General features: G+C 36.8%; 1 protein-coding gene, 2 non-coding genes and 1 pseudogene across 3 annotated transcripts; all 4 read right to left on the minus strand.

Annotated features, from left to right (window-relative positions):
* Window positions 1-11,832: 11,832 nt before the first annotated feature.
* On the minus strand, window positions 11,833-13,947 carry LOC113337403. Its single transcript, XM_026583085.1, has 3 exons — window positions 13,723-13,947; window positions 12,059-13,239; window positions 11,833-11,890 (listed from the first exon to the last, which is right to left on the minus strand). The coding sequence occupies exons 1-3, from the start codon at window positions 13,945-13,947 to the stop codon at window positions 11,833-11,835; spliced, it is 1,464 nt and encodes a 487-aa protein (XP_026438870.1).
* Window positions 13,948-21,124: 7,177 nt separating this feature from the next.
* Window positions 21,125-21,206, minus strand: LOC113337479. The gene has a single exon (XR_003354277.1). It is a non-coding gene; the product is annotated as a small nucleolar RNA snoR77Y (small nucleolar RNA).
* LOC113337404 lies at window positions 21,207-31,233 on the minus strand (annotated as a pseudogene).
* Window positions 21,259-21,405, minus strand: LOC113337480. Its single transcript, XR_003354278.1, has one exon. It is a non-coding gene; the product is annotated as a small nucleolar RNA snoR2/U65 (small nucleolar RNA).
* Window positions 31,234-72,089: the final 40,856 nt, after the last annotated feature.

The following is a 72,089-nucleotide window of genomic DNA, read 5'->3' on the forward strand; positions in this document are numbered from 1 at the left end:
TGTGGACACAGTTGGAAATATCACTTACTTTTGATTATTTCCATGGCTGGATCTTTATGAAATTTTTACAGTATCTCACTAAGAACAATATAAAAAACATACCAAAAATATAGCATAATCCAACGGTTGAAATTCTCAAAACGTAGGTTTTTCGACGCTGTTAAAAATTAGGGTTTTTCTGAACTACACAGTTTTATTAAACGTAGGTTTTAGAGATTGAATCATATTCCGATTTCAAATAGCTTTTAAGGTCTCTTATTACATCAAGATTACCCATCATGTCTGTATCATCGACATAGATATCTACAAATCCAAATCAGGAACTTTCTTGTTAATATGCAATGAAAATAACTTACTTGTCTATCTCCTCAAAATCAAATAGTTACTTAGACGGGTATAACACATCCGCATGATTTCTTCAATCTATAAGTGAGCGTTATATCTACCTGTAAACGCACTCTGTGGTTTATAGTCACTTGATTTGGGAAACAAAAGGCTATCAAGTACATTTGTAAATATCTGTTATCTCTTGATTCTTTTATAGATTCGTAACAACCACATACATATGCTGCATTTCAAGTCCTTTTGAAATTACCAAGATAACTAAGTAGCGGAACGCTATAACGTTCATTACAAGAGAACATTTCCAGGTCTTTGTGAGAAACCTCGCGCCACAAGGCGAGTCTTTATCCTTTAAGACTTCTTTCTTCTCATTATGCTTTGTGACAAATTAATCATGTATGTCCAATAGGATTTACACTTGGTTTGTTAGCACTACCACTAGTGGAAATCAGCAGTTTCGCGACCGACAAAGCAAGTCATTTAACTCGTATCTATGACTTGCTTTGTCGGTCGAAGAAAGGGTCGCTGTTTGAGCATCTTTTTCAACTATGACGTGTCTCTGGGGGTCGTTGAAAATCTTATATCAACGACCGATTTTAACGGTAAAAATTTTATGACTGTCTTTAATCAGTCATAGATGTAAATCTTAATATAAACAAAAATAGATTCAGATTGGCTGTATGGCCTGACAGAATCTGACTAAATCTGAAATCAAACAGAAATGAAACTCAAATGAGAATCAAATGAAAACCAAATTCAAATGAGAATCAAATGAAACTTAAATGAGAATCAAATGAAAACCAAATAAAAATCAAATAAAAATGAGAATCAAATCAAACTTGCACACAAATAATAGGGCCTCCTCCTCCTCACTGGGATGCAAACAATTGTCCATTGAAATGATCTCAAGGGATTGCATCTTTATATAAAAGCAAACGAAACCCTAAGATTCAAGTAGATGAAGTTTTAGACAAGGGAAGAGACTGAAATTGTAGACCACCAGAGTGAGGCGGCGTTGATTGGAAAACCAGTACCCGAAGTTCAGCTTGCCGATTCTAAAATAAGATGGGGAGTTACGATGGGAGTTTGAGTTTTATATGTGAACCCCTTGCACTTAGAGATCAAATATAAGAAAGACAAAGATCTTTGATATTGTTGTTATAATGACTTATCCTCTCAAATTTATGTAGTTACAATCTTCTTGTAGCATATGAGAGCTCATCCTGTTTCTTCTGGTAAGATTTGTAAAACAATGGTATTTTTGATTTCATTTTCTTGTTATAATGACTTATCCTCTCAAATCTATGTAGTTTTCTTTATTCCATCTATGTATCGTCCATCTTCCTTTCTTCCTGTAAGATCTGATCTGTAAAATAATGGAGTTTGATTTCGCTGTCTTTCCCAAAACACTGACATTCATATTTTGGTTTGATTTCATAGCAGAGATTCAAGATTCAGCTTCAATTTCGACTTCAACCTCAGCAGTAACACTGATGTTGCTGATTTACATCCCAAACAGATCAGTAATGGACTAGTGACGTTACAAACTTAAAACCAACATTATTGGGTGTTCGATTGTGGGAGGTGTTTGCAGAGAACTTTGGTAATCATTGAATTAGAGAATCTTTAATTTTTTCAGTGTATTCAGTTTGTTTTAGTTGGAATTTGTTTTTAGGGTGTATTCGTATCTGCACGTAGAAAGATCATTTCAGAGCTTACGTTAAAATTTCTTTGTAGACATTATTTGCTACTACAAACAGTACAATTTAGATCTATAAGTGTTAGTTACTTATTTGATAGTTACATTACATGCATATTCATTTTGGTGCTTGATAGAACTTTGGATCAAAAAAAAATAAAGACAAGTGATGATAATGCTTACCAATTACCTATAAAGAAGACTTGCAAGGGTTCAAATGTTGTTATCTCTTTATATCTTAAAGCTACTTTGTCGTTCATTTAGTTTTGTTCCCAAAATCATTCCATACTTACGTGACAGTATAAAGATATTAGTATGACCAGGGAAATGTTTTGAACCAAGTTAAAAACACATGTACATGGTAATGGAAACTGCAAGATGAAACTTAGCTTATATAAAGAAAACTCTCTTTATTGATGTTTAGAAAATCTCTCAAAACTAAACACAAGCTCTAATCTTGCTCATATGATCAACCACAACTTTGGTGATCATATATATATAGAACTATGAATTCCTTTTCCTAGTCCTATTACCTTATTACATGTCTTTCTTTTTCTTAGAACTAGATGACTTCTAATTCCCTTAGGATTATATCAATTTCCTAATCTTGTCCTAACCAGCTTGTTAGTGACTTATATGTTGAAGTTAATCCAACATTCTCCCTGTTAAGCTTCAACCTTACCCGTGACATATCTTGTACTCCAATCAGTTGTCTCATTTCTTCAAACTTGATCCGAGCTAATGCCTTTGTCAATATATCTGCTTTCTGCTCAGTTCCTGGTATGTGTTCAACATTGATAATCTCCTTCTCGATACATTATCATATGAAATGATACCTTTTGTGAATGTGTTTCGTCTTCCCATGAAACACTGGATTTTTAGTGAGTGCAATTGCAGACTTATTATCAATCTTGATGAGAACTTGTTCTGGTTCTCTTCCTTTGATTTCACTCAATAGTTCTTGAAGCCATATTGATTGTTTAGCTGCTTCTGTTGCGTCCATAAACTCAGCTTCACAGGATGAGAGGGCTACAGTGTCTTGCTTCTGTGAACACCATGTAATAGGTGCTTCACCTAGATAAAATATATGACCAGTTGTACCTTTTCCATCATCTTGGTCAATATTATGACTGCTGTCACTATACCCAACAATTCCTTTTGATCCTCCTCGACCATACTTCAATCCACAACTGATTGTTCCTCTTAGATATCTCAATATCTGCTTTATTACATCACCATGAGACTTGCGTGGACTCTGCATATAACGGCTTGCTACTCCCACAGAGAAAGCCAAATCTAGTCTTGTGTGTAATAAGTATCTTAGGCATCCAACATTTCTTCTATAACTCGTTGGATCAATCTCAGTTTCTTCTGGTGCCTTTGAAATTTTAAGTCCAAACTCCATTGGTATCTTAGTTGGATTACAAGTTTCAAGTCCTGCTTCTTTCAGAATTCTCCTTGCATAAGCTTCTTGTTTAATCTGAATCCCATCTACTCCTTGATGGACTTCTATGCCAAGGTAATAAGTGAGTTTTCCGAGGTCTGACATCTCAAACTTTGATGACATTTCTCTCTTGAACTCATTGATCACCTTAAGGGAGTTGCCAGTCAAAAATAGATCATCTACATAGACTGCAATCACAAGAAGCGTTCCCTTTTCTTCTCTTCTGTATACTGATGTTTCTTCAGAGCACTTAACAAATCTGATTTCTCTTAAGATTTGATCTAAATTTGTATTCCATGCTCGAGGAGCTTGTCTTAGACCATATAGAGATTTTGATAACTTATAAGCCTTATGCTCTTGTCTTTTTACTTCAAAACCTTCTGGTTGTTCTACATACATATCTTCTCGCAATTCACCATGTAAGAATGCTGTCTTAACGTCTAAGTGGTGAATTTCCCATGAGTTTCATGCTGCCTCTGCAATTAATAAGCATATTGTTTCAATTCTAGCAACTGGTGCAAAAACTTCATCGAAGTATATACCTGATTCTTGAACGTATCCCTTAGATACAAGTCTTGCCTTATATTTGTTAATAGTTCCATCAACATTTCTTTTAACCTTGAAGATCCACTTGAGACCAATCACTGTTACCCCACCTGGCTTATCAACTAGAAACCAAGTCTTGTTTCTGTTGATTGAAATAATTTCTTCTCTACATGCTTGTATCCATTTATGCGAAAGCTTTGCTTCCTTAAAGTTTCTTGGTTCATTATTAATGGAAAACAATAATGTCTCACATTCCTCTGCTGCTTGAAGAACATAATCCTCCAGATACTGTGGTTTTTGAGTCTGTGTTGTTGATTTTTGCAGTGGAATGGGTTGAGTTATTTCATCGAAATCCTCTTCTTCTTCTTCTTCTTCTACTTCTTCGTTATTCTCAGTGTTTTCATTATTCTCTTCTTCTTCTTGATTAACATCATTGTTTCCATTGGTATTGATGATTATGGGTCCTTCGTCTTCATCAATTACTTGACCCCATCTCATGTGAAACATTCCTGGATCCCTACTTGGTCCATCATTAGTTTCTTTCCAGTTCCAGTTTGCTTTTTCATCGAACACCACATCTCGACTCACTATCACTCTTTTCGTTGTTGTATTGAATAATCTGTAAGCTTTGGATCCATGCTCAATTCCTAGATTCACAAGAGTCTGAGATCGATCATCAAGTTTCTTAAGAGTTGCAGAATCAACTTTTGCGTATGTTTTGCAACCAATCACTCTTAAATGATCTATGTTTGGTTTTCTCTTTCGCAAACTTTCATATGGAGTCATGTCTTTCAGAGCTTTCGTAGGTATCCTGTTTATTAGGTATGTGGAGTGTCGTACAACTTCTCCCCATAGATAATTAGGTACCTGCATAGACTTTAAATAACTTCTTGTCATATCCATTAGAGTCCTGTTTCTCCTCTCCACCACTCCGTTTTGTTGTGGTATCCCTCGAACCATCTTGTTCTGAGACATAGTTTTTAAGGTTCTGAAACTTATGTGTCCTAACCTTGCGTGCCGCTTCCATGTCTGATCTTCCAGTCTCATATTCAGGCACAATGGCCTTCCAATCATGAGACTTATCTTGTAGAGTCTATTCTGTGAGCGTGAGACTCTAACTAAAAGTCTTCCACTTGGGTCATGAACTGTTAGATAATATTGTCGCATTCTAACATCACATCCAACTTATGTAGCTTGTCCTAATCTTAGAATGTTGCTTTGTAAGTTTGTGACGAAGTAGATGTTTGTGACAAGCTTCTGTTCTCCGGTCTTTCTCTGAAATAGAATTGATCCTTTCCCTTCAATTTCTATAGAATATCCATCCCCAAACTTCACTTGTCCTTTGATTTTCTCATTGAGTTCAGAAAAGTAATGTCTCTTACCAGTCATGTGATTGCTGGCTCCATTATCTAAATACCAGATTCCTTCTTCTCCATCCTTTGATTCGTAGTTCTTTGGTATTAGTTTCCCTTCGTTTAAGAATACAACTTCGTGCATGAAAAGGGAAGTATCTACTTCCCTTGTTTCATTCTTGTTTGCTTCTTCCATCTTTTGTATTCTTTCAGGGCATACAGAGGAGAAGTGTCCTGGTTTATCACATCTGTAACAAATAATGTTTTATCTATCCTTCTTTTCTTTCCCTTGGTTTTGATCATTCTGACTTGTTGTTCTATCTTGTGAGTTAAACCTTCCTCCCTTTCCTCGGCCTTTGTTTACTCTACCACCTCTTCCACGACCTCTTCCTATTGTCGCAGAGTTTTGTTGGTAAGAGTTTGTGTACAAGAGTTTTCCTTGAGTTTCTCCATTGTTTTCTTCATCAAGGATTCTCTCTTCATATGCTTTCAGTCTTCCAATTATATCTTCATAGCTAGTCTTCTTTAAATCTAAAACTTGTTCGAGAGAGGCTATGATATGAATATACTTGGATCTTGGTAAACTATTGAAAAAATTCTTTACCAGTTTATCTTCATCAATGGATTGTCCAAGTGACGCAGCTTTTGAGGCTATTTCTGATAGCTTTCCTGCAAAGCTATCAATTGTATCAGTGTCTTTCATCTTCATTCTTTCAAATTCAGACATTAAGGTTTGCAGACGGGCTTCTTTAACTCGATCAGCTCCGAGATTACGTGCCTTTATTGCATCCTAAATTTTCTTTGAAGTTTCATGTTCACCAACTTGTAGAACAAGACATTCTGGTATTGCTTGAAAGAGTAATCCAATGGAAACATTGTTTTTGTCTGGGTCCAATGTACCAGGATCAATTGTTTCCCAAACTTTATAGATTTTCATCAGTACTTTCATTCTCATGGCCCATACTGTGTAGTTTGTGGCGTTGAGGATTGGAACTTGTATTGATGGTGGCGTGAACTGTTTTGCACCCACAATGGTGGTTTCGTTTTCCATGGCTCAGAAACAAGCTCTGATACCAATTAATAGCAACTGCAAGATGAAACTTAGATTATATAAAGACAACTCTCTTTATTGATGTTTAGAAAATCTCTCAAAACTAAACACAAGCTCTAATCTTGCTCATATGATCAACCACAACTTTGGTTATCATATATATATAGAACTATGAATTCCTTTTCCTAGTCCTATTACCTTATTACATGTCTTTCTTTTTCTTAGAACTAGATGACTTCTAATTCCCTTAGGATTACATCAATTTCCTAATCTTGTCCTAACCAGCTTGTTAGTGACTTCTATGTTGAAGTTAATCCAACACATGGTTGCTTTTATGTGTGGGAGTGGGTTAGTGATTTTACGAAAGGCTGAACTACTAAAAATGCGAGTCATTCATACTTTTGGAAGTCATTTGCGAAGTCATTCATACTTTTAGTGATTGTTCAAATGATCTTTTATAGTTAATGGTACGTGGTTTGCGTTTTGCCTTCAGTTTTTCCATGTTTCCCTCTTAATGTTTCTATCCTCTGAGCTGCAGTGTATGCTTTTTTTTTTGCAGTCATTGAATTGAAGCTGCATCTAGCTCATCTTTAAGTATCCATGCTTCTTGCTCTTATTCTTCTTTTCAACTTCAGTTCATTTAGCAGTCAATGGTTCTCTTAAGTACATGTGCTTCTTGCTGCCATGCTGTTGTGTAGTGGATAATGCTTGATTGAACTTTGTTTCGGCTGTAATTTGTTGCAAAAAAAATGTAATGATTTTTGAGAGTAGAAGCAGATTTTCTTCTTATGTAGCTTAGAGTAAGAAGAAAATCAAGCATCTAGCTTAGAGTTAATCGTCTTCCAAGTAATGTTTATATGTTGTAGATCATGTAATAATACTCAACTAATCATTATTGAAATGAAGAAAGCTTTTGAAGGCAAAAATACCATTTTTTCCATACAAATAAAACTTTAAAAGCAATTGAACGGACGGAACTGGCCGGAATATTAACTTGATATCTTTGTCAATCTCAATACAACTTTATTACCAATCTGAATGAAGTATGCACAAACTAATAACGTATACCACATCCTCATTTCAGCATGACAAAAATGATTGAAAATGTATCACTTTTTCGCTATTTATACGTCCTATATTAAAACATAACAGCTCAATGGCTGGCTAAGGTGTCGGGAATTCACAATAAGAAGGAACTATAGAGCAGTAGTAAACTTGAAGAACTTGGTCGGAATTTTAACTGATTTTCTATATCTCGATGCTAAGATTCATCAAGTGCAAAGATTAAATAAAAATGGCCCTTAACATTTAGTTGGATTTGAGCAAGAGTTTGACTCGGAGCTAATGGTTGAAACTTGAAAGTGAACGTGTACAAACACACAATCACGGCCGTCTATCAAAGATAAGTTGGTCCGTCTCAACATGCTCATCATCCGTTAGATCATAACCCTAAAGCTCTCCGAGCCTTTATAAGAAGAAATAGTTTTCCTGAATCTCTCTCCTCTTCTGTCCCTAACCCTAAGAAACAACAGCAACAGATCTCTACTATAAATCCATGGCAGAGTTTCTAAAAGCATTATAAGCAACCTCAGCATGATGATTTCTCCTCTCAGGGAATTAAAATTTCTGATACCTACTTCTCAGCTACCAGTGACATCCGGAAGATCTTTCTACACTAGTTTGAAGCAAAACATAATGTAATCTTTTTCTGATGTTTTTATTTTAGTTTCTACCCTAGTTTGTAAATCTATATTCATCACTAGTCCTGCTTATTGTATCAATTACAACTAGTTGAGCAAATAAATGGGTCAAATTCTACATGATGATCTGAATGTCCAAACAGAGACTTTCTTAACATGTCTTTATGTGAAATATTGCTAAGTTTGTGTAAGTTACGTTGTCTTATCTTATTCGCCAAATTCATTAACTATGAATGCAGTTTTGTGTCGGTTGCAAAAGCTTCGGAGTCCCTTTTTCAGATTCTACAAAATATAAGTTGCGTTGGGGCAGAGAAGAAATTTTGTGTCCTTTCACAATTTGTTCATCTGCTAGCAAGGCGGAGAAGAAAGGGTTTCTCAAGCTTAGGCAAATACCAGCAGTTGTATGTTGATCTATTTGAAGGAAAGAAGAGAACCGCTCATAATTTCAGTATTTTGCTTAAAACCGAAGAAAAACAAGAAGATGAAAGAACAACAGAAACCCAATTGAAAACTGCATTTGCCAACTCCAGTTTTAAGCAAAATGGCAGCCGAAATCAACTACTTTCTTCATTGTTGTTAGTTCTTGATGAGATTAAAAACGCCTAAAATTGTCCCCGTTTTACTCATGAATCATTTAAGAAAACAAACTATATATCGAAAAATTCCACATCATTATGGATCACAACATCAAAACCCCAACCCTAGACAACTTGACAAGGAGGCATCTAGTTTGCAACCAACAAGAAGAGACCACCAACCATATTCTACTTCATTGCAGTTATGTGTACCCCAAATGAGAGACACCAATTCATATGGAATCACTTACCTCAACAATCTGGTGAGCTTTGCTATACCAGTGGGGTTTGCTTGGCAAGGAGTTTGGGGGCCTGTTTTTTGAGGATTTAGTTTGGTGTTGGAAAGATGCATTTTAGGGATACGAATTTTTAAACCTTGGTGTATGTCTTTGAGAGTTTTCTAGTCATTGCAACTATGAAACTCTCTGCTCTAGCGTCTTTATGTAGTGCAATTAATTCCTTTGTGCCTCCTCGGCACCTAATTAATCTATCCTAACCATTTCTCAAAAAAAAAGAAAAAAAATTTCCAAATCCCACCGTTTTGTCAAGTAGTTTATGCGATCCGGTAACTCTCGTTTGCATCTCTATGCTTCCCCAAAATCTTGGCAATTAAAATCTAGAAAAAAAATCGACGGTCTCAAAATGCAAATCCTCGTCCGTTGAATCAGACAAAAAAAAATAAGGGGATTTTAATAAAGTGCCACACTTTTAATTTCATGTTTAAGAAAGTGCCACTGTTTTTTCAAAATTAATAAAATGCCATTCATTTGACTTTTCCGTCCAGGTTTTTTCAAAAAAACGGTTGACGACCGTTAATGCGCACCTGGCTGTTAATCTACCATGTTAAAAGACAATTAAACCCCCAAAATAGTCTTATTAGGACCGAGTTGTGATAGTGACTCAGTTTTACAACCGAGTTGTGATGGCGACTCAGTTTTGAATCATCACTCAATTCACTGCTGCTGTTTATCTTCTTGCCCAAAAATTTTATAAAAAAAACCAACAAATTGTAGTAATTCAATTGATCAAACCCACTGGAATCACCGAGCTAGAATAAACAGATTCGGGTCTTGTTGCTCGCTGCAAATAGTTGGAGAGTTGAAGTTGGTGAAGAAAGAGAACTTGCTTGGGAATTCCGTCAAACACATTCCAAGCGTATTTGTGGTGATGAAAGGGTGTCAACTGCTACTGTTTCTATCAATCAACAAATAATCCTAATGAATAAAGGTGATACAGACAGAAAAATAAAAATCCATACAAAGAACTAATAAGGAATGGTTCATGAGATTGTTGCGCAAAAACCAAACATATACTATAGTTTTGAACTGATCATTTCTTACGGAGTAAATGGGGATGAGAAAATGGGAAACACAATCAGGCACCTAAGCATTCACGTTTGTACCCATAAATCAAAATCTGGTTGTAACAATAATTACCAATTGACAAATACCATTCATGTTAGCAAATAGCCAATGAAAGCTTATCATGACCACCAACGATCACCTAACCCTGGGTTTTCTTGCTTTCGATTTAAGAACCCTAACAGTAATCACCAAATCCATCAATCAAATTGAAACAACAATAGAAATCTTAATTAAACCTAATCACAAAATTTGTCTCCTTAATTCATCACTATATCAAATTTCCCCTCTTAGTACTCCCAATCTTCTAAACTCGTTCATGGAGAACCTATACGGGCAGCAGCACCAGAAGAGAGGAAGAGAGGCAGGCTGTTTTTTTTTTCTTTTTTGTTTACCGGTGATAAAGATGGTGAACCCGTGATTAGTATAATAGGGTTTTCAAGGGTAAATATGTAACTCGTGACAGATTTTTTTGACCGAGTCAACGAAAAAGACCAAGTGTATGGGCCCTGGCGGGAACGCTAACAGTTGTGGCATTTAATTAATATTGAAAAAACCGTGGCACTTTATTAAACCGGATAATGAAAGTGTGGCATTTTCTTAAAATTCCCAAAAAATAATAATCAACGATCACAATTGTAACCCTAAATCTCTCAGCCTTTATAAGAAGAAGTTTTCTCCCAAATCACTGGTTCCTCAATGTAAAACAAAGAAAAAAACTCTCAGCAGATCTACTTCATCATCCCTGCAAATCCATGGAATATTATATAAAATCATCATCAACATCCTCAATGTTTTAGCATAATGATTTCTCCTCCCAAAAAAATGATATGAGTTTATCCTAGCGAAGTGAAGTTCTTTATCTGATTCTCAGTGCAAGAAGCATCCAGCATGGACTTGCAGAGATATTTATCAGAGAGAACTGAATTTCTTTGATCTTTTTGCCACTACATTGGAAGAAATGAACAAGGAGATAAACAAGAACTTGTTGATGTAGATCTGAAGGATCACGAGAAGAACAATGTAATTGTGTTTTCTAATCTAGTTTGTATTTTCTCATATACAATGTAATTGTGTTTTCTAATCTAGTCTCTAATCCATTGGTCACAATTTGCAATGTTGATGTGAATGTGATTTTGTTTCATTGTAGTGAGCTGAATATATATTTGCAGAGATCTTACTTTTGGTATTTAAGTTTTTAGGATTCATTCATATTTGAACATAGAAAGATCAGTTCGGAGCTTACATTTCAATTGTCGAGATTTTGTTTTTCTTTTTTGATGAGAGAGAAAAAAATTCTTTGTACACCTTATTTGCTACTACAAATAGTACAATTTTTATTTGATACTACCATTCCATACATATTTATTTTGGTGCTTGATAGAACCTTGGATCAAAATGTTGTTCTCCTTATATGTTGAAGCTATTTACACAGATGTTTCCCCGATTTAGTTTTGTTTCCAAAATCATTCCCTATTTACTTTTTTTTTTTGATTTAAAAGGTTGATGTATTAAAAAGAAAATGTAATAAGGCTGTAAGCACCCATTTTAGATATTACATCTTATCTCATATCAATAATCACTTTCCAGTGAGTGATTAGTTCTCTAAAAAAAATATACTTGAACATGTTATGCTTTCCTCCCCATACATATATCAAATGTTTAATCTCGATTATTGTTTCTCTCTCTGACTTGGGCCTTTTATGCGCCATTACTCGTCTATTTTTCTTGTTCCAAATTGCCCAGCATACTGCAAATATAATCAGTGGCCAGAGTTTGCGACCTCTGTTCCTTCCTCTCCTATATTTCCATGCTTGTAGCTGCAATGACAATGAACCAGCTTGAACCTATTTTACGTTGTATCCTCCAAGGAAATAATTCCATATAGCATGAGAGTAATTGCAATGTAAAAGAATATGATCTACTGTTTCTGGTACTTGGTTGCACAAAGCACATGTAAGATTTTGTATTTGACAAACCCTTCTTACCAAGTTATCAGTTGTAGGAATTGAATTCTGAGCTGCTGTCCAGACAAAGAACTGTACTTTTGGAGGCACTGCTTGAATCCAGATACATGATGTGGAACTGTAGGATGTGTTGATGGAATTTGTTCCATCATCCAATTGTAACAAATTTTTGCATTAAAACCTCCAGTCGCTGTGCACACTAGATCGTCTTCTTCTTCATCATTAAGTGTTGGGGGAGTACCTAAAAATGCAAACAATGCCAGCATTTCTGGAATTTCTTGTTGAGTCAGATTTCTTCTAAGTTTCAAATTCCAAGCATTATTGTGTATCATGTCTTTGACAGTGCCATTTTTGCTTGTTGAGAGGTTGTAAATGTTTGGATATTGAAGCTTCAGAGATTGAGTTCCTGTCCAGCAATCCCACCAAAACATAATTGTATCTCCTTTGTTGATCTGTGTTATAGGGAGCTGCTCCACTATCTGTTTTTGTTTTTGTATATTCTTCCACATTCCTCTGCCCTGGGATTTATTTGAATCTTTCACCCATAGAGCTTTGCTCTGAGTCTGCATCTTTTCTTGTATTATTCTTCTCCATAATTGTTTCTTTTCTTTTGCAAATCTCCATGACCACTTGTCCATCAATGCTTTATTGGTGAGTTTTAGATTTCTAATAACCAAACCACCAAGATTCTTTGGTCTGCAAGCTCTTTCCCAAGCAACCCAATTTATTCTTTTTCTCTCTGTTGTTGCACCCCACGGAAATCTTCTTATTATTTGATTGAGCTTTTGTTCTACCATAACAGGCATCTGAAAGATTGACATGTAATATATGGGAAGGCTTGAAAGTGTTGTTTTGATGAGCAATAATCTTCCTGCTTTGGTAAAAAATTTTCTCTTCCATGGTGCTAACTTCTTTTGGAATTTTTCAATCACTACATCCCAAATTGCAGCATTTCTAGTTTGAGCTCCAACTGACATTCCAAGATACTTGAGAGGGAGCTTCTCTATCTTGCAGTTTAGTATTACTGCAATGGCTTCAATTTTGGCATCTGCTCCTATACTTATCACCGAGCTTTTATTGAAATTCACCTTCAATCCAGTGATAGCTTCAAAGATTTGTAAAATCATAACCAGATTTTCAGCTTCATCTTCATTAGCATTTAAGAATACTAGAGTATCATCAGCGTACTGCGGGTGAGAAATCTGAACTGAATTTATTGAGAAACCAGAGATCATATTGAGCTAGACTGCATTATTCATCAATTTTGTAAAAATTTCTGCCACTAGTATAAAGAGAAAGGGAGAGAGTGGGTCTCCCTGTCAGATCCCTTTTTGTGGTTTAAACCTTGCAGTTGAGCTTCCATTAACTAGGATTGAATGTTGTGCAGAAGATACACACCACATCATCCAATTAATCCACTTCTCTCCAAAGCCTGAGCATTTTAGCACATTACTTATAGTTTTCCAACTCACATTGTTGAATGCTTTTTGAATATCTAACTTGCATAGGATTCCTGGTTGTTTTTATTTGAATCTGGAATCAATCAACTCCCCTGCAATTAAAATTCCATCCAAAATTTGTTTATCTGCAATGAAACCCCCTTGATTTTATGAAATTAGTTTTGGTATAATCTTCTTGAATCTCTGAGCTAGCACCTTTGATATGACTTTGTATATACTACTTACCAGGCTTATTGGCCTGAAGTCTTGAGGAGTGCCTACTTGCTCTTTCTTTGGAATTAGACTTATGAAGGACACATTTGTTCTCCAATCTAGCTTCTGTTCCTTCTCAAATTCTTTTATTACTGCCATAACATCTTCTTTTATCATCTCCCAAGCTACTTTATAAAATTCCATATTGTACCCATATGGGCCAGGTGATTTGTTGTTCTTAAAATGTTTGATTACCATCTAGACTTCATCAACTGTTATTTCTTTCTCTATTTCCACTTTCTCCTCTTCAGTGATTTTTTGTGAAAAACTCTTCATTCATTTGTGGCCTTGTTTGATGCTTGTCCTGAAATAAGCTGGAGAAATAGTTTGAGATTTCCTCTTTGATATCATCGTGACTAAAATTATCTTCTCCATTAATCACCAATTTCTGTATTGTATTCCTTCTTCTTCTCCCATTAGCTAGAGTATGAAAGTACTTTGTGTTTGCATCTCCTTCTTTAAAATCTTGAGTTTTTGCTCTAGCCAACCATTTCCTTGCATTATCTAAATTGATCTGTTTTAAATTTGCTCTCCATTCAGCTCTTTCACTAAACTGATGTTCTGACAATGCTGTGGTTTCCTCCATTATAGTATAAGCATCTATTTTCTTTGTCAGCTCTTCTTCTTTTTTTTTTTGCTACTTGACCATATGTCTCTCTATGGTATTTTCAATTGTATCCAGTATTTGGATAGTCTTCTCGGATACTCTTTCCACTGTCTTGTTTCTCTCTTCTACCGAAGATATATTCCTTGCTACTATCTCCGTATAAAGAGCCCTGGATTTATCTTCATCACCTCCAAAGTTTGCACCAATATTTGTTGTTGCTTCCATTATTAAATCCACCATGTTGTGAATTCCATTGATTCTCTCAATGTCATAGTTTAATTCTTAATCTGCACACCGATGAATTCCTTTCTGCCCTATTCCGATCAACCCCCCAATTTTTTCTCCGATAAGATCAAAATTCTTTTTGGACCACATCTGTACTGGGAGTCCTTTGATTCTAATCCAGTGTTGAGCTAAAAAAAAATGATCTAGAATCTATAGTGACATCCTCATTAATCCATCTCTTGATTTCATTGGTTTCCAACAACTACCCCATTCAGCATCATTATTCGGTTGAAAGCACGGCATTGAATCATTGGTTTCCTTCCCTTTTGGAATATACAACGCCTTATTATGAGCTCTGTTAACATCTGTTCTGTCAATCTTAGTGAACTCTCCTCTTGAATTCTGAAGTTTCTCAATGAGTCTATTGGACCATTTATTCCGATTTGACTTTGGCTGTAAAAATTTCTCCCATAACTTTGCTAATCCATAATCCAATCTGTTTTGAGAAGATGATTTTGAAGTTTAATCCTCTTGGTCCTCTTTCAATCATCTTGAAACCTGATTGATTACCTAAAGTTTGAGATGAGAATCCAAAAGTTTTTGATTCTATCTGACTGAGATTTTCAGAAATTTCCTCTCTGACACTCTCTCTCCTCATTTTTTTGCCTGATGTAGTTCACTCGCTGATCATTCCCTATTTACGTGAGAGTATAGAGGTAACAACATTTTATGTTGTAAATATATTACTTCTGTATCTTCAAGCTGTTAACATCTGAATTGATATCTTTGCTGAATTTGTTCCATCAGAATTTGCGCTCTGCCTTCAGTTGTTACATGTTCCCCTCTTTGCTACAGTGTACTCCTTTTCTGCAGTCCTTAATTTGAAGCTGCAGCTAGCTCATCTATAAGTACACATGCTTCTTGCTGTTACATTCTTTTCACTTCTGTTCATTTAGCAAATCATAACTTTTCAACAAGGTACAGTAACACTTATTGTTCTACATTATTTATCAATAGGCTTAATGGAATACAATTACCAGTCTGAAATGGAGTATGCACAAACTAACAAGTAACCAGCTTAGTTATTACATCCTCATTTCAGCATGACAAAAATGATTGAAAACATAACACTTTTTCGCTATTTATAAAGCAATGCTCTCTAGCATTGGGATCATAAGCGGGTACAAGGACAAGCATTACTGCTATTTATACACACACACTCGTGGTCCTATATTAAGACATAACAACTTAATGGCTGGCTAACGTGCCGGGAACTCACAATAAGAAGGAACCTAATGACTTTTACTCAGAGCTAATGGTAATTCAAAATGAACGGCCGTCCATCAAAGATAAGTTGGTCAGTCTCAACATGCTCATCATCCGTTAGATCATAACCCTAAAGCTGTCCGCGCCTTTATAAGAAAAAGCAGTTCTCCTCCCCAGTCCCCACCCACTAACTAGTTCCTCAAGTAAATCCCCGAACCCTAAAAAACAACAGCCACAGATCTCTGCTACAAATCCATGGGAGAGTTTCTAAAGGCATCATAAACAACCTCAGCATAATGATTTCTCCTCTCAAGGGAAGTAGAACCCAACATTGACCGGGGCTAAAGGATATATGATAATGTTCCAAGATGAGATCCAGCGAAATTTATCAAATATTTGGTGGATCTTTTTACACTACTTCGAAGGAAAATATAAACCTTTCAGCTTGCTGATCTAGATTTGAAGGATCAGGAGGAGCCGATGATGATGATGGCATCTGCATTTTCTTCTCATATTGATTTTTCCATCTAAAATTGTGAAGAAAATATCTCATGTACAATGTTATTGTTTTCTGATGTTATTGTTGAATCATCTAATATGCTGTTTCATTTCGTGGATTCCGATGGATCTTGCTGCCTAACATTTTACATGCTAATGAACCCAAAATTTAGATTATCCAACAGCTTTTCTTGTCAAGAGGCTAATCCTCTCATCTTACAAGGACCATCAAAAGTTTTAAGTTTTAAAGATCTTGTGGTGAATTATGCGTTTAAATAAGCCTAAACCAGCACTTCTGGTACCAAATACTCACGTTCTTACTCGTGAATCATTTGAGAAAGTAAACTACAACTAAGAAAATCCACGCTAATTGTTGTTCATCATCATATCAAAATCCCCAAGCCTACTCTTTTGTCAAGTGGTTTATGGGATCCAACAGCTCAAGTGGGCATCCAAAATCTTTAATGTGCACAAGAAATGAAGAGACCAACCAAAAAGACGACTCTCAAAGAAATTGCTACCCTATCTCAGATGAGCATCCTTCACATGAGCCCCCTACATGTTGTGCAGTACCATCACCATATTTCGTAACGTAAATCATACACTCCTACCCTGCCAAAAAACAGCCAATTATTACCAATCTCTTACTCCTTTTTCTTCGGCATCATTCTTTGATTCTTTCAATTCCTTGGCCTGTTATACCCCGCTGACCACACACCGAATCCAAGTCAAACGTAGAAATAAGAAACACAGTGTTGTATGCTACTAATGCAGCAAATGTTGTCTGAAAAGGTAACCAGAAATACGGTGATTGGAGTAAAAAAGAGAATGTGAGGATATCAAGTGCTCTAGAATTTTGCAGAGAATAATAAAAACACGGTAAGATTGTGGTAATGTCTATTTTTTGAGGTTTTTTGGGTACACTAGGGGGAGGGATTCTGACAGGAACTGATCTTTATATTGTCAGCTGTAGTTCTTGTTTAAGTAAACATGCTTCTAAACTGGTGGATAATCCTACCACTTCTCGTTCGATGTTTTAATTTTTGGATTTGCTTCACGTCTTGCTTTTCTGTAACTATGTTCTGTTCACCTCAGCATGCAATCCTTCCTTGCTCTTTTGAACTTAAGATTCGTTGCAGCTGATTCTCTTCGCAAGGATCATGTTTTCCCCATATGTAATCCCATTTCACACCGATTTAAGTTGCAAAACCAACCGTCCCACGAATAAAATCATGCTTTCTGTTACTATGTCCTAGACGCAGAATTCAGATTGTGCACACCTGTGTTCGAACTAATGAAAATAGTCAGTGTCTGGTAAGGCCCTTTTCTGATTACTCATGAATGATGGGGGTGGTGCTTCTGCTCGTCTAATGAAAACCAAGGTCTATTCATCGACTTCCCAATCGAAAAACATGGTCAGAAAATTAAACAGATTTCTCTGCTTCGATGGATGCAGTAGATTGAACATAGTTGAATATACTCGGATAATGGTTTAAAGAAACAACCTCCACGCTTATCGAACCCACAGTCATATGCGTCTATGAAAGATATGTTGGTCAAACAAATACGGGCAGTCTCAACATACAAATCATCCGTTAGATCATAAGATCGACGATCAATGTAAAACCCTAAGTAACGGGAGTTTTTTAAACCTTATAAGAAAGTTCTCATTCCCTGTTGGCAGTTCTTCCCTGTAGAAGTCTGATGAGTGTATCTGCACCTCCAATTGACAAATATATGTAATCATATTCTGTAAGAATGAGGTTTTAGTTTCTTACTCTAGTTTGTAATCTTAAATGTGATTGTGATTGTGATTTTGTTTTGTTGACCAAATGACTTTGTGAAGTTGTTCCTGTCATGTAAAAATTCTAAGAACTGGACCTATTTCTTACAATTTTGTTATTAAGATTGTGCCATTTAATCGTCCCAGTAGAGAATGGATCGAGAGTGCAGAATAATTGTTAGTTCTTGACAGTAGCACTTCAACAAAAGTTTGTGAGGCAAAGAAACTGGTTTTACTATGACCATCACTACTGTTTGTGTAATCTTCTTTTTAAGTTTGTATATAATCACACCCATATACTCCAATAAAGCATCCCCCTGCAGCTACCATTACTGCAGTCCAACAATAATACAATACAAACTAACCAATAATACCACGGGTTGTCTCCAATGACCCAGGAAAGTTCCCCCTTAGAATAAGGGCTCGTGGTTTTTTTAGCCCCTGTTCACAAGGGGAACAGCGTGCAGACAGGGTATTCCAGACTGACCGAGGACGTGTCCGACGGGTTGTCCCGTAGGAGACAAGTCCTGGGATCCCAATATGGAAAATGGACGAGTAAAAATTATTATGGGTGAAATGGACACCAAAAAAATAGCAAGGATGAAACTGGATTCATCCTGCCTTAAACTTAAAAAATAGTAAGGATGAAACTGGATGCATCCTGATATAAATTAAAAATAAGAAAAAATATTTAAAAATGGATAGGATAAAACTGTTTACATCCTGACTATTTTTACATTTTTGTCCATTTAAACAGTATCAAAATCTAAATATACTTTTCACCCACGAATTGTTGATTTTGGTCTTTTTAACCAATTTTGTGATCCCAATACAAGGTCAGTTTAAAGTTTTCCTTCCGCAAATTAATAACCCAAAACTCTATTGATCAAACCAAAACACCATAAAATATTGAAAACTAAAAAAACACATACGAAAGAGACTAATAGTAATGAAATGCATTAAAAAAAAGTGAGAAATCAAAGAGATTCAAGTATATGTTGCCCCACTAGAGCCCCCTCTCTTTTGAAATCAGAGAGATTCAAGTATATGTTGCCCCACTAGAGCCCCCTCTCTTTTGAAATCACAGCCAAGAATCAGAAACATGGAATACTATTTCAGGAGTTCAGAATTGAATTTTCCACCATCAAAGAAAAAAGGCTAGACTTACCATGAATGGGAGCCACACACCTAAAAGGGTGTGACTTGGAGATGAGATCCACGGACCCAAAAACACGCCACGCTAATGCTAGAATGGGACTCCCCACCCCAGGATTAGCAGAGAGGTCTTTGGTACCAAAGTCCAACCCCTGGATAACGAGGGACAGCAGGTAAGTCTAACACTGCTCCCATTTTGGGGTATCTGATTTTATAAGATCTCAAACTACAAGTATCCAGAGAAACAGTATAGATAAACCAACTTAAAGACCAGGCATGGTTCCTTTGTGAAATCATTAGTTTTCGACAATGCCAGATCACTAAGATTGTATCTCTCCATTATCTGATTAGAGACTGGAAAGTATATTCACACAAAAATGTTTTGGTTCTCTTAAGTTATTCTATTTCCCTTAAAAATAAGAATAACAGCCATAAGATGTAAAAGGCCAATATAAACCATCTTAGAGTAATAGAGTTATCCTTCAAACCAGTTTATATTAGTCAGTTCCATGATAAGCTTATATCAATCAATGTTTTCATTCCCCTGAAAGATGCAACAACATAACACCATAATACAAAAAGTAAGCACACATACTTTACTAACAGAGAGAAATAATATTCAATGCCAGCCCAATTGCTAAAAAAGACGAAGGCACCAATATAAGGGATATAGGGCACACATGAGAAACAAAGTCTGAGCTAATCCAAGACCACAACATGAATGATGATTATTCAAGAGCAAAAACGCTTGGCAAAGCATTCTCATTTAGTCATCTTCCAACACGAAGTTGATACCAAGAGAACATATTTGCTTTATAGATGACAGGTAACAAGACCAAAATGTTATAACATCGGAAGTCTAAGAACAAAGTTTACATACTTACGGAGTAGTATCAACACAAAAACGGTGGCAGTAGATGAAAAAATACAAAAAATGGTGCGGTCAGTAGGAAGGAATGTGGCTACCCGAGCTTCCAAACATGACATCAAGGCATCATGAACAAAAGACCACGGGTGCCACCCATTTGACTTGGAACACTTAAGAACAAACCCATGGTCAGCTTAGCGACAATCTCAGGGGTTATCCCAAATGACCCAATTGATCAGGGTTTGATCACACGAGACAAATCCCGGGACACACCCAAGGTAAAGCTAGCATTTTGGTAATGGAAAAACTAAACCAAAACATACAAAGAAGAACGTAATGGTATGCATTCAAAAAATGTGAGATGGAGTTAGTAGACAAATCGGGACTCTGTGGATACCGCATCCCTACGGTTGTCTGGCCACTACAATTGAAACTAATCTCAACTGGTATTCAATTTCTGCATGATAGGCATACGCAAGTGCAGGAATACATAGCCTTTGCACTCAATAAACCCAAAAGATGCAAAATTTACTAAACACTGTAGGTTCGTATCAACAGTAATTTAAACTCAGTCGCGGTGGAAAAATAAGATTATATATTCAAATAAAGCTAATGATACACATCAAGTAATCAACATACACAAAAGACAGCTATAAAAGCAACGAAACATGATAAGTTACGTTAACTTGAATAGAATATCTGTCTCATGGCCAGTCCCAAGAGGTAATGGCCACAACACAGCTCCCCAAGGCGATGGAATATGAGACCGTTCAAACAGCGGTGGAACTCCGTAGAGGACCAACAACGTCAACAGAACTTGATTTTCGACGTTTACCATGAATTTTACGAACACGGGAATTTGTTCGCTTCGACGAGTTAGGAGGCTTTCAGCCAGAAAACCATCCCCGTCAAAAATAACATGTACAGATTGACCAAATCAAAAACAATAACTTCATAACTTCAGATGTCTTTTAGAATGCCTCAGAAAAACAGCCAAAGGTTAACATCAAAGAAATCAGACGGTCATTCCAAACAAGTTTGATCCTCACAGGCAATCCATATATCCAAACAACTAATTCAATACTAATTAATTTTAAGAAATTCAGAGGATGTAATCGCACAAAACGGCTCTGTAAATGAATGGTAAATCAGTATACAGATTCCTATCAAGATGCGAAAAATGGAATTTATATAGGTCCAATCATAGCATTGATGGTCATTGTCTTTTTGACTACCATCAACGTGGGTCAGACCAAATTTTACACAAAACCAAAAAACAAAAAAACCTGCAATATTTGATTAGAAACACATAGCCTCAGATTCCCTTTCCAAATCATACACACGGCAAAAGAAACGAATACAACCACCATCACCAGTACTAATCCCGCGAGTTGTCCCTCAAGAGACAGGCCCTTGGTAGGTAAGTCTCCATTTGCAAATTAATAGCCCAAAACTCTTACCCATTAGAAAATTATAATTAAAACAAAAAGAAATTATATAAAAGCAGGCTAAAAGTTAATCAAAATGACTTTGGTATCCTAAATGTGAGATAAATGCAATATTTTAGCAACAAAATTTAGCAGAATCTCTATAGTAAACGCATATAGATATTCAAAGGCTCATATCAAGTGTAATTTTGACTCAATCACAGTGGGGAAATCAAATCAATCTGAAATCCATAAAAAAGAGAAGAATAGATATTCAAGAGATACCTGATGCTAAGGAATCATAGATTTACATACATGATTGCTAATTGGGGGTACCAATTTACATTGGGCAGTATACTACTATGATTCAAAAGATGGCACCTAATTCATATATTATCTTCATCTCTTAATCAAGAAATCAAAGAGATTGTGTCCCACTAGAGCCCTCTCTCTTTCTAATCACTGCCCAGAATCACAAGCATAACATAAATAAATAAAATAAAAATCAGAAAAATGTAAGAAAATCAATTTGAAAACGAGAAAATCTCTCCTTAAGATTGTCAGCCACCTAAATTGCATATAAATAACAGTTAGCCCATGATTAAAAACCATTACAACTCAGGTGAAAAACACTTACAGTTATCGATGACGCACAAGATATAGTTTTAAAGCTTTAAAACTTTAAAACTAAGATATAAAGGAAAGAGAAACATGGAATGATGTGTCACCTACAAGAAAAGTGGTTATCCTTTTCATATACCCGAATCTAATGCAGATGTTTTAAAGTTGGAACAAGTGGGTGTCATTAATTATTTGATGATCGTAAGACCCAACTCAAAAGGGAGACTACTTCTTCAGCACAACCACGTAAACATCTAATTTCCAGTAATTAAGGGAGTGAATTGTAAGAATTAAATATTCAATACCTAGGAAAATCAAAAACAGACATAACAATTACCTTGTTTTCCCATTCGAAGTTTCGAACTCAGCCCACATAGTTCTAAATGCAACATCAGCACATGTAGCAGGAGAGATGTAATCCATAATGTCGATGTGTATTTCATTAAGTTTGATTGATCACCGTGACGTCAAGTACAATGTCGTAATGATGAACTGTAACATATGCTTCAGCATAAACAGGGTAACTAAATCCTATCAGCTGAAGAATGCGGTTTAGCTTGTTGGCGTCATCTCCATCTTTGGTGAATTCTTAGTAGAATGTTTAAGATCATCTTGGACCTCATCTTCCACCTCAAGCTGGCTCATACCCTGAAAATTATCCAGAAGTCATGAAAAGAACATTATGATGAAACTAAGAAGTCATAAATGAACTATTTGAAAAGCAAACAGATACTAAATAATATAATGCCTAGACATACATAAAGTTGGATGCGGAAAAATAACAAGGAAATAGTACTAGTTACTACAATCTCTGAGCATGTCTGAAGCATAAAAGACCTAACAAATTATTCTTCATCCTTGCAGCTTCGATAGCAATGGTGCTGGAACAACAAGTTACAAAACCCACATTAACAGTTAAACAAGATCAGCTTCTATGGCGTAAACGAACAACAGGAAGGTATCAGATCGATATATGTGCATATCGACCATAAGCATACCATCCAAAAATCTATTGTAGTACATCAGTGTGTCTAACACATCATAAGGCAATGAGTCATTCTAAATATGTGAACATGTTAACATATGTGTCTGCAGAAGCATCATGGGAATTGCTAATTTATGAGAGCATGTTATCTTATCTTACACTCAAATATGACATCAATAGCCACATTCATGCAGTAACATATATCTACGCTTCCAGAATAAAGATACACTTATAAGAGAAGCAAAACTGCGTTGGCTTACCTTCCTACTCTTCAAATGGTAGAAGTCAATAAGATCATCTGGTTGTGCATGAAAAATGTCTTAGCTTTAATCTCTTATGTTTCACAGAACTGCTTATCTGCAAGCATCTTGACGAAACTGTCACGGCATGACTGTAACCATATCTTTCGTTTCTCGTCTCCGGTATTGCAGAGCAATCTTATGCAAAGAACAATTCTATCATTTGCATCATTGTCAACTAGGTGAGGAAGGAAGGAGGACTGTCCAAGTTGCAGCATAGAAACCATGACTAACAAAGGTTGAGAAGATGCTTTGTTCACTTCGGGTTTAACCTCTTCCAATCTCAATATAAGCTTCGTCAGTATACAACCCATGACTGCTCCAAGGAAAAGTCACCAGTAAGAACTAAAGACCTCAAATTGCCAGGAGAAGCCAAGGATCCTTGAACAAGAGTAGGAGGAGATAAGGCAATTTCCGAGGCAGCACTCTGACTAGCATAGGTACCATCAGCAAGAATTGCGGGTCTCCTAGAAGATACACTGATGGAATTTACTTGCTGAGATGGTTTTGAAGTATCTGCTCCACCTCCTCCTTCATTCACTGTGAAAAAAGGCAGGTCCCCAAGACATTGCTTGATGGTAGCAAGCCCACTCTCAACTTCAGAAAATGAGCAGTACTCTCCAATGATCCAGAGGGGACAAGAACATACATGTGCTGCACGAATCCGGTAGAAAGTATCCAGGAGCCTAGTCATAATTGCGACCCTAAGTTTAGGGTTGGTCTCAATAATCTGGCGTAGAAAAACAACCACATCAAAAGCTGAAGCAACATTGCTATCACTCAAGCACTCCATCAATAAATGAACCACAGTGCTGGAGCAACTTCGGGGAATTTTATGGCACAAGAATGAATAGCTTGAACAAGCATTTGACGGTATTCTCCATTCTTCTCAAGCTCGGTGCTCTGAGTCTTCACAACTATCTTCTTCAGTGCTTGAACAACTTCATCAATGTTTCGAGGAGTTATCAGTTCAAGAGCAATGTCAATTGCTTCCTTCGAATATTGAGATTTGGGCTTGCAATTGCCCTAAGCACATCCGTGATCGTATCAACCATAATCTCCCTGTGAGAATTTTTGAGCTCATTTAATCGATCAAGCACAATAAGCTTAACACTGTTATCACTCTGAGATTGTAGAAGTTGACAGTAGGTGTTGTCAGCTGCCCTGACAGCCGTTGGTGCAAATGAAAGCGAAAAACAACCACATCAATAGCTGAAGCAGCATTGTTATCACCCAAGAAATCCATCAAGAAAATAATAATCTTAATATATAACAGCATTAGAAGGTGCATTTAGCAAGGAAATACTAATCTTAATGTATTTCCCCTTCTATCCACGATTAGTTCTGCAAACCTTTAGGATCAATTCCAATACAACCATCTGAAGAAACTCTCCCCATTCAGGAATGCTATTAACATGGGTACGAAGATAATTAATCTCACGTTCTTGAGCACAGGTGAACAACACAAGAAAGGCATTTCTTTTCGCAGAGGGATCTTGCTTAGATGAAAGAGCTTTCTCAATCATCTCAGGTGCATCAACAAGAAGCTGCTCAACTTGAGGAAGTTTATAAATCGACATAACTGCCAAAATTGCATTTCTTATGATAAAAGGATGACGATGTTCCAAGTTTGCCAATAGACGGGATCAAAGGCTCGATAATTTCAGTCACACTCAAACGACAAAAAAATCTAAGTGAAAATGTATTCATTTGGATGCTGAAGATTATTTCTTAAATTCTGACAAATCAAGATCATCTCAGGTAAAACTTTTCCTTTGAAATCGGTTTTATCTCTAGTTTCTGAATTGTATGATCTTCTGATGGTAAAACAAATAGTTATAAAGAGTTAAGGTAGTGTTTCACCATTTAGTACTAACATCACTGTTTTTTTCATCGGTTCAACCTTTGGAACAACATCGCTTCCTTCAAATGATTCTTTGATTTCATTAGCAAGCGCTGGTGTTCCCTTGTCGAAATAAATCAACGAACTACAAGATTTCTCCATCTACAAAATCAAGACATAAAAAATAAAATCCATACGCGAACAATGTTTGCTTCGACTAACAATCATCAAACCTAACAAAACACGAATCAACTTACTACAAAAAAAAATAAAAAATAATAATAATAATAATAATCTAGAAACTGAACAACCGGATCTGATCAAATTTATACAAAATTCACTAACACTTCTGAAAAATCTCTGTAAACTTCAGTATCAGCACTCAAAACCTAACAAAAAAATGTAATCAAATCGAGATCAAAACTGACGAAAACATACCTTGTAATTCGATTACCCTAAAAAAATTGAAATCCGTCGCGAATGTAATCCAGATCCACTGGCTTTCATATGAAACGCGCGATTAAAATAGAGGGGAATCTCAGAGCTGAGAATTTTGGGCGCCTGCGAGAGTATGGAGAGGTGAGGGAAAATGGGGAGTGTTCTCATGCCTAGTTAGTAAGTTCGCGAATCATTCGCGAATTTTTCCGTATCACGAATTTTATCGTCTTATTCGCGTACGTTTGCAACTCCGAAACCAAGTCGCGTATTATGTGGCATTCCCGGGTTATTCGCGAATCGTTCACGAATTTTACGTATCCCGAATGATACGTCCGCTTAATTCTCCATAAATTCTTTAGCTTTTACTTTTCAAAAACTCCACTTTTTGGGCTTTACTGCCTCCCGAGCATACACGACCGAATATTAGACGTGTTGTAATTTTTATGAAACAAAAACGACTGAAGAGATTTGAAGGTGAAGGTGAGAGAGATCTCAAACTCACAAGCATCTAAACCACCATACGACGTCCTCTTGGATAATTAATGTTTTATATATTATTAATATCATCATATTAAGTTTATTTTTTCTTTAAATAACTCACACATATGCATAAAAATTGGTCTATGACCTTATAAATACAAATTATTTGTTATATATAGATACCTTAATTTTCAGAGCCGAACTCACATTTATAAATTGAATTATACACGTACGTATGCCGTTCCGAATTACTGACGAATCACGTCCCGTTGACCTAATTTTGGACCGAACCTGGATTTTACAAAGCCGTATAATACTCGTACGTTTGCCATTCCGCACGTTTACCGAATCCCGAATTGCTAACTAGGTTCTCATGAGGTCTTGATACTGACAGTTACACAAGAAATTGTTCGTAAATTCGATGATTTTTATTTTCACACCCAATGCTTCTTTAATCGACACCATCTTTTCTCCTACACTTCGTTTACACTTGGGAGAAGTGAAAAGCCAAATGTTCATCAAAGTCGTGAAATCTTCATGGATTTTTCAGTTAACCATGTTGATTCAGATTTCTTTTTTTCTTTCATTAAATTCCCTTTGTTATTTGGGCTATTTTGCGTTTTCTCCCTTTCCAACATCGCTAATTAGCATTTCCTCCCCAAAAAGATTGAAATCAGTGAATCCTCCCCTCGTTAGTTTTTCCATCCACTACTCGGTTAGCTGAATCAGCGAAAACATACGCGTGACAAAATTACATACGTGTCATATAAAGTTACCAAAATACCCTCATTTATTTCCATAAATTATACCAAAGACATAATCTCATTCACAACGAGATCGGTTTTCATCGATTGATTTGTGAGCAACAGATACAGGAAAACCCAAAAGCTATTTCTATGAATTCTTGGATTTGATTGATGAGAAGATGTTGATTAAAAGGAAGGAAGATTCGACTTCTTCATAATTGTCTCTTCTAAAATCTATTTGAACGGTGTCAATAGCAACCCAAATCATATGATCCCTAATTAGGTTGAAGGAAAGAGAATTTTTCTTCCCCTTTTCTCTTAATCCAGCCCCATTTTTCTCTACTGCTGTATGAATCCAAGCTATTGTTGGTTATGACTCGGAGAATGGAGAGATTCAGACCAATTAATTTGAGAATCATTGAAGAAGACTAAGATTTAGAGATATAGAATCAATGAAGGATATGGGTTTTGAATCTAGTGATGTAGTCAAGAATCAGTGAAGAAGAATCGACGCTGCCATGAAAGGAATGGATGGGTTTGTCCTGAATTTGATGTTTCCGCAGTGCGTATGAGAAGAAGTTTCTGAAATTGGGAGAATTTTTTTTACAATTGAATCGATACCTGTATCTGCGTCTACATCTGTAGTATGGGTTTTCACCGATGGAGGCGGTAGTGCTTGATTTGAAGATGGTGCTGACAGGTTTTTGGGTTTTTCAATTTTCAAATTAGGATTCTTCAATTTTAAGGAAGAACATGATTTTGGTTTTTCTTAATGAAGTTTTTTTTCTGTTTTGTTTTGCATATTTGGGTTTTTCAATTTTATACCTTCCTTCAATCTCCAAAGACGATATTAATTGTTTCGACATTCTTTATACGCCGTTTAAAGAAGAAGAGAAAGCTAAACGAGGTGAAGGGAAAGGTAATGGCGTACTGGTGCCAGAGGAGGAGGAGAACATGTGGTGTGGTATTCTTAGAGGGTATTTTGGGAAGATCACGAAACAGGTGTACAATCTATGCCACGCGTGCATAATCTACGCCACGCGTGCACAAGTGTTGACTCAACTAATCGAGCAATGGATGAAAAAACTAACGAGGAGATGATTCACTAATTTCAATCTTTTTGGGGAGGAAACGCTAATTAGCGATGTTGGGTGGGGAGGAAACGCAAAATATTTAGCACCATTTTTAAAGGGGATACCAGTATTACTTGGGGGTGATACTACTCCATATAAGACAAACAAATATTAAGAGATTCTGACCGTCGGATCTCTCAGTTGATATCACCCTGCTAATAATGGTATCCCCTTTATAGATCATGTAACTTAGACGGTAGTTTCCTTCTTCTAATATGTTATCTCCAATCTTTTGTTACCATTTTATTTTTATTACTTAATAGAAAAAAGAGGTGTTTCTTATTACTTAATTCTATTTTTCGAGTTTAATTTTGTGCACACTCCTTTAAAGAGTGTGCACATAATAAAAAGACTTCATTAGTTGACTTAAATTTAAGAGTTATTTATTTAATAAAATTAAAAATATCGACTTTAAAATTGAACAATTAAAAAGAATATATATTGTATGATTCATATCTACTAATTACCTATAATATGGCGATTTTAAAATAGAAAAGTAATCATCCAAACTTTGTTTCGTCAAAGAATAAAATGTGATGATCGGTAGTTGATCATCACCATGGCGTATGTCATTTATTTCGATGATTAGTGGATCCTATTAATTAGCCTGTTGGTGCAAGTACTTATACCACCTACAAATCAGTATTGCAGAGAACCATAGCTCTTCTTCTTTTCTCAAAATATACTTTCATGTTAGTTACTTCATGTTGGGGAGGATTCGAAAGATCTGATTATATAATTTGCAATCACAAATTGATGATTGACACGATATATTAATCAAATGATGTTCATTATATTGTGATAAAAATATTAGCACTAGTTGAGATTTGCTTCTTCCTAAACAGAAAATGTGTTACGACATCAACACCATCTACTTTATATTTCCTTTTTAGTTTATCTTATTTAGCTTCCTTAATTAGTTTGGTTTTCCCTGATTAATTAAACTTCTTAAACTCGGCATCTTTATTGCTTGAGAACCAAGCTAAGTAGATTATAAATACGTAACTATGAGTTGTAGTATTTATCAATTAATATAACAAATTCAGTTTATTAAAGTTTTTTCTCAAAAAACTGGTGGCTAACCCCCAATTCAAAGGGTTTATCTGGTTCTATTCCTTGTGCTAAGATTATTCTCCATTGTTAAAGATCTAGAACCCTAAAATTAATAACAAAAGTAATTCCATGATTGTGTAAAGAAGATGAGATGCAAGAAATCCAATAACAAAATTCTAAAACTAATTATACATCTCAGTCATAATAACAAAAAGTATAAAAACTGGTCATTCGAAACTACCGAGACGCATTAATCTTGAGATTAATGATGTACTGATTTTCTTATATGGCCTGATGATGATCAACACGAAGGATGGATGATCAATCCAAACTGATAACAACTTTACCCTAATTCGGTAATTATTACTATTAAAGTTAATAACTAATTCATAGACCTTATTGTTGTAAAGAAGAAATTACAATTATTTTTTGGTTGGTAACCTAGCAACAAGTTGGCTCCAACTCCTCTTTGAATAGCAACGCCTAATCTATGAAAAATAAAACCACCCATGCCGTAACTAGCATCATTGCTAATTAGGAAATTCTTCAGGCGCTTGAAGAAAACCAAAGTATCTTCGCCAAGTTCTCCTAAAGTAGAGAAAGCTAGAACACCAAGGCCATACCCATGTGACGCACACTTGTCCAAATATTTTGTGCGTTTTCGTGAAACCGCACTAGAAATTGTTTTATATGGGACAAAAGAGCGAAAACCATCACCAGTAAATGGTGAGACACCTGTGACATCCATAAAAACATCTTTCCCATTATCCCAGTTAAGAACGAGGATATCTGCAGGTTTTAAATTTCTGTCATCATCCGTGCGAAGGCCAAGAGAAACCTCCTTACGAGCAGGCACACTAGCTTTGTAACAAATGTCAGCAATAACATCATGAACAACATCATGTCGAAACTTATATCCAACATCTTTAGCACATTGAAGCGCGTGATCTCCAAAGACGTCCATAGATTTGTTACAACTTGGGCATAAACTATTATCAACAAATAGAGGGATACCAAGACGATAGCAAAGCACAACTCGGAATTGTCTTGGTCCAAGAAACTGATTAAGCCCACTAATTGGTACAGCTAGCAAATAATCTTGTGCATGCTTTACTCTGTTGCACTGCCATAAGATGGAGTCTCTTACAGACATAGAAAATTGGTATGGGATTTGTTTCTTAACTGCATCGAAATAAGTGACTGCCAGGGAGTGCATGGAAGGGGGGGAAGTATTATCGATACAGCAGGTAGAAGGTAAACCACATACCTGGATGAAAGTCTGTAGAGCCAACTGATTGACTGGGCCTTTTTCCGTTGAGAATAAATTACCAAGGATCACCTTTTTACACCGAAGCAATCTGGCTCTGAGAAGCAAGATAACAGTAGGTACGGGTATCTTCCATGGTATAAATGCCAAGTACACCATCTTTGATAGGAAAGGTAGCTAATCTCTGTTGTAAAGGACCGAAACCTGCACCATCTCAAGTAATTAAGAGTCTGAAATACTAGCGTAACTAATCATCAAAAAGATCAGTGGATGGTTGTAGGGAAGCAGGATTGGTAGTTCGCATAGCAAAATATAATCTATACACACCAGTGCAATTGCAAAGTAATAGCATCTCGCTCTGAGGATCCGTGAGTTTTTTGATTGCATTCATAAGTTGAACAGTCTTGTGCACCCTGCTCAACATCATATCACTAATAAAGTCCAAATCCAAACTCACCGGACCACCCAAAAGTTTAACACCATTAGAAGGACTACCAATATCCGAAGGCAATACACCATCAACTTTGCTTCTAGGATCAACAGTAGGCCAAAAGACCTCTGTTTTCTTTGTATTGAGGTGTAACCCCCTGCTTGGTCCTTCTGTTTCTATTATGCTCAAGGCCTTAGCTACCTCAAGAGTATCGCCAACAATTGTACCATCATCAAGGTACCAATCATGCAAATCAAGTTTGCAACTAGAAGCAATTGTCTTCACCAAGGGGTGAAGTGTCAACGCAAATAGCAAGGGACCGAGAGGGTCACCTCGTTGGACACCAAGCGCCAAGGACATAACATATTGGTCATAATAGAGTTTAGACGGTCGAGAGTAACAAAATTATACCCAGCGAGAAATACCTGGACAATGGAGACGAACTTCTTTAATGAGCTGAGATCTGCTCACCATGTTGAAAGCATTAGAAAAGTCAACAAGCAACATTGATATTTTGTCTGAATGACCTTTCGCCTCCAGTAACCGATTTACAGCATGTAAAGTACCTTCTCCACCAACAGGTACACCAACTCCGAATTAGTAATCACCAAGATAAGAGGTCATGTCCTTCCCAACATATAATGTAGCCACTTTCGAGACTAGTCTACGCCAGACCGTGCCAACCGCAATGGGCCTAATACCACCCCTAGGATTAAGAAACAGTGTCAAAGGTGAACTAGCAATGTATTCGCCTAAAGCCACAGGGCATTTTCCAGCCAACCAAAGGTTGACAACACCAGAAATTGAAGAGATTAAGTCATCTGCTACAGCCGCGACAGCTCCACTCAACACATCAACTAAATGCTGCGCGCGTAAACCATCACGGCTACATGATGTCCCTTTTGGGAAGCTTTTGATAGCTCCCATGGAATCCACCGTAACTGGATCAACCAAGATATCCTCCACGGGAATCTCAGGAAAAGGTGCGAGTGGATGTTTAGCGAGAAATTCAGAGTGTGTCTTCTCATTGCATGGAGAAACACCTGACAAAGATAGTACACCGATTGCTGCAGAGAAATGGCCTGAATTCAACTTCCTCCGACAGGCCATGATATTGGCCGCACCATGCTTCTGTACTTCTCCCTTCCTAGACCTACAACGAACTGGATGTTGAAGCAATTTGTTTACCAAAATGTAACACCCGTTTGGCTCCTTCCAAGTTACAAGGGCCTGAATAATGGCTGCAATTTGTAAACGTTTTCGATTACCTGAATTCTCTTCAGCTGCACACCTTGGTTGGAACAGGGATAAAGTACAAACGGGAAGAAGCAATAGCTGCAGCCAACCTAAAATATTGGAAGGATTCGCTAAAACTCTGTCGAGGCAAGCCTTCAATGTCCTTGAGAAAGTAAGTCTGCACTTGTGGGGTATACAAGAGACTGTTCTAAACCTTCTCTGGAGAACAGCATCAAGCAAATAAACTCCTACGTCTTGAACACCGTCCTCAGTAGAAGCAACAACTTCACTAGCAACCAACGAAACAACCTGTACCTCTACTAGTTTAGCTAGTCCATGGATGAGAAAATCTGCTCCAACGCCATTGGAGGGTCCTGCAATAACATCTCCATGTACAACACCATTACAACCCTTGCGCGGTCTGGTCCACGCGTGTAATTTCATACACCTATAGCAAAGCCACATTCTAAGACTATAGAGAACCTTTTCCCAAGCAAGATACACAGAACTGTTAGCAGTTAAGTCTCTGCAGGTGGTTCTACTAGCTTCTGAGAAAAGATGTTTTTCTTGGAGATGTTTCAAAAAGGAACCCTTGACATAACCTCTGCCATGAAACCCGTCTTGGAATCCATTGATGTTCTTGAAAGGACAATGGCAGAAGTCATCGTTTGAGACAACATCTTCTGTAGAAGGAGGAGAAGATGTCGAGGATGCCTGAGAGTGGGGAGTTACAGGCCGCGATGCGCGGGAAGACCTAGAAGATCTAGACATGGAAAACTATGTGAAAACCCTAAAAGTGGAAAAAGGGGAAAAAAACCCTAAAAGAAAACATTAGTAAAAGGGTAACATGTTTATGTGCAGTTGTTGCATATGGGCCGTAGACTAATCAAAAACATTACCGTTAAAAAGACTAAATTTTGTAAATACTCTTACCTTTTGAAAATTTAAATTAAAATAAAGTAAAAATCTATTTTCTTTATTAAGATAATGATCTATTAAAATAACCAATAAGATCGTTTTGTTACGTGCACATTCTTTAAAGGAGTGTGCACAAAATTGCACTCCCATTTTTCCTATTTCCCGTCTTTGTAACAATTTTCAAAATTAACCTGTTTTTTAAATTCCGCTTTTTCTTATTTTCTTCCCACAAAAGTCGTATTAAATTTGACAATGTCTATTAGTAATGTCTCATTTTTCATTAAATAAAACCTTTTAGAAAATCATTAAGTTATGAATTATGTTAGATCTTTATCTGACTATTATAGTACACGAACTGGGATAGACAAAATAATCGATAAACCACTACATTATGAAATATTATATTAATCCAAACCCCTAAATAAACATTGAAAAGATTGCTCAATGTTTATTGTTATTTATAGACGAATCAAATTTTATATTATCTTTCTTTTGTTATTGTATAGTATTCATAATTCATACAGTCATTTATGTTTGTTCTTTTTTTTTTGAAAAAGAGGCAAGCCTCGGATACTTTGATAATAATACTCTGGTTTTATTCATGTATCGATTACAGGACTGACAAGGAGATTTCCTACAATCATCGGATTTTCAAACAGACAACAAACAACTTCAATCCACTTAACATCACAATTACAAAATATAATCCGAAGAAGAATCCTAACTAACCCTTACAATCTTCTTGGTACCAGTTTAAATGGCCTAGTTTGGATTAGAAGTAACACTTCCAAACTATATAGCAAATCTATACACAATAGAGATGATGGGATCCTAAGATCCAATCATTTCTCAAGGTTTTTTTTAGAATCATGGAAAAACAGATGACATGGGTGTAAACGGATCCATATAACCACCCGTTTTTCAATGGTTTTTTCAAAGTAATAGTAGTAAATATAACCTAAATCAGTTATACTCGGACGAAATCGTTTTGAATCGGTCTGGATCTTCTTGTGAATCGGTCTTCGGAAACTGTTCTTTGCTGGAATCTTTGGTGTCTTTAGTGTTGTTGCTGGTATCTTTAGGGAACCTGTTGCTGCTGGTGATTTTTGGAGAACCTGATACTACCGATATTATAGATCTGTTGGTTTTGTTGTTGTTCATCATAATCAACTTCAACCAAAAGTTACAAAATATGATGAAACACACCCAATCAAAAGAAAACTTACAATTAATACCCAAAACCCAAATCTATTACTGGAATCAATGGACGGGGATAAGTAGAAAAAGAGAAATCAGTAATGGGTAAAAGGAAAAAGACCTAATCTAGAAACCAAATTACTGTAAAACACAAAGGAAAAGAGAACAATCACGCCTGAGAGGGTGAATATTACAAAGAGTTGAGGGAAAGAGAACAATCACCTGAAATCTACTATCATTTATATTGATGACTTGAAGTTAATAAATCAAATTGCAACCCTGATAGAAGGTGAAGAAAAGTATGTTTATGGGATTCAGACTTTTCATGGTTACTGTATCGTAGAGACGTCTTCCTACATAAACCAGAATCATAAATTATGCGATTCAGAATTTTCATGAGTTATATTTGCACCTTCATGAGTTATATACCATGAAAATGGGTATCCATTAAACTACAGGTGCTAAAGAATAATCATTGGTATTCACTGTGATGGCCATTTGTCCCACCCAAACCCATCCCCGTGGGTACCCGCCCCTATTGGGTAGGATTTTACCCGTACAAACGGGGTTGGGGTTGGGTATGGGTAATACCCGAAATTAGTGAAGCGGGGATGGGACGGGGATGGGATTCTAGGTCCCGCCCCATACCCGCCCCGTACATTCCCATGTTAGGATTATATATTTTTATTAATTATTTATATTATATTATATTTAAATTAAAATATTATATTATATTATATTATAAAAGAAAAGGTAAAAGTATAAGATATTATTAATTATTTAAATTATATTTAAACTAAGAAATTATATTATATTATATTATAAAAGAAAAGGTAAAAGTATAAGATATCATTAATTATTTATATTATTTTAAACTAAGAAATTATATTATATTATAAAAAAGATACTTGATAAGAAATAATTAAGAATTAAAATGTGTGATGCTCGTTTATAGACCAATTTGTTTTTCTTTGCTTGTTTTACGATGAATTTATGAGTTTGAAATTTGAAATTATTATTATTATTATTGGTTGAACTTAGATATTGATTATTAAATTAACTCATCATATTTGAGCTTAATGTTATGGGTAACCCGTAAAAAACCCGCCCCGTACGGGTATTTCCCATACCCGCCCCGTCCCAGATCAAGCGGGCAATGGAGAGGGTGTGGGTTTTTTTTGAACGGGGCAGTGACTGGGATACAATATCCCCGCCCCATGACCATCCCTAACTGTGAGGAGATCGAGATGCCTTAGGAACGAACAATGGGTCATATCTATACCAATTTTATGTGAAAAAAGTATCTCTCTTCAGGGTCGGTCCTGGTGGGGAAGCAGGGAAAGCCCCACTTTGGGGCAACAGGCCTAGAGGGGCAATAAAATATGAGTTTTTCCCTCTTTTTTCTGGTCATATTTAGTTGGGACGAAGATGAAGATTGGAGAAGTAATTTTCTCATCAGTTGAAAATCGACTTTTAGTGGTTGCTAGGATTTCTGTTTGAAATAGTTTTTGATCCTATATATCTCTCACGATTAGAAAATCGACTTAAGTTGGTGTTGCTAGGATATCTGTTTTGAAATAGTTTTTGATCACTCTATCTTTCACCATAAGTTTTAGGGTTTTAGATTACTGTTGTGTTTATTCTAGTTTTAGAATGCGACGAAGATTCGACTACAATTTAATTCCGTTTCAGGATTTGGTTTGGAAATCTACTCCATTCTATTTTCGGGGATTCTGATCAGAAATATCCAATAAACTTCCAACTATAAGATTTAATTTTCCAACTATAAGATTTAATGTTCAAACCTGGACTTCCTGCCCTAGAAAACCACAAGATACCATATACGACATGTTCTTTAAGACTATGTATTTGGCATTCTTTCTTCGGCTTCACATCTATGTGCATATCCAAACACTATACATGTACATGTTTCCCTTCTTGAATACAATATTCAGAGACGATATATTATCTGTGATTAAATGTTGATTAGTATGATGCCTCCTCAGTATGGATATGAAATTCAAGAAGCTTATAAACAACCTTATGCAGGTTCTTTTAATATAAGGGGGCAACTTTCTTTGGTTCTGCTTTGGGAAAAAAAATTCAGGAACGACCCTGCTCTCTTTGGTGAGCACCTAACCATGTGTAGGATTACTCCAACACTGCTAACTTTTCTATACTTGATCCTCCTTATATGCATGAAGGTCTCTCCAATCACTGTCAACTGATTTTGAGTTGGAAGCCCTGGTGCAAGTATGGTAACAGAGCTAGGCCTAGGCCCTGTATGTGAAGTAAGAACCGTAAGACCCGACCCATGAAGAAGGCATACACTCATGCATTGGTCCACGTGGAGGGGGCATGTTGTGGATTAGTCTCACATTGCTAATCTTCCTAGACTAGATCCTCCATGTATGCATGAGGACCTTTCCACTCATTGCCAATTGGTTTTGAGTTGGAATCCCAAAATACAAGTAAACCATGCACTAGTTGTCTAACTTTATCATGACCTAGACAAAAGTTCACTGATGATGTGTGGATTTCTCGTAGTCGTAAACTTATAGTTAAAGGCTAACTTGTCATCATTCTTAGTTTTTTGGCTTGTACTCTCTAGCTAACATATTCTTAGTTTTTGTCTTATCATCATTTAAAATTGTATCAGATCTGATCCAGGTAGTAGGGAGGGAGATGAGTTTTCGCCTAAAATTCTGCTTTACGTATACTCAGTTTCGGATACCATTACCAACTCTCAACTCATCTAGCACTTTCAACTCTCCCTAAATTTGATACCATTACCAACTCTCTTCTAGCTCAATTAGTCTATCAAATAATCCTTTAAACTAGCTCAGCACACTAAACTCTTTCCTTCTTGATCTACATTCACTAATATAGTATATATCATTCAAGAAAAAAATAATCCTTTGAACTATCTTAGTATACTAAACTTTTTCCTTCTCTACATTCACTGATCTAGCATCTATCGATCATTTAAGACGACCGCAAGTATGTTACAAAATTGGTTAAGGTTGTTCATCTATAAACGACTGCAAATGTTAACAGTTGACCCTTGATTCGAGATTGAAATACCAACAGGGAAACCAATAACGAACGACTAGTTTATCTGGAAAAAAGATAAAAGTAAATAAATAATAAGATATTCATTCAAAATCCGGCCTATCAATGTAATGCAAGTCGCGCCAAAATGAACAACTAGCTTTTGATTTTAATAGTACCAAAAAATCAAAATGAAATATAATTTCTACATACAATCATAAATTCAAAAGATTAATATTACTATTAAGTTTAGTTTTTACCTCGTTTGGAGGTTTTGGTTTTGCTTTAGCATTCCCTACTTTTTCAAGAGGCATCTTTAAATGGAATAAACTGGAAACAAAAATTGAAGAAAAAAATGATCCAACGCATGTTGAGGATGATTTCGATCGGAGGATGATTTTGATCTTTTGTTTAATCCAACGCATCTTTTCATCAAGTCAAAGATAAACTAGGCTACTTGTATATGAGAGAACATGCTGCATTTGTAATGGTTTTGACTCCTTATGTGCATAAAATGAGATTGAGATTAATGGAACAACTCGATTCTACAAATACACAAATTCTTGAAGTTTGATACTTTGAGAAATACTGACATAATGAAATGGAGCCTAAAATTATGATTTCTGAATTTGGAAAAGCATAGTAGTGTCAAGGATTTTTAATATTCAAAAACGAAGTTTCAGGAACTATTGGAGATGAAAACAAGATTTTGGGAAAATTACTAGGTCCCTGATATGCACCCTCTCATCTTCAACCAGATAACTTACCTGATAATATCATTAAGGTCAATGACCTAATGCAAAATGGTTATAACTAGAAGATCCTTTTGATAATAGACAATTTCCCAAAACAAATAAAATACAAAATAATTAGGATTCAAATGCAAGGTATTGGTAGTGAGGACTCCGTCACTTAGCCTCTTGCCAAAAAAAATGGAGAGTTCACCGCTAAATCTCTCTATGATTATATGATCTGCGATCCAATTAATTTAATTGGCAAATAATACAATATATATATTGACATTTCTTGCAAAATTTGCAATCAGGGGTGAAATGGCGAGGGTATCTGAGGGTATCTAGTAGACCACTAATATTTTTTCAATAACCTATACCATAAAGGTAAAAGAATAATACTTTTGTTACATTTTTTAAATCCGTAAAGGTGAAAGATTGCTTCAACAAGGTTATCTTGGATATAATCTACTTAAACACTTATGGTATAGATTATGGGATTGATCCAATACGTTTGTTAACATACAAATGTGAAAATGCGAGGGTCTAACAACCACACCCAACAATTCGTTTGGCAATCTGAGAGGACTTACTTCAATACATTTTCTAGAGAATCAACTAGACAATCAGACTCAATCTAGAATAAAGTATATCAAAGACTTTAATATCTCTAACTCTTAATTCAATCCGCAATCAGCAAATAGAAATCTGCGAGCCCGATCGAAAATCAGAGGAATTACTTGAACGGTACCAACGACCAATGTTCAAGTGTCAATCAATGTAAATCAACAACCAAAGGTTGGATATTCTAATTGATTGATCTTAATGCACAACCTGTGATATTTCAATATAATGCGGAAAATAAATAACACAGACACCAGAATTTTGTTGACGAGGAAAACACAAATGCAGAAAAACTCCGGGACCTAGTCCAGATTGAACACCGCACTGTACTAAGACGCTACAGACACTAGCCCACTACCAATTAACTTCGGGATGGACTATAGTTGAACCCTAACCAATCTCACACTGATTCAAGGTACAGTTGTGCTCCTTACGTCTCTGATCCTAGCAGGATACTACGCACTTGATTCCCTTAGCTGATCTCACCCACAACTAAGAGTTGCTACGAACTAAAGTCGAAGACTTGATAAACAAATTTGTCTCACACAGAAAAGTCTATAGGATTGAATAAATCTATCTCCCACAGAAATACCCAAGAGTTTTTGTTTCGTATTTTGATAAATCAAAGTGAACATGAACCAATTGATAAACCAGACTTATATTCCTGAAGAACAACCTAGTATTATCAATCACCTCACAATAAACTTAATCGACTAGCGAAACAAGTTATTGTGGAATCACAAACGATGAGATGAAGGTGTTTGTGATTACTTTTCTATCTCGCCTATCGGAGATATAAATCTCAAGCCAATTTTACTATTGCACTCAATCACGATAGAAACATCAAGATCAGATCACACAACTACAAAGAAAATATTTGGGTATGGCTTCAAAATCCCAATGAAATCTTCAAGTCGTTAACCTATACGGTCTCAAGAAGAAATCTAAGGTTAAAGGAGAATCGACTCTGGTGTTGGGATTAGGTTTCCCAGTTGGTAGAGTTCTCCTTTATATAGTTTTCAAATCAGGGTTTCCAATCCAAGTTACCTTGGTAACAAAGCATTCAATAATCACTCTTAGATGAAAAACCTGATTCAACCATGCTAATATCTTTCAACCATTAGATCGAACTTAGCTTGTTACACACAAATGAAATGTACCCTTATTTAGGTTTATGTAACCGTACCTAAACGTGTACACCATTCTGGTTCACAAATAGTTAACCGAGGTTAGCCATATGATTACTCTCATATCAACCTTATTCATCTTAACCATAACTAGTTCAAATGACTCAAATGAAACTAGTTAAACAGTTGTTCAGTTGCTATATTCTCATGGATTTATACAAGAACACAATTGAAGCAAAATCGTTTTGATTCACTCGAATCGATACATGAACATTATATCCACGGTTTGCAAAGATTGCATTCCTTATTGATAAATGTTTTAGGTTCATGTACAACCGATCTTATAAAGTAACCACTTAAGTATGCCTACGGGTACACGTACTTAAATAACCGGATTTGAGTTTGTTTTAGTTTTCAAACTCAGCAGAAATTCACGGACGTGAACGTTCCGCCAGTATGCGTACGGGTACGCGTACTTTAGGTAACCGGATGAGTTTGGTTTTGGTTTTCAAACTCAGAAGAAATTCGCGGACGTGAACTTCCGCCAGTATGCATACGGGTATGCATACTTACCTAGTCTCCTACAACCTTTTTGTATACACACAAGCATGCATACTTTAGGCTCCCGGTTTTGGACTTTTACACTAATGTGCGAACACACTATGCTTATATCCAAAGATGGTTATAAGATTCTAAGCTCTTTATTTCAATCATGGAAACATTCTTCTATAATCACAATAGCCGTTTTCACACACTATTAGCATCAAAGCAATTTTCAAGATATTGAAATAATCATTATTGGAACCTTCCAAATCTTACACCAAATGATTGTATCACACAAACCATGTAAGGTGTTACCCGGAAATTTTCTCATGATATAAGATGAACTTGGTCGAAGCGAAATCTTACCAACACATACTTCGAGAAATATGTAAGCGAGATATACTCAGCTCGAAATCTCAAATGTGTATAGAGAAAACTATATCGTAACACGACTTATGTCTCAATATAGGAGATAGAGTAGAAATAGACTATCCAAGTGATAGATGAGTTTAAGTCTCCACATACCTTTTGTCGATGAAGTTCCACAAGCTCTCCTTAGTAGTTCTTCGTCTTCAAGTGATAAGAGCCGTGAAGTCTAAGCTCAACTACACAAACTACGTCCTAGTCCGAGACATCTATAAATAGGCTAGAAAATCAAGACTTATAGTTTTGATCACTAACATTGACAAACATGCTTGAGATAGCAACACATGCGAGTTCGACCGAGCAGTGCTCTAACAAAATGAATTTACTTTGATTGTAACTATAACGATTATAATGCTGAAGGATAATGTAAATCTCACAAAATAACAACCTAGTTCAGTTATAAAAACTCTCATAGTTGAATATCTCAAATTTGTATGGTTGAGACTGAATAAGCTAACCCTAATTATTCATTTCCCTCAGTATCTCTGCGCCTACAACCAATCTAACCAACACATGTGAATCACCTAACAGACTCCATTACCAAGTGTTGCTTTACCTCTATAAAAACATTTTATTTCCAATTGCTTTAGATGTATTACAAACAACAAAGAATTGATAATTGTTTTCCAACCACTTGGTAATCCAATCACAATAATAAAATATATTATATGATTAATTCCGAGAAAGGATCTTCCATTCGGATTAGCACTCAGCAAGATATATTAAATCTGAAACTCCTTCATCAATAAGATCAATCATGTTTTATGATTAACAAATTATCCAATTAAAAAACTTAAATTTTAATAGACTCACAAACAACTTGTCGATCTTCTACAAGTATTATGTTTACTGAAATAAACAACTTGTTGTCCTAGAAAGCCAATTCTAGCAGAAAATCATGTTGCGATCAAAATTACAAAAAATAAATAAATCAAGTCTTTAATATTCTTAATCTTCAATAATAAAAACCTACAATTAATTCTACTAATGATTTGTATCACTGAACAAAATATGTTAACATTGTGTCGCGATAGATCTATAATCACTTAGACCTGCAATAATCAAATCTTTAAAGTGTTCAGTGTCTTTATACATTAGAATAGAAGGACCATAACACAATCAATAACCTATGTATAAGATAACTATACGAGTTAGTCCCATAACAAGTAATGTCCACCGAAAAATAAAGAACAAATCTAATTTCCTACCAACAATATTTCTAGTGCTTCTTGGTCACAATAAGAAGACTTAAGATGCAAATCGATTTATTTCATAACCAAATCAAACTTACTCGATGTTGAGTAAGGGTTACGATCTGGAGACAACGCTTTTTGACAAAAATTTTAACAAAATTTTGTATCGTTCAATTTTAGTCTATCTAACGGTTTTTAGATAGGCTGATGCGGCAAATACAATACTTCGTATTTTAGTTATTGGCTCCTATACAAGTCAAGACACTAACCTAAATTAAGGAAATGAAATCACATTATGTATATCAGAAACGGAAAGCCGGCTAAAATATCGGTTATTCTCTGTTTGTACCACAAAAATATCCATTTGCGTACGTTGACAATAAATAAAGTACACAATCTCGATATCATAGGCTATATATATACATTGGTCAGATTTATTATTGTTGTTACATAATAATATTATTATCATTTTATCAGTAAAAAATCTTTCACTACAGACTAAAAAGCATCAACAACGATTTGTTCATCGATTAATTATCGAATTTCACAACGCTACACAGTACCTAAAACTGTTTGACACATTATTATTACTAATCCTCTTATTTGAAAATATTATTTTCTAAAATAGTTTTCTATCTTTGTACTTCTTTCTTACTATATCGTCATTAAACATTCTAAACCAGAATCTCAATTTCTTTTCAATTTTCTTTAGATATTTTCTATCTCAAATCACACGATTACTTTCCATCGATAGTCTTAGACATAATTTTGTGCAAGATTAAAATGTATGGTTTGAATTTTTTTAATATCCTTTATCAAAAGACGTTGTTTCCCGATCCTAACCCGTTGAGTAAATCAACAATTTCATACAAACTGTGAGCCTGTTATGAGTTTGTAAGAATATAAGCTTCATTATTTATAATGTGGTGCCCAAGTCTTGTTTAAAAAACAATAAGAAACCCTAATTTTGAAATTCTCAAAAGATACTCTTACCAATATAAATTTTGAAAATATAATATTATAATACATAATGTTGCGGTAAAATCTTATAATATATATCCAACTCATATATGAGAAATTCCATCAGTATGAAAAATAATATTAGCTAGAATACTATGTATATTTGCCAAATCTAATCAATTATTTATATGTAATCTTCCGGGGAAGATAGGCTTATCAATTTTGATTCCAAAGATAGATTTGAATATGTTCCTCATAGTATAAGTGTGATCTTAATTAACCCTGAATATCAAGGTGTAACCAATCAAAAGCTACATTAGGAAGTTAGTTATAATTGGTCACAAGCTACTTTGGAAAGTAAGGTGTAACCAATTACAAGCTAATTTGGGAAGTAAGGTGTAACCGATCACAAGCTACTTTTGGAAGCATGATTAGTCGGTCACAACCTATTTTGGGAAGCATGGTATAACCGCTCACAACTTAAATTGTGAACTATGGTTTAACCAATCCCAAGGAGAAAAATAGAATTTCCAATATTCACATATCTCTTTATGTTTTGTGTAATCTCGAAATTAGGGTTTTCTAAGAGAAACTTCTAAATGTCGAGATCATTTGAACATGTACATAACTATTATCATTAATTGTTCAAAGATATTCCTTGATACTCAAGGTGATCCCAGAACCGAAATATTGAAAAACATTTAATTATGATTTTAATAATATTATTAGTTAATTACTAGCAATTAAAGCTTATCCTCTGGAAAATATTATTAGTTAATGTGCTATACTAATAATAGAAGTTTTTTATTAAAGTTTTTGGAAATATTGGAGACATTACTTGGAAATAGGAAAATCGAAATTAGGTACTTTAATGAATATCTTGATAATATTTTCGGTTTTGGAATTTCCTAGTTGTCCAAACAACCTTGGTACATAAATGCGTGAGTTTTCATTTCTTGCGAACTATCCTAAGATCCAGGAAAACTTCATTCGTGTTGTTTCTGGTGGAGTCGTCTTTCCGGAGAGGAAAGTATCATAATTAGGAGAAATCTCTTACGACCGCTCGTTTAAAGACTTATGTGGGATCAAGAAGCTCTACGAGTACCGTTGGTGGGAATCTAGATAATTATAGTTTTCGATTTGATTAACTAAAGATTTTTGAAAATTTGATTGCACCTAGTTTGATTATTCTTGAAAGCCTTCTCTTTTGACATAAGGGTCACTCAAACTAGATCAAAGTATCGACGGGATCTTCAGAACCATTTGCGGATCTAAAGACATATGGTGATAATCCATTGTAACAGACTCCGTACAGTGAGTGATTGATCACAAGATGTTTCAAGTTGTGTTGTGCTGGTGATAAAGAAGATAATCGAAGATTCGAAGACAAAGAAGATTTTCTTATTAGTTTTTGTATCTTGTGAATATAGTGCACAAACCTTGATCGGCTGGGATCCAACAAGAATCGTGTTTATCCTTGATAGACTAAATTGCCTAGTTGCGTGAGATCAGCGTCGCTTTATAGGTACTCTTGATTTTCTATATTGATTGATTAAGAATATAGATATTGGTTATTTTGGTATTCAAAGTTGTATTAAACATAAGATCTTTTGTCAACGGAATCATAATATCTTTTACCAAAAATTGAATAGAGTGGTTACCAAACAAATTTATCCTTTACTGTTTGGAATATGATCAAAAAGATCGGTAATTATCGTCCGTAACTCTAGAAGTCGAAGAAGCCGGGATACTGAGGAAACTAAATTATGTATAGCGGCTTAATTCTGAGAGTATTCAAAACTGGACAAGGTCCCTGGGTTTTTCTGCATTTGCAGTTTCCTCGTTAAAAAAATCTTGTGTGTGTTATTTACTTTACTTTCGCATTATAATTGTTATTACCATTAAGTAAATAAAAGTGTTGTGCGTAACTATTAGTCTATCCGAATTACTTAACTTTGATCTTATTAGTCTATCGGTTCATTACCGTAACTATTGTCAAGAAAATAGCTTGTTGTTGTATTATCTCGACCTCGTCCATAGACAATCACAAAAGGTATATGACTTAATTAAGTTGTGGTGTATTTGGGTACCCTCATCTTTTCATCACGCAAATTTTATTCGTGTTTTTCGGGTGGAGCCGTTTATCCAAAGAGAAAAGAACCCTAATTAGGGGAAATCTCTTACGAGCGCTCGTTTCATGACTTTTGTGGATCAAAAAGCTCTACGAGTACCGTTGGTGGGAAACTAGATAATTTCATTGTTATTTTAGTTTTTGGTTATTGATTTGATTGACTAAGGGTTGTCTAAACTTTGATTGTACCTAGTTTGATTATTCTTGAGAGCCTTCTCTTCTGACATAAGGGTCAGTAAAATTAGATCAAAATATCGATAGGATATTTAGAACTGTTGTTAGATCTAAAGATATCTTGTGATAATCCTTTGTTAAAATACATCGTTTTGTGCGTGATCGATCACAAGAGGATTCAAGTTTTTGTGTGAAGGTACTTTGAATATAAATGAAAATTTGAAGACAAAGAAGATTTATCTGATAAATTTTCGTATCCTATGAATTTTATGCACACATCTTGATAGGACGGGTCCAACTATATCTTGTTTATCTTTGATTCACTTGTATTGGTAGTTGTGTATGATATGCATCATCTTGTAGTTTCTCTTTGAGATCTGTATCGACTGATTACAAATTCTGAATTGATTATTTCGGTAATTAATCAAGGTTCGGATTTATTTAACCAGACAAAGGATTTTATTAGATTAAACAGGAGAGCGTCTGTCAATTACTCAAAATATATTTATATCTTAAAGATTGAATAGAGGAGTTACCAAACAATTTAATCCTTTATCGTTTGGATTACGATCAAAAGTTGTTGAGTACATAAGCCTTTGCACGGGTAAAGAAACCTAAGATAGTGATTTCTATCTTGGGATTCACGTCTGTGACCAGACGGTCGTAGACGCAGGGATACTAAAGGAACTAAGTGACTAAGGGTAGATTACTTGGTCTTAACTATACGAAGTTGACATTTTTCTTTGTATAGATTTTTAATTCTGAGAGTATTCAAAATTGGACTAGGTCCCGGTGTTTTTCTGCATTTACGGTTTCCTCGTTAACAAAATATTGTGTGTGTTATATACTTTACTTCTGCGTTATAATTGTTTAGTTATTGTTAGAGCACTGCTCGGTCGAACTCGCATGTGTTGCTATCTCAAGCATGATTGTCAATGTTAGTGATCAAAACTATAAGTCTTGATATCTAGCCTATCTATAGATGTCTCGGAATAGGACGTAGATAGTGTAGTTGAGCTTAGATTTCACATAGTTCATCATTTGAAGACGAAGAACTACTAAGGGGAGCTTGTGGAACTTCTTCGACAAAAGGTATGTGGAGACTTTAAATCATCTATCACTTGGAAAGTCTATTTCTACTATCTCCTATATTGAGACATAAGTCGTGTTAAGATATAGTTTTCTCTATACACATTTGAGATTTCGAGCTGAGTATATCTCACTTACATATTTCTCGAAATATGTGTTGGTAAGCTTTCGCTTTGACCAATTTCATATTATATCATGATAAAATTGCCGAGTAATGTCTTACATGGTTTGTGTGATACAATCATTTGATGTAGGCTTGGAATGTTTCGATAATGATTATTTGAATATCTTGAAAATTGCTTTGATGCTAATAGTGCGTGAAAACGGCTATTGTCATTATATAAGAATGTTTCAATGATTGAAATAAAGAGTTGAGAATGTTTTTCATCTAACGGTGATTATTGAATGCTTTGTTACCAAGGTAACTTGGATTGCAAACCCTAATTTGAAAACTATATAAAGGAGAACTCTAGAAACTGGGACACCTAATCCCCACAGTTCCTGTGTGTTACTAGTTGCATAACTAGAGTCGATTTTCCTTTAACCTTAGGTTTCTTCTCGAGACCCAGTAGGGTAACGACTTGAAGACTTCATTGGGATTGTGAAAACATACCCAACTATTATATTTTAGTTGCGTGATCTGATCTTGTTGTTTCTATCGTGTTGAGTACAATTGAAATAATTGGCTCGAGATTTTCTTTCTCCGATAGGAAAGATATAAAAGTAATAACAAACACCTCCATCTCATCGTTTATAATTCCACAACAACTTGTTTCGCTAGTCGATTAATTTTATTGTGAGGTGATTGATAATACTAGGATGTTCTTCGGGAATACAAGTCCGGTTTATCAATTGGTTCTTGTTCACCTTGATTTATCAAAAGACGGAACAAAAACTTTTGGGTCTGTGGGAGAAAGATTTATTCAATCCTATAGACTTTTCTGTGTGAGATAGATATGTCTATCAAGTCTTCGACTTTGGGTCGTAGAAACTCTTGGTTGTAGGTGAGATCAACTAAGGGAATCAAGTGCGTAGTATCCTGCCGGGATCAGAGACATAAGGAGTGCAACTGTACCTTGAATCAATGTGAAATTGATTAGGGTTGATGAGTGCCAAATATTGTATGTATTTATCCCTTTTTGTTGGCATTTAACTCATCCTTTGTGCATTAATTCTACATTTTATCCCATATTCTGTATTTTCATTGTTTTTCAAGAATAAATATTTTTCTTACTTAATTTTATATTTTTAGGTAATAAGTAAAGTTTGGATGAATTGCGGAGCGGAATAGAGCAGAAAAGTAGTGAAAATCCGGGAGGAGTTACGCAAGGAAGCCGCGAAGAACGTTGTGCACAAAACCAAGAGGCTAGGAATGGTCTAGAAGAAGAAGAATTGTCCTTAAAGAAGATATGGGCTTGGCATACCCAAGGCCCAAAACCCTTACTCAAACACATTTCCACTATCCAAGCCCGTCTCGGATTTCAGCCGTCAGATCGAAGCATTTCAGCATCCTACGGTCGCTCCATCATCGCACATCAAACTCCGAAGCCCCCGCTTTACATCGCAATGCCCATCTCCATCTTGGGTCGTCCGTTTTGCTACATCCCTTCATCCGACGGTCGCTCCACGCTTACCTCCGTATCGCCGTTGGATCCACCTACCATCTTCCCATCCATCGCTCCTTGTCGCAGATCATCAAACCTCGCTGAACCCGCCTAACACCCAAGTATCGAACACCCTATACCCCTATCCAAACGCCCCCTAACCCTAACTCTATCGACTTCTTCTTTCTTCTCCATCTCTTCTTCTTTCCCCCGTCTGCAGAACCCGTACCACCACCATGTCCGCCATCATCACCACCAACTCCACTTCCACAACCACCACTTCCACCAACTGCCAACAAACACCATCATCATCACTCCAAAATCCCTCTAACGTGCCCATCATTTCCTATTCACTGATTTCCCCTTGTCTAGGGTTTTGAAAATTAGGGAAAAAGAATTGATGGACATGGCAGAGAAATTAGGTGAAGCTAGAAAAGAAATCAAGGTATGGGAAAGGCACCAGGAGAAGCAGAGAAGACATGGGTCGATGATAATTGAGGAGATTTGTCACATCAAGGTAAGAAAAACCCAAACCCTAATTTCAGTTAATTTGGGGATTTTCGAGTAAACTCTAATTACTGTTAGGGAGAAGCATGGAGGAGCATTATAGAAGATATGGGTCTGATTTGTACTGTCAAATTAGGTAGAAATAATTTACCTAATTTCTGTTTGATTTTAGGGATTTTTTGGGAAGAACCCTAACTTGTAATTGGGTATAAATATGACTGTGGGTGTGATGTAAAGGCTTATCTCTGGACTAGCCAGTGTATCCCCATGAGGGCTGGACTAGCCAGTTCCTCTTGGGTAGATTTTTCTTCCCTGTTTTGTATTTGTAGATTTAATTTTAATTTTCAATTTTAATTCCAAATTCAGTTTTAGTTTATCTTGTTTCAATTCAGTTTGTTTTATGTTTTAATTCACATTTCATTCTAGTTCACATGTTAGTTTGTAGTTCTCTGTTTAGTAAATGTTTTTTTTGTTGCTGTTATGTGAGCTCACATGTGTATGTGTATAGCTAGGCTGAGATGATGCCTTAAGTCACTGTTAGTGGTGGAATGTTAGGTTATAATTCATGTAAATAGAATTGATTGAGAAATGGAGGAAATTAGTGCTCAACTGTGCTTGTGATTGATTGTGCTGTCAAAAGACAGTCAATGCTAGGAGTAAACAGTTGAGCAAGCTTTTTATCTTTCCATTCCATTTATGTACGCCCTAGAACATAGGCAGGCTTGAACCTTCACCTAGCTCCATTAGGGACAGGGATTTAACATAGAATTACACTATCTGGCTAGGTCACAAGGTGGATTCATAACCTAGTTGTGTTGTTTCTCTGTTTTGTATCTGTAGTTTTGCTCCCCTGCCATTGCCCTTGGCTTAGGCCTTGGTTTGCAACTGTCTTGATTTATCACTACCACATTGCCTCTACCATACCATTGTATATGCCACTGTCACCTTTAACTCACCTTGTATAGGCTCTGTTTTACTCTCTTTGCTTCATTGTGTCATTGTCACTCATTGCATTTAGATTAACTAGCTTAGGAATGCTTCAATACACCCCAAGTCCCTGTGGAATGACCCTGTCTTGCACACATTACTATAATTTGACCCTGTGCACTTGCAGGTTATCACTATAGGCATCCATTTATTGTCTTATTTTCACATCTTTAAATGCCTACCAAGTTTTTGGCGCCGCTGCCGGGGACTTGGCGTTGTGTGTTGATTTGTTCTTTGCTGTTTTGTTGCATTCACTTTCATCTTCATATTTGCATCATAGTTCATTGCATTTGCATCTTTCCCTGCATTGCATACTCATTTGCATATTGTTCACTTACATTCCTGCATCATAGCTTGCATCTTTACTCACTTTCTGCTTTGAGCCAGCAGGTACCTGCCTATCCTGCTGCTTTTGCTGTGGAGCTGCTGCTGCTTTTGCTGTGGAGCTGCTGCTGCTGCTGCTCCTGTGCTTGCTGTACTCCTGCTCTCCTGCTGAGCTGCTGTGCTTGTGCTGCTGTGGTGCTCCTGCTTGTGCCAGGCCAAGACTGCTGCTGAGCTGCTGTGGCCCATGTTGCTGCCTGTTGCTGCTAACTGCTGCTGCCTTCTGCACTTGTTGCTCTGCTGTGGCCCTATGAACCTGCAAAGCCTGCTGTTGTGCTGTTGCTGCTGCTGCTGATCTGCTCCTGCTGCTAGGCCTGAAGTGGTGCTGCTGCCATTCATAAGCCAAGCCCAACTGGGCCTTGAGTATTGAAGCCAAAGCTTAGGATGATCCAAAGCCCAACTGGGCTTTTGCAACCAAACTGAGCAGCTGGGCTGTGCTTAAGCAAGTAAGCCTAAACCCATTAAGAGAACCCAACCTGTGGGCTTCCATTTTTAATTTGTGGGCTTGTAATAATTTTTTCCATTTTTCTGTTGGGTTTGTAATTAATTTCTTGTGGGCTTGTTTGTTTAATTTCTTGTGGGCTTGTTTGTTTAATTTCTTGTGGGCATGGTTTTAGATTGATTTGGGCCTGTTGTTTAAATTAAAGAAAACTGAACTTTTGAAAGCCCAGTTGGGCCTCATATTTTAGTTAGTAGCTAGCCAAAGCCCAACTAAATTTCTGGCACTGTGGGCTTAACATCCATTTGAAAACAAAACATTTACACTGTGGGCTTGACCCAAAAACAGAAAACGTTTTCAAAAGCCCAGTTGGGCCTCGACCTTTGCCTATTTAAGAGCCCAAATTTCAAATTGTTACCTGGACTTGTTTCTGAACTGTGGGCCTGAACCAAAGTTCAAGTGGGCCAAAATTTCAAAATTCCAAAAACCAACAGTGAGCATTACTCACCAGCAGTGGGCCTGTTTTTCAAAAACGTAGCTGGGCTTCGCAAAACCCAACAGTGGGCTTGGTCTCCTTATCCCATTAAAAACCAAATGTTTTTCTCCCATAAAAACCAAAGTTTTCCAAATGTTTCCCTAAAAACCAAAATTTTTCTTTTTCCCATCAAAACCAAATGTCTCCCGACAAAACCAAATTTTTCCCAAAAAGTCCAATCCCAATAAAAACCAAATTTTCTTGTAGATAGTTTCTTAGTTAAATCTTTTGTTTCTTTTGTATATATAGTGCTAATCCAATATGATCTCGGCTAAAAAAATGTTGGATTTTTTTTCCTTGAATAATGGAGTTCTAATCTTGCTTTCGCCGAAATCGGGTATTCTATTTCCTTTTTCTCTACTCAGCATAATCATCTCCATATGTTGTATTATAATTCTTTACATCTTTTGAAACATTGAGGACAATGTTTAGTTTAGGTTTGGGGGTATAGAGTAGATACCACGATCACATGCCATAATTGAAAACAAGAACTCCTTCTTTTTGAACTCTTTTTGAAAAAAATAAAAAATTCCAAAAAAAAAAATTTTTAAAAAAAAAAAAAAAAGTTAAAAAAATTAAAAGATCATAAAAAATGGAGCTCATTTACCTTGAAATGTTGACTCTTGTGCAAATATGTAAATTTTAGGAGTCTTAGTCTAGATATTTAGGCACCCTGATTCTAGCACAATTCACATGTGATAAGAAACTTGCACGCGCACGATCTACCAATACATGTATAGCCTCGATCTTCAAGGTGTTTGATAGGAAGTTAGATTGCCAATCACTTTAGAATACTGAATGAGACTTGACTAGCTTGTTCTTTGGTTGGCTGGGATAGAAGTTGGAGGATACGTTAAGAAAAGCAACCATAGAATTTGACCGGATGCATTCGATAAGGGCCACCTCTTGCTAAGAGTCATGTAATTATGTTTTTCTTTTTGTTCATGTATCAAAAGTGTCACTATGTTGTAAAGATCAAAGTTATTTCATCAAAAAAAAAAAAAAAAAAAAAAAAAAAATCAAGTATTTATTTATTCCATGTTTTGTCATGTTAAAGACAATAGTTCTCTCTTGTTCCAAAAATAAAAGAGAGTAATCAATGTAAATAAGAGTCATGTAAAGAGTCATCTTTTTTGTAAATAGTCTTGTAATAAGCAAGGAGGGTGCAGCCATCGATGTATAACGCGGGTAAACTGAAATATCACCAACTCATTGGGTGAACATTCACATCTCGTAAAGCCGGACAGCTAGCTTGCTTAGAATTCGGTTCTTAGCCTAAAAACTATCTCTTGGTGATTAGTAGTCATAACTTCAGGTCATTCTAGACACATGTGTAGATACACTTTACACTCTTATCACATGTCCTTTTTTTGTTATCAGTGCTAGGATTGTGCCTTGGATAGCTAGATTGACATCTCCATTTTGCTGTGAGCTTAAACTGACTTGCACATGTCACATTTGATGGAATCTGAGCTTATATTTTGACCTAGAACTTTGTAGGTACGTTCTAAGCAAACCTTCACGAGACTTCAACTCGTCCACTAGGGACACTTAGTGGTTCAAAAGGCTTAGTGCATATGCTAAATGCATTCGAGAGACCAGCGACAGTGGTATAGTTAGGATTTCCTTAGTTTTGTTTTACTTGAGGACAAGTAAAATTCAGGTTTGGGGGTATTTGATGAGTGCCAAATATTGTATATATTTATCCCTTTTTGTTGGCATTTAACTCATCCTTTGTGCATTAATTCTACATTTTATCCCATATTCTGTATTTTCATTGTTTTCAAGAATAAATATTTTTCTTACTTAATTTTATATTTTTAGGTAATAAATAAAGTTTGGATGAATTGCGGAGCGGAATAGAGCAGAAAAGTAGTGAAAAGCCGGGAGGAGTTACGCAAGGAAGCCGCGAAGAACGTTGTGCACAAAACCAAGAGGCTAGGAATGGTCTAGAAGAAGAAGAATTGTCCTTAAAGAAGATATGGGCTTGGCATACCCAAGGCCCAAAACCCTTACTCAAACACATTTCCACTATCCAAGCCCGTCTCGGATTTCAGCCGTCAGATCGAAGCATTTCAGCATCCTACGGTCGCTCCATCATCGCACATCAAACTCCGAAGCCCCCGCTTTACATCGCAATGCCCATCTCCATCTTGGGTCGTCCGTTTTGCTACATCCCTTCATCCGACGGTCGCTCCACGCTTACCTCCGTATCGCCGTTGGATCCACCTACCATCTTCCCATCCATCGCTCCTTGTCGCAGATCATCAAACCTCGCTGAACCCGCCTAACACCCAAGTATCGAACACCCTATACCCCTAGCCAAACGCCCCCTAACCCTAACTCTATCGACTTCTTCTTTCTTCTCCATCTCTTCTTCCTTCCCCCGTCTGCAGAACCCGTACCACCACCATGTCCGCCATCATCACCACCAACTCCACTTCCACAACCACCACTTCCACCAACTGCCAACAAACACCATCATCATCACTCCCAAATCCCTCTAACGTTCCCATCATTTCCTATTCACTGATTTCCCCTAGTCTAGGGTTTTGAAAATTAGGGAAAAAGAATTGATGGACATGGCAGAGAAATTAGGTGAAGCTAGAAAAGAAATCAAGGTATGGGAAAGGCACCAGGAGAAGCAGAGAAGACATGGGTCGATGTAATTGAGGAGATTTGTCACATCAAGATAAGAAAAACCCAAACCCTAATTTCAGTTAATTTGGGGATTTTCGAGTAAACTCTAATTACTGTTAGGGAGAAGCATGGAGGAGCATTATAGAAGATATGGGTCTGATTTGTACTGTCAAATTAGGTAGAAATAATTTACCTAATTTCTGTTTGATTTTAGGGATTTTTTGGGAAGAACCCTAACTTGTAATTGGGTATAAATATGATTGTGGGTGATGTAAAGGCTTATCTCTGGACTAGCCAGTGTATCCCCATGAGGGCTGGACTAGCCAGTTCCTCTTGGGTAGATTTTTCTTCCCTGTTTTGTATTTGTAGATTTAATTTTAATTTTCAATTTTAATTCCAAATTCAGTTTTAGTTTATCTTGTTTCAATTCAGTTTGTTTTATGTTTTAATTCACATTTCATTCTAGTTCACATGTTAGTTTGTAGTTCTCTGTTTAGTAAATGTTTTTTTTGTTGCTGTTATGTGAGCTCACATGTGTATGTGTATAGCTAGGCTGAGATGATGCCTTAAGTCACTGTTAGTGGTGGAATGTTAGGTTATAATTCATGTAAATAGAATTGATTGAGAAATGGAGGAAATTAGTGCTCAACTGTGCTTGTGATTGATTGTGCTGTCAAAAGACAGTCAATGCTAGGAGTAAACAGTTGAGCAAGCTTTTTATCTTTCCATTCCATTTATGTACGCCCTAGAACATAGGCAGGCTTGAACCTTCACCTAGCTCCATTAGGGACAGGGATTTAACATAGAATTACACTATCTGGCTAGGTCACAAGGTGGATTCATAACCTAGTTGTGTTGTTTCTCTGTTTTGTATCTGTAGTTTTGCTCCCCTGCCATTGCCCTTGGCTTAGGCCTTGGTTTGCAACTGTCTTGATTTATCACTACCACATTGCCACTACCATACCATTGTATATGCCACTGTCACCTTTAACTCACCTTGTATAGGCTCTGTTTTACTCTCTTTGCTTCATTGTGTCATTGTCACTCATTGCATTTAGATTAACTAGCTTAGGAATGCTTCAATACACCCCAAGTCCCTGTGGAATGACCCTGTCTTGCACACATTACTATAATTTGACCCTGTGCACTTGCAGGTTATCACTATAGGCATCCATTTATTGTCTTATTTTCACATCTTTAAATGCCTACCAAGTTTTTGGCGCCGCTGCCGGGGACTTGGCGTTGTGTGTTGATTTGTTCTTTGCTGTTTTGTTGCATTCACTTTCATCTTCATATTTGCATCATAGTTCATTGCATTTGCATCTTTCCCTGCATTGCATACTCATTTGCATATTGTTCACTTACATTCCTGCATCATAGCTTGCATCTTTACTCACTTTCTGCTTTGAGCCAGCAGGTACCTGCCTATCCTGCTGCTTTTGCTGTGGAGCTGCTGCTGCTGCTGCTCCTGTGCTTGCTGTACTCCTGCTCTCCTGCTGAGCTGCTGTGCTTGTGCTGCTGTGGTGCTCCTGCTTGTGCCAGGCCAAGACTGCTGCTGAGCTGCTGTGGCCCATGTTGCTGCCTGTTGCTGCTAACTGCTGCTGCCTTCTGCACTGTTGCTCTGCTGTGGCCCTATGAACCTGCAAAGCCTGCTGTTGTGCTGTTGCTGCTGCTGCTGATCTGCTCCTGCTGCTAGGCCTGAAGTGGTGCTGCTGCCATTCATAAGCCAAGCCCAACTGGGCCTTGAGTATTGAAGCCAAAGCTTAGGATGATCCAAAGCCCAACTGGGCTTTTGCAACCAAACTGAGCAGCTGGGCTGTGCTTAAGCAAGTAAGCCTAAACCCATTAAGAGAACCCAACCTGTGGGCTTCCATTTTTAATTTGTGGGCTTGTAATAATTTTTTCCATTTTTCTGTTGGGTTTGTAATTAATTTCTTGTGGGCTTGTTTGTTTAATTTCTTGTGGGCTTGTTTGTTTAATTTCTTGTGGGCATGGTTTTAGATTGATTTGGGCCTGTTGTTTAAATTAAAGAAAACTGAACTTTTGAAAGCCCAGTTGGGCCTCATATTTTAGTTAGTAGCTAGCCAAAGCCCAACTAAATTTCTGGGACTGTGGGCTTAACATCCATTTGAAAACAAAACATTTACACTGTGGGCTTGACCCAAAAACAGAAAACGTTTTCAAAAGCCCAGTTGGGCCTCGACCTTTGCTATTTAAGAGCCCAAATTTCAAATTGTTACCTGGACTTGTTTCTGAACTGTGGGCCTGAACCAAAGTTCAAGTGGGCCAAAATTTCAAAATTCCAAAAACCAACAGTGAGCATTACTCACCAGCAGTGGGCCTGTTTTTCAAAAACGTAGCTGGGCTTCGCAAAACCCAACAGTGGGCTTGGTCTCCTTATCCCATTAAAAACCAAATGTTTTTCTCCCATAAAAACCAAAGTTTTCCAAATGTTTCCCTAAAAACCAAAATTTTCTTTTTCCCATCAAAACCAAATGTCTCCCGACAAAACCAAATTTTTCCCAAAAAGTCCAATCCCATAAAAACCAAATTTTCTTGTAGATAGTTTCTTAGTTAAATCTTTTGTTTCTTTTGTATATATAGTGCTAATCCAATATGATCTCGGCTAAAAAAATGTTGGATTTTTTTTCCTTGAATAATGGAGTTCTAATCTTGCTTTCGCCGAAATCGGGTATTCTATTTCCTTTTTCTCTACTCAGCATAATCCTCTCCATATGTTGTATTATAATTCTTTACATCTTTTGAAACATTGAGGACAATGTTTAGTTTAGGTTTGGGGGTATAGAGTAGATACCACGATCACATGCCATAATTGAAAACAAGAACTCCTTCTTTTTGAACTCTTTTTGAAAAAATTAAAAAATTCCAAAAAAAAATTTTAAAAAAAAAAAGTTAAAAAATTAAAAGATCATAAAAAATGGAGCTCATTTACCTTGAAATGTTGACTCTTGTGCAAATATGTAAATTTTAGGAGTCTTAGTCTAGATATTTAGGCACCCTGATTCTAGCACAATTCACATGTGATAAGAAACTTGCACGCGCACGATCTACCAATACATGTATAGCCTCGATCTTCAAGGTGTTTGATAGGAAGTTAGATTGCCAATCACTTTAGAATACTGAATGAGACTTGACTAGCTTGTTCTTTGGTTGGCTGGGATAGAAGTTGGAGGATACGTTAAGAAAAGCAACCATAGAATTTGACCGGATGCATTCGATAAGGGCCACCTCTTGCTAAGAGTCATGTAATTATGTTTTTCTTTTTGGTTCATGTATCAAAAGTGTCACTATGTTGTAAAGATCAAAGTTATTTCATCAAAAAAAAAAAAAAAAAAAAAAAAAAAAAAAAAAAATCAAGTATTTATTTATTCCATGTTTTGTCATGTTAAAGACAATAGTTCTCTCTTGTTCCAAAAATAAAAGAGAGTAATCAATGTAAATAAGAGTCATGTAAAGAGTCATCTTTTTTGTAAATAGTCTTGTAATAAGCAAGGAGGGTGCAGCCATCGATGTATAACGCGGGTAAACTGAAATATCACCAACTCATTGGGTGAACATTCACAATTCTCGTAAAGCCGGACAGCTAGCTTGGCTTAGAATTCGGTTCTTAGCCTAAAAACTATCTCTTGGTGATTAGTAGTCATAACTTCAGGTCATTCTAGACACATGTGTAGATACACTTTACACTCTTATCACATGTCCTTTTTTTGTTATCAGTGCTAGGATTGTGCCTTGGATAGCTAGATTGACATCTCCATTTTGCTGTGAGCTTAAACTGACTTGCACATGTCACATTTGATGGAATCTGAGCTTATATTTTGACCTAGAACTTTGTAGGTACGTTCTAAGCAAACCTTCACGAGACTTCAACTCGTCCACTAGGGACACTTAGTGGTTCAAAAGGCTTAGTGCATATGCTAAATGCATTCGAGAGACCAGCGACAGTGGTATAGTTAGGATTTCCTTAGTTTTGTTTTACTTGAGGACAAGTAAAATTCAGGTTTGGGGGTATTTGATGAGTGCCAAATATTGTATATATTTATCCCTTTTTGTTGGCATTTAACTCATCCTTTGTGCATTAATTCTACATTTTATCCCATATTCTGTATTTTCATTGTTTTCAAGAATAAATATTTTTTTACTTAATTTTATATTTTTAGGTAATAAATAAAGTTTGGATGAATTGCGGAGCGGAATAGAGCAGAAAAGTAGTGAAAAGCCGGGAGGAGTTACGCAAGGAAGCCGCGAAGAACGTTGTGCACAAAACCAAGAGGCTAGGAATGGTCTAAGAAGAAGAATTGTCCTTAAAGAAGATATGGGCTTGGCATACCCAAGGCCCAAAACCCTTACTTAAACACATTTCCACTATCCAAGCCCGTCTCGGATTTCAGCCGTCAGATCGAAGCATTTCAGCATCCTACGGTCGCTCCATCATCGCACATCAAACTCCGAAGCCCCCGCTTTACATCGCAATGCCCATCTCCATCTTGGGTCGTCCGTTTTGCTACATCCCTTCATCCGACGGTCGCTCCACGCTTACCTCCGTATCGCCGTTGGATCCACCTACCATCTTCCCATCCATCGCTCCTTGTCGCAGATCATCAAACCTCGCTGAACCCGCCTAACACCCAAGTATCGAACACCCTATACCCCTAGCCAAACGCCCCCTAACCCTAACTCTATCGACTTCTTCTTTCTTCTCCATCTCTTCTTCCTTCCCCCGTCTGCAGAACCCGTACCACCACCATGTCCGCCATTATCACCACCAACTCCACTTCCACAACCACCACTTCCACCAACTGCCAACAAACACCATCATCATCACTCCCAAATCCCTCTAACGTTCCCATCATTCCTATTCACTGATTTCCCCTAGTCTAGGGTTTTGAAAATTAGGGAAAAAGAATTGAGGACATGGCAGAGAAATTAGGTGAAGCTAGAAAAGAAATCAAGGTATGGGAAAGGCACCAGGAGAAGCAGAGAAGACATGGGTCGATGCTAATTGAGGAGATTTGTCACATCAAGATAAGAAAAACCCAAACCCTAATTTCAGTTAATTTGGGGATTTTCGAGTAAACTCTAATTACTGTTAGGAGAAGCATGGAGGAGCATTATAGAAGATATGGGTCTGATTTGTACTGTCAAATTAGGTAGAATAATTTACCTAATTTCTGTTTGATTTTAGGGATTTTTGGGAAGAACCCTAACTTGTAATTGGGTATAAATATGATTGTGGGTGTGTGTAAAGGCTTATCTCTGGACTAGCCAGTGTATCCCCATGAGGGCTGGACTAGCCAGTTCCTCTTGGGTAGATTTTTTCCCTGTTTTGTATTTGTAGATTTAATTTTAATTTTCAATTTTAATTCCAAATTCAGTTTTAGTTTATCTTGTTTCAATTCAGTTTGTTTTATGTTTTAATTCACATTTCATTCTAGTTCACATGTTAGTTTGTAGTTCTCTGTTTAGTAAATGTTTTTTTTGTTGCTGTTATGTGAGCTCACATGTGTATGTGTATAGCTAGGCTGAGATGATGCCTTAAGTCACTGTTAGTGGTGGAATGTTAGGTTATAATTCATGTAAATAGAATTGATTGAGAAATGGAGGAAATTAGTGCTCAACTGTGCTTGTGATTGATTGTGCTGTCAAAAGACAGTCAATGCTAGGAGTAAACAGTTGAGCAAGCTTTTTATCTTTCCATTCCATTTATGTACGCCCTAGAACATAGGCAGGCTTGAACCTTCACCTAGCTCCATTAGGGACAGGGATTTAACATAGAATTACACTATCTGGCTAGGTCACAAGGTGGATTCATAACCTAGTTGTGTTGTTTCTCTGTTTTGTATCTGTAGTTTTGCTCCCCTGCCATTGCCCTTGGCTTAGGCCTTGGTTTGCAACTGTCTTGATTTATCACTACCACATTGCCACTACCATACCATTGTATATGCCACTGTCACCTTTAACTCACCTTGTATAGGCTCTGTTTTACTCTCTTTGCTTCATTGTGTCATTGTCACTCATTGCATTTAGATTAACTAGCTTAGGAATGCTTCAATACACCCCAAGTCCCTGTGGAATGACCCTGTCTTGCACACATTACTATAATTTGACCCTGTGCACTTGCAGGTTATCACTATAGGCATCCATTTATTGTCTTATTTTCACATCTTTAAATGCCTACCAAGTTTTTGGCGCCGCTGCCGGGGACTTGGCGTTGTGTGTTGATTTGTTCTTTGCTGTTTTGTTGCATTCACTTTCATCTTCATATTTGCATCATAGTTCATTGCATTTGCATCTTTCCCTGCATTGCATACTCATTTGCATATTGTTCACTTACATTCCTGCATCATAGCTTGCATCTTTACTCACTTTCTGCTTTGAGCCAGCAGGTACCTGCCTATCCTGCTGCTTTTGCTGTGGAGCTGCTGCTGCTGCTGCTCCTGTGCTTGCTGTACTCCTGCTCTCCTGCTGAGCTGCTGTGCTTGTGCTGCTGTGTGTGCTCCTGCTTGTGCCAGGCCAAGACTGCTGCTGAGCTGCTGTGGCCCATGTTGCTGCCTGTTGCTGCTAACTGCTGCTGCCTTCTGCACTTGTTGCTCTGCTGTGGCCCTATGAACCTGCAAAGCCTGCTGTTGTGCTGTTGCTGCTGCTGCTGATCTGCTCCTGCTGCTAGGCCTGAAGTGGTGCTGCTGCCATTCATAAGCCAAGCCCAACTGGGCCTTGAGTATTGAAGCCAAAGCTTAGGATGATCCAAAGCCCAACTGGGCTTTTGCAACCAAACTGAGCAGCTGGGCTGTGCTTAAGCAAGTAAGCCTAAACCCATTAAGAGAACCCAACCTGTGGGCTTCCATTTTTAATTTGTGGGCTTGTAATAATTTTTTCCATTTTTGTTGGGTTTGTAATTAATTTCTTGTGGGCTTGTTTGTTTAATTTCTTGTGGGCTTGTTTGTTTAATTTCTTGTGGGCATGGTTTTAGATTGATTTGGGCCTGTTGTTTAAATTAAAGAAAACTGAACTTTTGAAAGCCCAGTTGGGCCTCATATTTTAGTTAGTAGCTAGCCAAAGCCCAACTAAATTTCTGGGACTGTGGGCTTAACATCCATTTGAAAACAAACATTTACACTGTGGGCTTGACCCAAAAACAGAAAACGTTTTCAAAAGCCCAGTTGGGCCTCGACCTTTGCCTATTTAAGAGCCCAAATTTCAAATTGTTACCTGGACTTGTTTCTGAACTGTGGGCCTGAACCAAAGTTCAAGTGGGCCAAAATTTCAAAATTCCAAAAACCAACAGTGAGCATTACTCACCAGCAGTGGGCCTGTTTTTCAAAAACGTAGCTGGGCTTCGCAAAACCCAACAGTGGGCTTGGTCTCCTTATCCCATTAAAAACCAAATGTTTTTCTCCCATAAAAACCAAAGTTTTCCAAATGTTTCCCTAAAAACCAAAATTTTTCTTTTTCCCATCAAAACCAAATGTCTCCCGACAAAACCAAATTTTTCCCAAAAAGTCCAATCCCAATAAAAACCAAATTTTCTTGTAGATAGTTTCTTAGTTAAATCTTTTGTTTCTTTTGTATATATAGTGCTAATCCAATATGATCTCGGCTAAAAAATGTTGGATTTTTTTTCCTTGAATAATGGAGTTCTAATCTTGCTTTCGCCGAAATCGGGTATTCTATTTCCTTTTTCTCTCACTCAGCATAATCCTCTCCATATGTTGTATTATAATTCTTTACATCTTTTGAAACATTGAGGACAATGTTTAGTTTAGGTTTGGGGGTATAGAGTAGATACCACGATCACATGCCATAATTGAAAACAAGAACTCCTTCTTTTTGAACTCTTTTTGAAAAAATTAAAAAATTCCAAAAAATTTTTAAAAAAAAAAAAAAAAAAAGTTAAAAATTAAAAGATCATAAAAAATGGAGCTCATTTACCTTGAAATGTTGACTCTTGTGCAAATATGTAAATTTTAGGAGTCTTAGTCTAGATATTTAGGCACCCTGATTCTAGCACAATTCACATGTGATAAGAAACTTGCACGCGCACGATCTACCAATACATGTATAGCCTCGATCTTCAAGGTGTTTGATAGGAAGTTAGATTGCCAATCACTTTAGAATACTGAATGAGACTTGACTAGCTTGTTCTTTGGTTGGCTGGGATAGAAGTTGGAGGATACGTTAAGAAAAGCAACCATAGAATTTGACCGGATGCATTCGATAAGGGCCACCTCTTGCTAAGAGTCATGTAATTATGTTTTTCTTTTTGGTTCATGTATCAAAAGTGTCACTATGTTGTAAAGATCAAAGTTATTTCATCAAAAAAAAAAAAAAAAAAAAAAAAAAAAAAAAAACATATATTTATTCCATGTTTTGTCATGTTAAAGACAATAGTTCTCTCTTGTTCCAAAATAAAAAGAGTAATCAATGTAAATAAGAGTCATGTAAAGAGTCATCTTTTTTGTAAATAGTCTTGTAATAAGCAAGGAGGGTGCAGCCATCGATGTATAACGCGGGTAAACTGAAATATCACCAACTCATTGGGTGAACATTCACAATTCTCGTAAAGCCGGACAGCTAGCTTGGCTTAGAATTCGGTTCTTAGCCTAAAAACTATCTCTTGGTGATTAGTAGTCATAACTTCAGGTCATTCTAGACACATGTGTAGATACACTTTACACTCTTATCACATGTCCTTTTTTTGTTATCAGTGCTAGGATTGTGCCTTGGATAGCTAGATTGACATCTCCATTTTGCTGTGAGCTTAAACTGACTTGCACATGTCACATTTGATGGAATCTGAGCTTATATTTTGACCTAGAACTTTGTAGGTACGTTCTAAGCAAACCTTCACGAGACTTCAACTCGTCCACTAGGGACACTTAGTGGTTCAAAAGGCTTAGTGCATATGCTAAATGCATTCGAGAGACCAGCGACAGTGGTATAGTTAGGATTTCCTTAGTTTTGTTTTACTTGAGGACAAGTAAAATTCAGGTTTGGGGGTATTTGATGAGTGCCAAATATTGTATATATTTATCCCTTTTTGTTGGCATTTAACTCATCCTTTGTGCATTAATTCTACATTTTATCCCATATTCTGTATTTTCATTGTTTTCAAGAATAAATATTTTTCTTACTTAATTTTATATTTTTAGGTAATAAATAAAGTTTGGATGAATTGCGGAGCGGAATAGAGCAGAAAAGTAGTGAAAAGCCGGGAGGAGTTACGCAAGGAAGCCGCGAAGAACGTTGTGCACAAAACCAAGAGGCTAGGAATGGTCTAGAAGAAGAAGAATTGTCCTTAAAGAAGATATGGGCTTGGCATACCCAAGGCCCAAAACCCTTACTCAAACACATTTCCACTATCCAAGCCCGTCTCGGATTTCAGCCGTCAGATCGAAGCATTTCAGCATCCTACGGTCGCTCCATCATCGCACATCAAACTCCGAAGCCCCCGCTTTACATCGCAATGCCCATCTCCATCTTGGGTCGTCCGTTTTGCTACATCCCTTCATCCGACGGTCGCTCCACGCTTACCTCCGTATCGCCGTTGGATCCACCTACCATCTTCCCATCCATCGCTCCTTGTCGCAGATCATCAAACCTCGCTGAACCCGCCTAACACCCAAGTATCGAACACCCTATACCCCTAGCCAAACGCCCCCTAACCCTAACTCTATCGACTTCTTCTTTCTTCTCCATCTCTTCTTCCTTCCCCCGTCTGCAGAACCCGTACCACCACCATGTCCGCCATCATCACCACCAACTCCACTTCCACAACCACCACTTCCACCAACTGCCAACAAACACCATCATCATCACTCCCAAATCCCTCTAACGTTCCCATCATTTCCTATTCACTGATTTCCCCTAGTCTAGGGTTTTGAAAATTAGGGAAAAAGAATTGATGGACATGGCAGAGAAATTAGGTGAAGCTAGAAAAGAAATCAAGGTATGGGAAAGGCACCAGGAGAAGCAGAGAAGACATGGGTCGATGCTAATTGAGGAGATTTGTCACATCAAGATAAGAAAAACCCAAACCCTAATTTCAGTTAATTTGGGGATTTTCGAGTAAACTCTAATTACTGTTAGGGAGAAGCATGGAGGAGCATTATAGAAGATATGGGTCTGATTTGTACTGTCAAATTAGGTAGAAATAATTTACCTAATTTCTGTTTGATTTTAGATTTTTTGGGAAGAACCCTAACTTGTAATTGGGTATAAATATGATTGTGGGTGTGATGTAAAGGCTTATCTCTGGACTAGCCAGTGTATCCCCATGAGGGCTGGACTAGCCAGTTCCTCTTGGGTAGATTTTTCTTCCCTGTTTTGTATTTGTAGATTTAATTTTAATTTTCAATTTTAATTCCAAATTCAGTTTTAGTTTATCTTGTTTCAATTCAGTTTGTTTTATGTTTTAATTCACATTTCATTCTAGTTCACATGTTAGTTTGTAGTTCTCTGTTTAGTAAATGTTTTTTTTGTTGCTGTTATGTGAGCTCACATGTGTATGTGTATAGCTAGGCTGAGATGATGCCTTAAGTCACTGTTAGTGGTGGAATGTTAGGTTATAATTCATGTAAATAGAATTGATTGAGAAATGGAGGAAATTAGTGCTCAACTGTGCTTGTGATTGATTGTGCTGTCAAAAGACAGTCAATGCTAGGAGTAAACAGTTGAGCAAGCTTTTTATCTTTCCATTCCATTTATGTACGCCCTAGAACATAGGCAGGCTTGAACCTTCACCTAGCTCCATTAGGGACAGGGATTTAACATAGAATTACACTATCTGGCTAGGTCACAAGGTGGATTCATAACCTAGTTGTGTTGTTTCTCTGTTTTGTATCTGTAGTTTTGCTCCCCTGCCATTGCCCTTGGCTTAGGCCTTGGTTTGCAACTGTCTTGATTTATCACTACCACATTGCCACTACCATACCATTGTATATGCCACTGTCACCTTTAACTCACCTTGTATAGGCTCTGTTTTACTCTCTTTGCTTCATTGTGTCATTGTCACTCATTGCATTTAGATTAACTAGCTTAGGAATGCTTCAATACACCCCAAGTCCCTGTGGAATGACCCTGTCTTGCACACATTACTATAATTTGACCCTGTGCACTTGCAGGTTATCACTATAGGCATCCATTTATTGTCTTATTTTCACATCTTTAAATGCCTACCAAGTTTTTGGCGCCGCTGCCGGGGACTTGGCGTTGTGTGTTGATTTGTTCTTTGCTGTTTTGTTGCATTCACTTTCATCTTCATATTTGCATCATAGTTCATTGCATTTGCATCTTTCCCTGCATTGCATACTCATTTGCATATTGTTCACTTACATTCCTGCATCATAGCTTGCATCTTTACTCACTTTCTGCTTTGAGCCAGCAGGTACCTGCCTATCCTGCTGCTTTTGCTGTGGAGCTGCTGCTGCTGCTGCTCCTGTGCTGCTGTACTCCTGCTCTCCTGCTGAGCTGCTGTGCTTGTGCTGCTGTGGTGCTCCTGCTTGTGCCAGGCCAAGACTGCTGCTGAGCTGCTGTGGCCCATGTTGCTGCCTGTTGCTGCTAACTGCTGCTGCCTTCTGCACTTGTTGCTCTGCTGTGGCCCTATGAACCTGCAAAGCCTGCTGTTGTGCTGTTGCTGCTGCTGCTGATCTGCTCCTGCTGCTAGGCCTGAAGTGGTGCTGCTGCCATTCATAAGCCAAGCCCAACTGGGCCTTGAGTATTGAAGCCAAAGCTTAGGATGATCCAAAGCCCAACTGGGCTTTTGCAACCAAACTGAGCAGCTGGGCTGTGCTTAAGCAAGTAAGCCTAAACCCATTAAGAGAACCCAACCTGTGGGCTTCCATTTTTAATTTGTGGGCTTGTAATAATTTTTTCCATTTTTCTGTTGGGTTTGTAATTAATTTCTTGTGGGCTTGTTTGTTTAATTTCTTGTGGGCTTGTTTGTTTAATTTCTTGTGGGCATGGTTTTAGATTGATTTGGGCCTGTTGTTTAAATTAAAGAAAACTGAACTTTTGAAAGCCCAGTTGGGCCTCATATTTTAGTTAGTAGCTAGCCAAAGCCCAACTAAATTTCTGGGACTGTGGGCTTAACATCCATTTGAAAACAAAACATTTACACTGTGGGCTTGACCCAAAAACAGAAAACGTTTTCAAAAGCCCAGTTGGGCCTCGACCTTTGCCTATTTAAGAGCCCAAATTTCAAATTGTTACCTGGACTTGTTTCTGAACTGTGGGCCTGAACCAAAGTTCAAGTGGGCCAAAATTTCAAAATTCCAAAAACCAACAGTGAGCATTACTCACCAGCAGTGGGCCTGTTTTTCAAAAACGTAGCTGGGCTTCGCAAAACCCAACAGTGGGCTTGGTCTCCTTATCCCATTAAAAACCAAATGTTTTTCTCCCATAAAAACCAAAGTTTTCCAAATGTTTCCCTAAAAACCAAAATTTTTCTTTTTCCCATCAAAACCAAATGTCTCCCGACAAAACCAAATTTTTCCCAAAAAGTCCAATCCCAATAAAAACCAAATTTTCTTGTAGATAGTTTCTTAGTTAAATCTTTTGTTTCTTTTGTATATATAGTGCTAATCCAATATGATCTCGGCTAAAAAAATGTTGGATTTTTTTTCCTTGAATAATGGAGTTCTAATCTTGCTTTCGCCGAAATCGGGTATTCTATTTCCTTTTTCTCTACTCAGCATAATCCTCTCCATATGTTGTATTATAATTCTTTACATCTTTTGAAACATTGAGGACAATGTTTAGTTTAGGTTTGGGGGTATAGAGTAGATACCACGATCACATGCCATAATTGAAAACAAGAACTCCTTCTTTTTGAACTCTTTTTGAAAAAATTAAAAAATTCCAAAAAATTTTTAAAAAAAAAAAAAAAAAGTTAAAAAAATTAAAAGATCATAAAAAATGGAGCTCATTTACCTTGAAATGTTGACTCTTGTGCAAATATGTAAATTTTAGGAGTCTTAGTCTAGATATTTAGGCACCCTGATTCTAGCACAATTCACATGTGATAAGAAACTTGCACGCGCACGATCTACCAATACATGTATAGCCTCGATCTTCAAGGTGTTTGATAGGAAGTTAGATTGCCAATCACTTTAGAATACTGAATGAGACTTGACTAGCTTGTTCTTTGGTTGGCTGGGATAGAAGTTGGAGGATACGTTAAGAAAAGCAACCATAGAATTTGACCGGATGCATTCGATAAGGGCCACCTCTTGCTAAGAGTCATGTAATTATGTTTTTCTTTTTGGTTCATGTATCAAAAGTGTCACTATGTTGTAAAGATCAAAGTTATTTCATCAAAAAAAAAAAAAAAAAAAAAAAAAAAAAAAAATCAAGTATTTATTATTCCATGTTTTGTCATGTTAAAGACAATAGTTCTCTCTTGTTCCAAAAATAAAAGAGAGTAATCAATGTAAATAAGAGTCATGTAAAGAGTCATCTTTTTTGTAAATAGTCTTGTAATAAGCAAGGAGGGTGCAGCCATCGATGTATAACGCGGGTAAACTGAAATATCACCAACTCATTGGGTGAACATTCACAATTCTCGTAAAGCCGGACAGCTAGCTTGGCTTAGAATTCGGTTCTTAGCCTAAAAACTATCTCTTGGTGATTAGTAGTCATAACTTCAGGTCATTCTAGACACATGTGTAGATACACTTTACACTCTTATCACATGTCCTTTTTTTGTTATCAGTGCTAGGATTGTGCCTTGGATAGCTAGATTGACATCTCCATTTTGTGTGAGCTTAAACTGACTTGCACATGTCACATTTGATGGAATCTGAGCTTATATTTTGACCTAGAACTTTGTAGGTACGTTCTAAGCAAACCTTCACGAGACTTCAACTCGTCCACTAGGGACACTTAGTGGTTCAAAAGGCTTAGTGCATATGCTAAATGCATTCGAGAGACCAGCGACAGTGGTATAGTTAGGATTTCCTTAGTTTTGTTTTACTTGAGGACAAGTAAAATTCAGGTTTGGGGGTATTTGATGAGTGCCAAATATTGTATATATTTATCCCTTTTTGTTGGCATTTAACTCATCCTTTGTGCATTAATTCTACATTTTATCCCATATTCTGTATTTTCATTGTTTTCAAGAATAAATATTTTTCTTACTTAATTTATATTTTTAGGTAATAAATAAAGTTTGGATGAATTGCGGAGCGGAATAGAGCAGAAAAGTAGTGAAAAGCCGGGAGGAGTTACGCAAGGAAGCCGCGAAGAACGTTGTGCACAAAACCAAGAGGCTAGGAATGGTCTAGAAGAAGAAGAATTGTCCTTAAAGAAGATATGGGCTTGGCATACCCAAGGCCCAAAACCCTTACTCAAACACATTTCCACTATCCAAGCCCGTCTCGGATTTCAGCCGTCAGATCGAAGCATTTTAGCATCCTACGGTCGCTCCATCATCGCACATCAAACTCCGAAGCCCCCGCTTTACATCGCAATGCCCATCTCCATCTTGGGTCGTCCGTTTTGCTACATCCCTTCATCCGACGGTCGCTCCACGCTTACCTCCGTATCGCCGTTGGATCCACCTACCATCTTCCCATCCATCGCTCCTTGTCGCAGATCATCAAACCTCGCTGAACCCGCCTAACACCCAAGTATCGAACACCCTATACCCCTAGCCAAACGCCCCCTAACCCTAACTCTATCGACTTCTTCTTTCTTCTCCATCTCTTCTTCCTTCCCCCGTCTGCAGAACCCGTACCACCACCATGTCCGCCATCATCACCACCAACTCCACTTCCACAACCACCACTTCCACCAACTGCCAACAAACACCATCATCATCACTCCCAAATCCCTCTAACGTTCCCATCATTTCCTATTCACTGATTTCCCCTAGTCTAGGGTTTTGAAAATTAGGGAAAAAGAATTGATGGACATGGCAGAGAAATTAGGTGAAGCTAGAAAAGAAATCAAGGTATGGGAAAGGCACCAGGAGAAGCAGAGAAGACATGGGTCGATGCTAATTGAGGAGATTTGTCACATCAAGATAAGAAAAACCCAAACCCTAATTTCAGTTAATTTGGGGATTTTCGAGTAAACTCTAATTACTGTTAGGGAGAAGCATGGAGGAGCATTATAGAAGATATGGGTCTGATTTGTACTGTCAAATTAGGTAGAAATAATTTACCTAATTTCTGTTTGATTTTAGAGATTTTTTGGGAAGAACCCTAACTTGTAATTGGGTATAAATATGATTGTGGGTGTGATGTAAAGGCTTATCTCTGGACTAGCCAGTGTATCCCCATGAGGGCTGGACTAGCCAGTTCCTCTTGGGTAGATTTTTCTTCCCTGTTTTGTATTTGTAGATTTAATTTTAATTTTCAATTTTAATTCCAAATTCAGTTTTAGTTTATCTTGTTTCAATTCAGTTTGTTTTATGTTTTAATTCACATTTCATTCTAGTTCACATGTTAGTTTGTAGTTCTCTGTTTAGTAAATGTTTTTTTTGTTGCTGTTATGTGAGCTCACATGTGTATGTGTATAGCTAGGCTGAGATGATGCCTTAAGTCACTGTTAGTGGTGGAATGTTAGGTTATAATTCATGTAAATAGAATTGATTGAGAAATGGAGGAAATTAGTGCTCAACTGTGCTTGTGATTGATTGTGCTGTCAAAAGACAGTCAATGCTAGGAGTAAACAGTTGAGCAAGCTTTTTATCTTTCCATTCCATTTATGTACGCCCTGGAACATAGGCAGGCTTGAACCTTCACCTAGATCCATTAGGGACAGGGATTTAACATAGAATTACACTATCTGGCTAGGTCACAAGGAGGATTCATAACCTAGTTGTGTTGTTTCTCTGTTTTGTATCTGTAGTTTTGCTCCCCTGACATTGCCCTTGGCTTAGGCCTTGGTTTGCAACTGTCTTGATTTATCACTACCACATTGCCACTACCATACCATTGTATATGCCACTGTCACCTTTAACTCACCTTGTATAGGCCCTGTTTTGCTCTCTTTGCTTCATTGTGTCATTGTCACTCATTGCATTTAGATTAACTAGCTTAGGAATGCTTCAATACACCCCAAGTCCCTGTGGAATGACCCTGTCTTGCACACATTACTATAATTTGACCCTGTGCACTTGCAGGTTATCACTGTAGGCATCCATTTATTGTCTTATTTTCACATCTTTAAATGCCTACCATGTTCAACTACAGTCCAGTGCGAAGTTAATTGGTAGTAGGCTAGTGTCTGTAGCGGCTTAATACAGTGTGGTGTTTAATCTGGACTAGGTCCCGGGATTTTTTCTGCATTTGCGGTTTCCTCGTTAACAAAATTCTGGTGTCTGTTTTTTTTATTTTCCGCATTATTTTTTGTTACTCCCTCTATTTCAAAAAGACCGTCCTCTATTCCATTTCCGTCAGTTTCAAAATTGTGTCCTACTTCTGTTTATAGGCGTATTTTTTCAATAAACTCCCTATTATAGCCTTTAATTTTTTATATTCATAAATGTATATTAATGGGACCTAATATAAAATATTATAGAAATTTGTACAATTAAGGAAACAAATATATCCTTCATTCCTTTCAAAAGACAATATATTTGGCTCTAAGAATTAAATTTCCCAAAGAGTTTATACTCCATAAATTCGATATCTTTTAATTTTTCTTTTTTATTTCCTATTTAGTATCCTCTTAACAATTTTAGGATGTTTTTAATACTTGCATTTTTATTAACATAAAATAGGTAAATAATTAAGGGTAGTGAAGTAAAGTATTATGGTCTCCTTAATATTTTGACAAAGTCAAAACAGACTGTCTTTTTGAAACGGAGGGAGTATATAATTGAAATATCACAGGTTGTGCGTTCAAATCAATCAAATAGAATATCCAACCTTGGGTTGTTGATTTACATTGATTGATACTTGTACATTGGTCTTTGGTACCGTAAAAGTACTTCCTCTTATATTCAATCAGGCTCGCAGATTTCTATTTGCTGATTGCGGATTGAATTAAGAGTTAGAGATATTAAACTCTTTGATATACTTTATTCTAGATTGAGTCTGACTGTCTAGTTGATTCTCTAGAAAGTGTATTGGAATAAGTGATCTCATATTGCAAAACGAATTGTGGGTGTGGTTGTTAAACCCCTGCATTTTCAATTGGTATCAGAACAGAAAACACATTAAAGACCTTATAAGTCTGTGTTTGTAGCGATCTGATATGGACAATAGTGTTATCTCAATAAATGAACCACCAGATCCAGGGATTACAAAATTTTCTTCCATAACTGCTTTAATAAAATCTGTAGAAGAAATTTTATCTAAACCTCCACCAGATTTAAAATCCCTTGAAGTGTTTTCAGGGCTTGGAAAGAAACTTGAAAGCTTATCTCTTGATGTTGAGTTATACCTCCAGAAAGATCAAGAATCTCTTGACAAGATAAATAAAGTTATGATGAATAATACTCATGTCGAGGTTGATATTGATTTACTAATTAGTGAGAGCAATGCTCCTTCTCCGTGTAATCCACTTGGTTTTAGTAAACTAAAAGTATTACAAGAGGAGTTTAAATCTCAGTCATCTGATGGTATCACCTCAAAGCATGAATCAGTTGATTGGTCAATTCCTGATACACTGTGTCATGATAATTCTTTTGTTTACTGTTGTAAACATGTCGGGATGTCTTCTTACACCAAAAGAGTTTCCCTGCGCAGTACTAAACATTATCTGCAGACAATGTTTTTATTAAGTTTTGAAATGAGACATCAGAGACTCAAATTTTTGTGTATCTCTCTAAAGTCTTTTGCAAAACTTGTAAAAACAGATTCTTGGATGTTTCTCAACTTTGTTGAATGCAAAAGTAGTTGGAAAGAAACTCTTTCTTGGTGCCATAGTGAGCAAGACATTATTCACCTCAACACAACTTGATTGTGTTGAAAGTGCATCCTCATCAAGAAATGACTTGTTATGTATACGGTGAGGGAAGCACAATAATTGGGACACACATATTATGTTGGGTATGATATTGAATGTTTGGTAACGTTGTAAAATTCGATCGGGTTCTTCTAAAAAGGTATGTCTCTAAACTTGAGCAAGTTTTATGTGATCTATGTACCTAGTGTATCATTCATGTCTACCTAGCTTGATTTGGGTTTAAGTTTCTTAAATATTCCGGTTTGAAAATAGTTGTTCGGGATGTTTTGGCCTTTATGGTACACTTCAGGTATGCATACCCATTCGCATACCAGTTTTCAAATGAGTTTTTGCAATAAAATACAGGGAAATTCGTTTGCATACCAGTTTGCATACTGAAAATCCGTTTGCATACCCATATGCATACTGGCCTGTAGGCGTCGATATTCGGTAAACTTGTTTTGGTCGTATCTTCTTCGTCCGAACTCGGAATGACCTCATTATTTTTGCATTCTTTTCCTCTTTGAATTCTCTTTGAAATGGAGATGGGAATTCTTGAATTTGGATGAGTTAAGATTGGTATTTGTCCTCTCTCTTGTTTTTGAGTGTTTTGCTCCGATTCATCGCACTTGTTCCACGTCTCTTGGACTTGGGCACTTGGATTCTTGGAGAAATACTCTTATAATCTCATTTGTATCTTTTACAAGAATGTTGTTGGTGAATCACAAAGAAGGAAGTTCAAGAATGGACAGTAGTACGCATTGCTATGGAACTCTTGAATGTTCACAATCATCTTATGTGAACTATGGT

The sequence above is a fragment of the Papaver somniferum genome, unplaced genomic scaffold (genome assembly GCF_003573695.1).
Source record: "Papaver somniferum cultivar HN1 unplaced genomic scaffold, ASM357369v1 unplaced-scaffold_16, whole genome shotgun sequence".
Taxonomy (NCBI): Eukaryota; Viridiplantae; Streptophyta; class Magnoliopsida; order Ranunculales; family Papaveraceae; genus Papaver; species Papaver somniferum.

Coding starts and splice junctions, on each gene's coding strand:
- LOC113337403 (XM_026583085.1), bottom strand. CDS start 13,947: ATGGTAATCAAACATTTTAAGAACAACAAATCACCTGGCCCATATGGG. Junction 13,240..13,722: donor ACTTCAGGCCAATAAGCCTG/GTAAGTAGTATA, acceptor AATTCAGTTCAG/ATTTCTCACCCGCAGTACGC. Junction 11,891..12,058: donor TTCCTACAACTGATAACTTG/GTAAGAAGGGTT, acceptor TTGTCATTGCAG/CTACAAGCATGGAAATATAG.